At 38.4% G+C, this 68,958-nt stretch overlaps 8 protein-coding genes and 1 non-coding gene across 14 annotated transcripts in view; 5 read left to right on the plus strand and 4 right to left on the minus strand.

The window, feature by feature from the left end:
* Positions 1-8,660: 8,660 nt before the first annotated feature.
* On the plus strand, positions 8,661-10,244 carry LOC133713918 (uncharacterized). Its single transcript, XM_062139946.1, has 2 exons — positions 8,661-9,546; positions 9,859-10,244. Exons 1-2 carry the CDS (start codon positions 9,229-9,231, stop codon positions 10,168-10,170), a joined length of 630 nt encoding a protein of 209 aa, XP_061995930.1. The 5' UTR covers positions 8,661-9,228; the 3' UTR covers positions 10,171-10,244.
* Positions 10,245-15,607: 5,363 nt separating this feature from the next.
* LOC133715915 (uncharacterized) lies at positions 15,608-20,761 on the minus strand. Of its 3 annotated transcripts, XM_062142611.1 has the most exons (6): positions 19,522-19,646; positions 17,952-18,048; positions 17,321-17,407; positions 16,712-16,946; positions 16,109-16,189; positions 15,608-15,943 (listed from the first exon to the last, which is right to left on the minus strand). In XM_062142611.1, exons 3-6 carry the CDS (start codon positions 17,397-17,399, stop codon positions 15,775-15,777), a joined length of 564 nt encoding a protein of 187 aa, XP_061998595.1. In that variant the 5' UTR covers positions 17,400-17,407; positions 17,952-18,048; positions 19,522-19,646; the 3' UTR covers positions 15,608-15,774. The 3 variants fall into 3 exon arrangements, 2 of the variants coding, with proteins under 2 accessions (XP_061998595.1, XP_061998596.1); XM_062142612.1 differs by lacking the exons at positions 17,952-18,048; positions 19,522-19,646 and adding an exon at positions 17,573-17,940; XR_009849270.1 differs by lacking the exon at positions 17,952-18,048 and having other exon boundaries at positions 15,676-15,943; positions 19,522-20,761.
* Positions 20,762-21,870: 1,109 nt separating this feature from the next.
* Positions 21,871-26,124, minus strand: LOC133715613 (soluble starch synthase 1, chloroplastic/amyloplastic). The gene is made up of 14 exons (XM_062142159.1): positions 25,602-26,124; positions 24,718-25,073; positions 24,556-24,633; positions 24,333-24,457; positions 24,159-24,240; positions 23,855-24,028; positions 23,599-23,680; positions 23,336-23,490; positions 23,160-23,249; positions 22,956-23,080; positions 22,747-22,855; positions 22,602-22,654; positions 22,449-22,488; positions 21,871-22,337 (listed from the first exon to the last, which is right to left on the minus strand). Exons 1-14 carry the CDS (start codon positions 25,900-25,902, stop codon positions 22,179-22,181), a joined length of 1,929 nt encoding a protein of 642 aa, XP_061998143.1. The 5' UTR covers positions 25,903-26,124; the 3' UTR covers positions 21,871-22,178.
* A 970-nt stretch (positions 26,125-27,094) lies between these two features.
* On the plus strand, positions 27,095-28,943 carry LOC133715928 (uncharacterized). Its single transcript, XM_062142630.1, has 4 exons — positions 27,095-27,385; positions 27,467-27,814; positions 28,145-28,300; positions 28,378-28,943. Exons 1-4 carry the CDS (start codon positions 27,218-27,220, stop codon positions 28,495-28,497), a joined length of 792 nt encoding a protein of 263 aa, XP_061998614.1. The 5' UTR covers positions 27,095-27,217; the 3' UTR covers positions 28,498-28,943.
* On the minus strand, positions 28,731-32,251 carry LOC133715927 (protein IQ-DOMAIN 21). Of its 2 annotated transcripts, none has more exons than XM_062142629.1 (5): positions 32,083-32,251; positions 31,806-31,974; positions 30,709-31,008; positions 29,936-30,325; positions 28,731-29,630 (listed from the first exon to the last, which is right to left on the minus strand). In XM_062142629.1, the coding sequence occupies exons 2-5, from the start codon at positions 31,884-31,886 to the stop codon at positions 28,998-29,000; spliced, it is 1,404 nt and encodes a 467-aa protein (XP_061998613.1). In that variant the 5' UTR covers positions 31,887-31,974; positions 32,083-32,251; the 3' UTR covers positions 28,731-28,997. The 2 variants fall into 2 exon arrangements, with proteins under 2 accessions (XP_061998613.1, XP_061998612.1); XM_062142628.1 differs by having other exon boundaries at positions 30,709-31,011.
* An 8,248-nt stretch (positions 32,252-40,499) lies between these two features.
* Positions 40,500-60,512, plus strand: LOC133717005 (structural maintenance of chromosomes flexible hinge domain-containing protein GMI1). The gene is given in 48 exon segments (XM_062143628.1): positions 40,500-40,604; positions 40,834-40,888; positions 41,493-41,828; positions 42,118-42,150; positions 42,298-42,384; positions 42,546-42,601; positions 43,209-43,292; positions 43,773-43,845; positions 44,006-44,242; positions 44,373-44,441; positions 44,625-44,708; positions 45,413-45,463; positions 45,791-45,929; positions 46,084-46,142; positions 46,488-46,604; positions 46,968-47,058; positions 47,166-47,200; positions 47,722-47,797; positions 47,908-48,093; positions 48,248-48,406; positions 48,633-48,654; positions 48,741-48,855; positions 48,989-49,105; positions 49,358-49,675; positions 49,768-49,877; positions 50,124-50,295; positions 50,399-50,507; positions 50,617-50,711; positions 50,860-50,958; positions 51,165-51,231; positions 51,830-51,915; positions 52,002-52,283; positions 52,366-52,512; positions 52,632-52,733; positions 52,980-53,094; positions 53,434-53,617; positions 53,703-53,897; positions 53,987-54,307; positions 54,605-54,887; positions 55,291-55,377; positions 56,346-56,486; positions 57,313-57,450; positions 57,653-57,767; positions 58,373-58,598; positions 59,011-59,202; positions 59,286-59,606; positions 59,724-59,958; positions 60,161-60,512. Coding segments are annotated over 46 exon segments (6,354 nt in total). The 5' UTR covers positions 40,500-40,604; positions 40,834-40,888; positions 41,493-41,546; the 3' UTR covers positions 60,203-60,512.
* A 367-nt stretch (positions 60,513-60,879) lies between these two features.
* Positions 60,880-62,466, plus strand: LOC133715476 (uncharacterized). Its single transcript, XM_062141986.1, has 2 exons — positions 60,880-61,005; positions 61,709-62,466. The coding sequence occupies exon 2, from the start codon at positions 61,731-61,733 to the stop codon at positions 62,115-62,117; it is 387 nt and encodes a 128-aa protein (XP_061997970.1). The 5' UTR covers positions 60,880-61,005; positions 61,709-61,730; the 3' UTR covers positions 62,118-62,466.
* Positions 62,467-62,613: 147 nt separating this feature from the next.
* TRNAQ-CUG (transfer RNA glutamine (anticodon CUG)) lies at positions 62,614-62,685 on the minus strand. Its single transcript has one exon. It is a non-coding gene; the product is annotated as a tRNA-Gln (tRNA).
* Positions 62,686-63,168: 483 nt separating this feature from the next.
* Positions 63,169-68,958, plus strand: part of LOC133718303 (uncharacterized) — an 8,295-nt gene continuing 2,505 nt past the window's right edge. The window contains exons 1-6 of one of the 3 annotated variants that reach the window (XM_062145114.1): positions 63,169-66,357; positions 66,586-66,698; positions 66,936-67,035; positions 67,130-67,262; positions 67,368-67,431; positions 68,155-68,827. In XM_062145114.1, the coding sequence (XP_062001098.1) occupies positions 63,877-66,357; positions 66,586-66,698; positions 66,936-67,035; positions 67,130-67,262; positions 67,368-67,431; positions 68,155-68,827 (3,564 nt within the window). In that variant the 5' untranslated portion in view covers positions 63,169-63,876. Of the gene's footprint in view, positions 66,358-66,585; positions 66,699-66,935; positions 67,036-67,129; positions 67,263-67,367; positions 67,432-68,058; positions 68,828-68,958 lie in introns of all 3 variants that reach the window. The other 2 variants (XM_062145112.1, XM_062145113.1) reach the window with 2 other exon arrangements.

The raw sequence follows: 68,958 nt of genomic DNA on the forward strand, positions 1-68,958 counted from the left end.
CATTGTTTTTCTGCGGAGATATCACATGCCCATTCCTGTTTCCTTTTGCCTCGTTCCTTTTGAATGGTCCATTCACCACCATATGCCCATTCCTGTTTTCTTTTGCCTCGTTCCTTTTGCAGCTTTGCAATAAAAACCCTAACCGAAAAAAGGAAGAACTACCTGCCAATCCTAAGTTTGAAAAGGGAATAAGGCAAAAGGAAAAGGAAAAAGGCATGCGGTCTCTTCGCAAAGAAACAATGGCGGATGGGCCAAGAATGAATCACTTAACAGTCTTTATAACCCAAGAATTTGAGACATGTCACAATCCATCACAAACAACTCATATCTAAACTAGATTCGAAACGAAATGAACCAAAAGGAAGCATGCATGTGGTGGTGAATGAGGCATTCATAAAGGAAGCGTGTATGTCAGTAATCACTGATTTCTTGTCTGGATTTGATTAGTGTAATCATAGAAGCATGGAAGAAGATGAACAAAGTCAAAAATCTTACTCTCTTTCAGGTGCAAATGCCTAGAAAGAGGCAAATGATGTCATTCTTTGATAGGCCGGTGGAGTGGACACTTCACAACCCATGATGATGATGGAAATTAGCAACAAGGAATTGCAATGGCTTGTGATTCAAATTTCTAAGAGGGAGGGAGGGAAACAGAGCACATTGAGACTAGAAAAGAATTAGACTTGAGCAGAGATGGGTTTAAGGATATTCTAACGGCTAGTTCTCTAGCCTGTTAAACAAAAACAAAAAAATGAAAGTACTTTGACTTTTTGCTGAAGCTCAATATCCATGATTCCACATACAATTGTATGTTACACGTACATATCTAAAGCTCAATTTCACTATTTACTAGCGAGATCAACATACATGGTGATCATTTGGGGTTCATGAATATATACGTATGCATGTATGTTTTTACCATCTATATTTTATGTCCCGTGTACATACCTCTAATAGTATGGAGGATTTGCTACATCACCAAGCATAACAAACACACTTTTGGTGGCCCACAAGCCATGGTGGGACCCAACCGCGATATGCATCCCATAACACGATGTCCAAGCTACTCCATGATAGTCGGAAGCGGGCGAGACCTCTCCGGGAAGCCACCTTCCCGGCCTTGCCAAGTTGTCTTCACAATATGGCTTTCTAGACTAGAATAGTTGTTTTGCACCCCACATTGGAAAACATGTAAACGAGAGTGGCTCCTTTCCTTATAAAAGGGACCTCTCATCCCACTTATAATCCACTCCATTACATCCTCATGTAATCCTATTGGGCCGCAAGGCCCAAACACTAGTTAAAGCTTTCAAGTGGACGTAGTCTCCTGCTAAGGCGGGAGTCGAACCACTATACTTCAAATTATTCAAAATCTCAAAACAGAAACGGGGGTAAGAACCCATTACTCATAGCTCCAAATTATTCAAAATCTCAAAACTCAATCCCAATTACTCAATTATAAACCCTAAAACCACTTCAAATCTAAACCACCCCAGAAATTGAACTTCTCCAAACACTAGAGAACCCTCCAATTCAAGCCTTAAATGCACAAACTACCAACCCAGTCCCTCAAATGCACAAACCCAGTCCCTCAATTGCAAAATCATGACATTTACAAATCGAAATACCAAATGAAACAACAGGGGATAGATGACCCAAACCCAAACCCAAACTTTATGAGAACATCACAAAACCAACAGAAACCCAGTTCACAATTCAAACTGTGCTTTACCTATATGAAGACGAAGGCTTTCTGAGCTGATGAGTGAAAAATGCACCATTCCAAAGTGCAGGACCACGCTGACCCCTGAAAATCAAAAACGAAATGCATCAAGATTGCAGAAGCCAATTATGAAAACCCATTACCAGAGTTTAACGAGAATAAAGCCTAAAGGTTTCCCAACAATCGAAACCCATAAAACCCAGGAACAATTAACCGGGGACTTTCGTCGAACAGCTTAAACGCAAAAAAAAAAAAAAAAATTGGGAAATCAAAACCCTTAAAGACCAGTAAGAATCAAAAACCCATGCCATTTGGGAAATCAAAACCCTGAAAACCAAGAACCCAAAACCCTGAAAATCAAGAACCCATTCCACGGTTCCTTAGAGCCGCAAAAAGCAGTTAAAAGAAAATTTTGAAAAGAAAAAAAAAGAAGGGAAGAATTTGGGAATTCAAAACCCTTAAAAACCAGGAAGAATCGAAAAGCCATGCCATGGTTTTTCCGTGGTTTTTTGAAAGAAAGAAGAGCCCAAAAGAAAATTTTAAACAAAAATTTGAAAAAAAAAAAAAAAAAAACAAGATCATAGGTTCAAAAATAGTGGTTTTTTGAAAAAAAGAAAAGCCGCCAAGAAATTTGAAAAAAAAAAATTAAAAAAAGAACAAGATCATGGGATCAAAAACCCGTGGTATTTTCGGACAAAAAGAAGAGCCGCCAAGAAATTCGGAAAAAAAAAAAATGAAATTCGAAAAAAAAAATGATCAAAAACGCGTGGTTTTTTGAAAAAAAGAAGAACCGCCAAGAAAAAGTTTAAACAAAGAATTGACACCTAGCCACAAGGACAAAAGCTCCACCGCCACATCATCTGACACCCAGTGATACGCCCAAAATAGACGCTCAATTTAACCCTGCAAGATGTAGTCGTTAGCAATATAAAGTAAGCAATAATCGTTTAAGCCGGGGATTGAGGGTAACTTTATAATTCACACAAAATAAAAACAAACTAATTTAAACTAACTAAAACACAAATCAAACAAATAAAATCTGAAACTAAACAAAACAAAAACGTCAGACACTAGAAAAGAGAGAAAAATATGGCAGGAAACAGAAGGGGATAGAAAGGGCTCTGCAATCCTAAGTTAAATAGATTTGGGGTTTTTAAGTTTCTACGAAAATAAAAGGAAAATAAGAAAGCAAAAACGATTTTGAGTTTAAGGTTTGATAGGAACTCGGAAATCCACCACCAAAATATGCTTGAGACAAATTTATCATCCTAGTTTCAATTACTAAGTCGTGAAAAAGGTTTCAATCTAGAACAAACCATGAACGCATGCATAAGTTCTTATTACAGGTTCGAACCTCCGACGTGGAAGGAGACACGACACCTAGCCCTACCGCGTATACATTACCATTTTTAACCCGGAGACCCAGATACAAACAAGAAACAAAAAAGAAAGAAACAACAGAGACGGAAAAAAAAAGGGAGCCGGATGAAAATGAAAAAGGGTTAGGGCATTTTACTTACCTCCGGTCAAATGGCAATGGTGTTTCTTCAACTTTCTTGCTTTTCTTCCTCCCCATTATCACAAGGATGTGGAGGCTTTTTGGGCAAGTTTGCAAGCTTATCGATTACTATGAGAACGAACGAGAGAGAATGTGCGAGCGAGCTTTGCTATGGAAAACCAAGAAATGATGGATAGCTATTAAGAAATGTGAGAGAGAATGTTTTGTTTTAATTTTTTGCTCAATTAATATTACTCATGTATAAGCCAGTGTCTAGATTCATTTACATTTTAATTTGCTACCTTTATACTACTTGTTCATAAAATTGGTAATCTTTAATTTGTGTTTGTTTTTTCCTTTGCGTCTCGACTCTGAACATAATCGATCTCAAATGCATGCTATGTAGTTTTTTTTTTTTGATAAGGAAATTACACAGAAGCAACAAGCTAGATACAATCACCTCTAAGGCAAACATGACCTGGGCGATCAAAAAGGATCGCTCTTGAAATACTAGCAGGATCGGTCTTGAAATACTAGCCCTAAACCCTAAAGTTCAGGAAGTAAGATATACAGTCCGTCTCAGGAACGGACGTCCGTTCCTTAGCTAAGGAACGGATTTCCATATTTGACCAACTTTTTGCAGTTTTGGATGCCTTAACGATCATCAATTTGGCTGAAAATTTGCAAAAGTGATCTATACATTATGACCTAAAAACTGAACGGTTAAGATGTGAATGTGTGATCGAAAAGTGGGAAAAAACTGGAAATCCGTTCCTAAGCTTAGGAACGGACCTCCGTTCCTGAGCAAAGTTCTACAGATATATATATATATATATATTTTAATTAATCTCGACTCTCGACTCTCTCAACTCTCAACTCTCAACTCAATCTTTAATGGTAATATTGTTGAAAATTAGACCATTCTGATCAATCTTTGGAAACTGAGCTCGGAAAAGAATAATTATGAGTGGGATGAAAATGCAATTGGTACTACTTCACTAGGTTATGGGTATCTGATTCTTTGTGGAACAAAAAAAAGCTCTTTAAAAATAAAACTAGACGGCTAGACCTAATTAAAAGCAGTTGCCTCGTTCCAACAAAAAATGAAGCTTTTTGCTCTTAAATAGAAATGTTCTAAATTGGAGAGGGTCTGACTTTAATTACTCTCCTAGGTGTTTAATTGTTTTTGTCGACTAACAAGGAAAATGCTGAACTTTTGGTGACACTATGTTCGAAAGAGTACTTCTTATTGTCCGTCACTGTTCCTAGACCACCACACGATTGATCTTGATCCTTCACTCCAGGTTATGTACTTATGTGACTGTCTGTCTCGTGCTTCAAGCTAAAAATTGTGAACCCATATCGACAATGTTCAAGTGCTGCACAATTTAGCATTGCCCTCAATTCTAGTTCTTAATCAAGTACTACTAGCTAGCTCACATGGTTATATGAACTTTGTGCACTTTCCCCGTAATTTTTTTTTTAATTTGGATTAGTTAGCTAGGTGCAAGGAAGTTACAGGCCATGGCCCCGTGAATTGAGAAATCGAAAGTCTTTGGCAGCCTATGAACATTAATTTTTTATGCTCAAGTGGTTTCATGACGTACACATTAGATTTTAGTCATTTTACACAAAAGAATCACCTATATAATCGATCAGATCGAGAACCTATTTTGTAGGCTTCCGGGTTAGCGCAGGCTATATGGGTGCTCTCCAAGTACCATTACTACTGTAGCAGCGAAGATTGAGACATAGATGGTGGAGCCTAGACTTGGAGAGCTAGCTAGTACCAGCTGCCTCTTCAAGCTTCTTCTGACTATAATGGTGCCACGCTGCTTGTATGATATTAGTTTCTCAACGTCAAAGTTAATTTTATTCCATCCCGCCTGGCCAGCAGTCATGGGAGTTGGTGACAGAACTAGTGGTTCGACCAAAAGAAGATACAGTAGAAAATCCCAGTCCTCATCATTGTCACTCGGAGCAGTACCACCGGCCTTTGATCATCCACCAAAAAGATCAGCACCGGCCACCACCAAAATCAAAGTCTGTCAATACTAAGAGCAAGTTCACCCGTTGAGTCACCGGGTCACCTACTATTCACTGCTTTTTAGTGTATATTTTCATTCTCTGGATCACGAAATACACTGTGCCCGTGACCCAGGGCACGAAATACACTGTGCTCGTGACCCAGGGCACGAAATTAACACTAAAAATTAGTTAATAGTAGGTGACCTGGTGACCCAACGGGTGAACTTGCCCTAATATTGATGGTCTCCCTGACAATGTATTGGTCTACATCCTTTCTCGACTTCCAAGCTATGATTACGTTTATGAATACAGGTTTGTGTGCAAGCGTTGGAGGAATCTCATGTCCGACCTATACTTCAGTGGCCGCTATCTACTGCATCATAAGCAACCACCGCCGCTTACTCTGATAAACAAAAGAGGAGAAACCTTCCCTATTAAATTGACTCCTTCATCTCCCAAGTTTCTATCTAGGCTTTTCAAAAGACTCATGAGTGTCATGTCTCTGACATGCGAGCCAGTCGTGGTAGGGGGGCGTCTAATGACGTGATTTTGTGCTGTGCAACTGAGTATTTTCAACGTGATTACTATATTTGCAATCTATATAGCATACAATTAATGGTTTAATCTTCCTCCCCCCTCTCGAGTCCTCCATCACGTACCAGTTGGATTTAAATGTGATCCCTATTATAATTATATTAAGAAAGAAAAAGACAATGTGCATCGTCGAAGAGATGATGGCAATGAGGAGCTAATTAGTATGAATAACTCGTATAGGTGCAAGGTTGTGAGAATCCTTCCTTATGACGACACATGTGGAGACGAACTTTCCTCAAAATTTAAGCTAGATATCTACTCTTTTGAGACGTGTGAATGGAGAGAGTCAATTATATCATTCCCACGAAGATTTTGTTTTGATAGAATCAACTCGGATATTCACTTTTCTCACAACGAAATGTTATATTGGTCCAGTATCTGGGGAAGTAGTAACTTTCTGATTGGGTTGGACCCATTCATGATCAACGACAATAACATCAATACCAATAATTCTAGCATTAGCTCCGGTGAAGATCATGCCTATCACTATGAAGGTCTTTTCATTGAATTAGTAGTTAAACACCCTGCATGATGATCCGTTAGACAATCCAGATGAACACAACTATCAGATACATGGCCTAGCCGTGCAGTCCGGAGGTGGAGGGTGTCTGCAGATGTGTGTCTTAGACTCTATTGACAACACTATATTGGTTTGGGAGTTGAAAGAAGAAAAAGATCTGATCATTGCGGGCGATGGGGCTGGAATATTGTGTTCGAGAGAAGAAGATATTTGGGTGAATACGGCGAAACAAGTGGAGCTGATAGGTTTCAACCCAGATATTGAGGGTTTCTTGTACGTAAGACTCGATGGAGTTATGGAGCTTGCATTTTTGAGATCAACGTTCGTACTAGAGTGGCAAAAGAGGTGAACATGGGTGGAAAGAGTGTACTTAGTAACTATTACTTCTTCCCAACACTACTACACAAAGTGAATCAGACGACACGTAACAGACGACATACGACATTTTGGTGTCGTCTGAGTTAGTCAGACGACATGTTAGTTATATTTGTCGTTTGTTCTCAAACTCGGCCAACACATTGTAATCAATTAGAATTTGGTGAAATTGACAACTTTAAGACAACACTTACTGGGACACATGTTGTCTGAGAAATCAGAAAAAATAAAAAAAATTTAATTTACATTTATTTTCTAGCCAAAACACAAATCCCTATCTGCTCAATTCCCTCCCTTAGTCGTATCAAAACAAAAAACTTCCCTCCTTAGTTGAAAAAAATTAGGTCATTCTCCTCCCTTTCACTCTCACCATCTCACCAGCCTATCGAGAGTGAAATCGATACACTCTCGCTCTCACTCTCACTCTTAGTCCCAATCTCTCTCGCTCTCGCTCTCACCTCTCACTTTCGCTCTCACTCTCTCTCTCTCTCCGCCGGTCCAGCTCAAAGTCGCATGTTTTTGATCCCACCTAAATCTAGCCGGCCCACAATACGAGCTCAAACTTCCTGCAGGAGATTACGATCCCACCTAAATCTAGTCGCTAACCCTAATCCCTCATTCCCTTAGCCTCTATTCGAGATTTCGACTGACCCTGACCCTCAGCCTTTCTTCGACTCACTCCCTCTGTCCCTCAGTTTCAGTCGCCGCCGACCCACCGCAAAGTTCGACGGTTCGGCCTTATCTCTAAGCTAGCCTCTCAGTCTCAGTCTTCCTATTCGTAATCTCGAACCGCTGAACCGCCGACCCACGGCTTTGCTTCGACCCACTGTAAGTAAACCTTCTCTCTATACTTCATTGTTGGGATGTTGGTCTCCGATCCATCGATCTCCAGTTAATAGATTTGATTATTTGAAATTTCATCTCACAACTCTCAATCTCCCTCAGTCCCTCATCTGAAATTTCATGAACCCAGTAAGTCAAGTAACCAATTATTTCAATTTTCAACCCATTCTCAGTAACTAACTCTCTGTTTTTGATTAAATAGTCTTAAATCTTACTCTTGGAGAGTTGGAGTCTTGGGGAGAGCGGAGGCCGGAACTCAGGAAGACGAGCAGTCGGAGTAGACAGGAGGAAGGAGGTGAGAAATTTAGAACGTGTGGACTGTGAATCTGTGAGTCTTCATTTGTTTGATTGCTGGGTCAGTGAACAATTTTGAGAGTTGTTATACAATTTTGAGAGTTGAATGAATATGGTTAATGGTTCTGAATGTTTAATGAATGTCTTTGACGTTTTGGGCTGTCTAATTAATCCCCCTATTGCGGCTTTTGTCATCTGCAGACGTGTTAGTGCAATAATGTTTGCGAGAAGTAGTTCTTCTATTTAGACTGCTGGTACTGAAGGGATGATTTGTGAAATCGATTCACTGACAGCAAAGGGCAAGTTATTTAAGATTTTTACTTTTGTGTTTTTTATTTTCTTTCATTGGAATTTAATTGGTTGTCATTTTGAATATTTTTCCTTCTTTCTTTTAATTTGTGCAGTTTCTGTTTAGTCTGGAGTTTGTATATATTGAAGTTAGTACAGCGAATCTTGGTATTATTGTTGGTGTGGCTGCTCTAATTTTGGGATCCAAGAAGTTACCTGAATTGGGCAAGAGGTTATGAAGACTATCAAGAGTTTCTAACTGGTGGGCCTCTCTATCTGGATATGTTTTGTTGGTTTGAAACGTTCATTCCATTAATGACTTAAAATGACAGGTTAACTCATTGTAATGTTTGTTTTGCTCTTTGCTGCCTTCGACATTTTATATCTCTGTATTCGTAGTTTTATAGAAACTGAGGAGTTGTTTGTAGAAGTTGAATTGTGTGCAAGAGGCACATATGTCAACACAAACTACTCTCTAATTACTTCGTATCCTTGCTTTGTATTTCAGTCAAGGGAGATTAGAGTTGCTTGGAGAGTGGAGAGCTAAAAGTGGTGTTTTCTTGATTGGCTAGACAAATTTGTCATTCGCCTCTAAGTTCTTTGCTTTGGTTCCACGTACTAAAAGGTAGTTTCGCTATTTTAACATAACATTCAATATGCAACTCTTTTTAAATTTTGAGCAACTGAAATATGAAGAAGAAGTTATTGGCTTTGTTCTTATTATAAAACACTTTCCGGACTAATTTCAGCTATTATCTTTGTTTTAACAAAGCAATGTCCTCAGTTATGCATGTGAACTATTTTGATTTATTTGATAATCACAAGTTATGTTCCATTTTTCTTTCAAGTGAAAAGGAGAGAGCACTTCTGCTATTATTGTAATGACTGGAGAAGCAGAGAAAAACGTTTCTCCCTATATGGTCATATCTATGACTTGGGCCTAACTATCTTTAACAACCTTATCTCCTAGACTAACATAAGGCTCTCAAGGGTTCTGATAACGTGGTACTGCTATATGTGTATCACTAACAGCCCTCCCCAAGTTTAGAGAGCACTCAGCTATGGATGAGGCCCTTTAGTCAATCCTGGACATACAGATTTGAAACTTTTGTTTTTGTCATACAGGTCCAACCTGGACACACGATCCTCGTACATGCAGCAGCTGGTGGAGTCGGATCCCTTTTATACCAGTGGGCTAATGCCCTTGGTGCCACTGTCATCGGAACTGTGCCAACTCAAGAGAAGGCATCTCAAGCCAAGGAAGATGGCTGTCACCATGTCATAATCTATAAGGTTGAGGACTTTGTTGCTCGTGTGATTGAAATAACATCTGGCAATGGGGTTGAAGTTGTCTATGATTCTGTAGGGAAGGATACGTTTGAGGTAACTTGTCTTCATTCTCTACACAGGAAAAAAAAAAAAAAAAAGCAGAACCGAGAGAATTTATTGAGAAAGATCATTCTATGTTCAAATTCTACCCGAGCACGTTTTAGGGTTTTTGGTATTCTTTTCATTTCTTTTAAATGAAAGTTTTCAGACTAATCTTCATCTGATCTTAATCAAGATTTAGGCTAGTTACTTGTAGACAAGAATGAAATTAAGGGTGTGGACTATATCAACTTAACTTGATAAATTAACAAGAAGTTCATTTAAGCCAGTCTCTTTCTGATTGGAGATATTATTGTATATATTTAGGGATCACTGAGATGCTTGAAGTTTCGTGGATACATGGTGAGTTTTGGGCAGTCATCAGGTGCACCAGATCCGGTTCCTCTATCAGCTCTTTCAGTGAAGTCACTGTTCTTGACCAGGCCTACCCTCTTCCATTACACAGCTACTCGAGATGAATTATTAGAGAATGCAGGAGAGGTATTTGCTAATGTTGATAAAGGTACATTGCGGGTTCGAGTAAATCACACCTACCCATTGTTGGTTGCTTGGATTATGTCAAGGTTGTCCAGAATGCTTGAAATTTTGGTTGCTGTTGTTTTACATGTCTTTTGTTGAACAATGACATGTATATGTATTTGGTAGGTTGTTCAGTTGAAACTTTGTTCTATGGATTTGGTAGGACATGAGTTGATGCTTGTACTTTGAATTGATAATGTAAGATTTGCGAGAATGATGTATGAGAATGATGAAGTAAATGACAACTTTGAATTTCATATCTGCTTATTTCCAGATCAATTGTGCAAACTCAAGTCCATCAACATATATATGAATGTAACTGTTGTAGTGCAAACTATCACACAACACAAAAGAAAGGTCCAAATAAAGCTTATTGTCTGAGGAGAATTCAGACAACACTTTTATATACCAACTTGTCATCTTAAGCCATTCAGACAACATAGGCATCCACTAACTTGTCATCTCAAAGATATTCAGACAACATACGGTAATTGAAGATGTAGTCTGAGGTTCACCCGAGACAACACCATATCGAGCAAATTGATATTTGTAATGCATTTCACACAACATTTGGTAATCAAAAATGCTTGTGTGATGTTTACTTCACACATCAGGTCTCATACAATATTGTCGTTGAAAATATTTAGCAGACAACAAAGGCTTGGAAAGATTGTTGTGCTTGGTGAATTTCACTCAACACCCCGACAATAAGCTGTTGTCTGAGTTCATACCCGACAACACACTACCGTCATGAATCGAAATTTGGTAAATTTAGACAACACATATTTAGGTACACATGTTGTGTGAATGACCAGAGAGACAATTAAAAGAGAATGTTGTCTGATGGGGGAGATCAGACAACACGCCAGTTTACAACATCTCCATTTTCATTCAGACAACAGGCTTTTGACTGTTGTCTGATTCACTTTGTGTAGTAGTGCAATAAAAGTGGATCCATGGTGGCCGACACCAGTTCCTTGACTACCGCATGCACGCACTGTACTTGTTCATCTTCTCGGATGAATTCGATTGTGGACGTTTTCAGCTGCTTTCGTCACCTAGTTGGGATTGCTTGTGCAATGGTGGTGTTTTCGGCTCTTGTTAGTGGAAGCTAGCTTGGTAGTTTTTGTAGTACTTGCCTGTCTACGGAAATGGGTTCTTTTAACAATTTTTTCAATCTTGCCTTTCGCATTTTATGCAGTTGATGGTTCCTCCAAAGTCCAAACCGAAGAAGTTATTAGGTTCTATGGAAGCTCTGCTCAAAGCCTCAAATCAACCAAGGCCCCTGAACCATGCTCTTATCACAGATTTATAATACGAGATTAAATAAAGGGTTCTTGACCAAAAGCACCAAAATTGGCTAAAGTTATCCCACTTACCCCAGCAAAAGATTTTTATTCTCACTAACCCAATTTAGATGCAAATGACAAATGTACCCTTAGCCTAATTAAACAACTACATCAATGCCACTCAATTCCCTCTGTCCTGCACGATGCACTCTCCCTTCACTTCAGCATGATTCCGGCAGACCCAGGCCATCTCCCTTTCTCCTCCGGCTCCGGCGATCGACCCATGTCGTCTCCCTTTCTCTTCCCGAATCTAACGATCGACCCAGGCCATCTTTCTCTCTCCTCTGGCTCCGATGATCGACCCAAGCCCTCTCTCTCTCCCCCCTCCGGCTCCGGCGCTCAACCCAGGCCGTCTCCGCTCACTGTTCTTCCCGGCCACGTCGCCTTGCTCGTGCTCCAAAGCTCAATCGCCATGCGAAGAACATCTCATTATTCTAGGCTCCGACTGCATCTCCGATTCCAAGCAGTGGCGACTCGACCCGACCGGCTCCTCCCTCTTCCAGCTCCAGTGGCTTTGACGACTTCGACTGCGGCAGAGCTAGGTACTAGGTAAGGCTAATTGATCATATCCAATTGGGTAGGAAGGTTGGGTTTTGAACCTGGAATACTTGACTGAGTTGACTCTGTTTAGTTTTCAGGTCTTGGAGCACAAAGTGATATAAGATCATATTCCAATAAAAGACTTGGTTGTCACTTGTCAATCTGTTTAGTTTTCGGGTCTTGGAGCACAAAGTGATATAAGATCATATTCCAATAAAAGACTTGGTTGTCACTTGTCAATCTGTCTAGTTTTTGGATCATTGGGTTACAAAACGCTGTTCTACCATTATTTATATCCTTGAGTTTCTTTTTTTGATCAAGCATGCATATCCTTGAGTTTCTGCCATTACAAAACGTATTCATTTCCATTTTTTTTTCTTTTTTAAGTAAACTTGTGGGCAAAAGGCCTAGAATGAAAGAAAAAAGAAAAAAAAATGTTTTATCATCTCGTAATAGACGTTTATTGGGGGCCGATAGACGACTATTGGGGGGCAATAGACGTATTGAATTGATGTAATCTTCTTGTTTTTTTCCTGTAATCAAAGTTTTATTTGTCTAAATTTAGGGAGATTAGTTCCCATTTTGGTGACTGAAAGTCATATTGGGGGGCAATAGACGTCTATTGGGGGGCAATACATGGCTGATAGTCGTCTATTGGGGGGCAATACATGACTGATAGACGTCTATTGGGGGGCAATAGACGTCTACTGGGGGGCAATACATGGCTGATAGTCGTCCATTGGGGGGCAATAGACGTCTATTAGGAGGCAATAGACTATTGGGGCAATAGACGTCTATTGGGGGGCAATAGACGTCTATTGCCCCTCTATTAGGGGGCAATAGATGTCTATTGGGGGCAAAAAAACTTTCCGGTGAGATTTTCAGCAAATTCCGATGGGCGGCAGCCGGTGACCGGAATCCGGCGACCGGTGACCGGATTCCGGCGAAAGTTGGCCGGATTCCGGTGAAAATTGGCTGGATTCCGGCGAAAATTGCCCGGATTCCGGCGGCCGGTGACGGGATTCCGGCGGCCGGTGACGGGCTCCGGCGAAGTCTCCTATGGTTTCTCTCTCTTTCATTTTCTCTATCTCTCTCTCTAAGTAACAAAGGGGTGAGGGGTAAAATGGTATTAAAAAAAAATTAAAAAAAAAAAAAAAAATCTTAATGGGGTATTAGGGAAGACTCTCTTAGAGTGTACTGGGTAAGAGAGAATTAAAAAAACTTAATGGGGTAAGTGGGAAAAAAATCCCTAGAAATGGGGTAAATGGATAAAACCCCTTAAATAAATATGTTATACACTATTAGGAAAGTTTGCTGTTAAGGAAATTAATGATCATCACAAGATAGAGTAAACTTACATACCTGGAGTTCCAATTTGTATATTCCAATCTCAGGAAACACACAAAGGATAAAGAAAAAGACAATGTTCATTTCACTTTCAATTTTCCTTCATAACTTCATATAGCTTCTTTTTTAAATATAGTGAAGAGATGAGTAACCATTAATATAGAGGAACAAAATTTGATTCTAAGATGAGTAACGATTAAGAGAAGCAAAGCCGTGAGGATCTAGAAAAGAAGAAAAAAGTATCAATTTCATTCTTTTTGGTCATGTAAGACTTAGGATTTGAAAACAGTATTAATGGACATGTTCTGTACAGGTGATCTGCTCCCCTTCTGTGATTGGTTGTCGTTACCACAATGAGTAAGTACTTTTTTTTTTTTTTTGGTCTGAAATTCATCTATTGATAGCCAAGAGGCAAAAAGCATACAACCAAATGCACAGAACAACAAAAGTTCCAATGTCTATGACAAAAGAAGCCAAGACACAAAAGATATAAATACTAGTACTAAGGAGGACCAGGAAGACCATCACTAGTGAGAACCAATTGCATGGAGGTTGGAGGACCATTAGTCCAATACAAAACTTGTAACCCCTGCATTAGTCCAATACACAATGAGTAAGTACGTACCCCCAAACTTGTAACCCCTCTGTACTCAAAACTTCCCCTTCCCCTTCTCCATTTGAACCCTCATTCTTCTTCTCTTTCTTCTTCACAAGTTTAATCCAACTCGCTCAACTCAGTGCTCTCTAATCTCAAATGGAGTACACTCCCAAAAACTTGTTATTCCAATGATTGAAGAAAACCCAGACTTTGACGACTTACAGTACTAGTATCAAGACCAGGTCATTTCAAAAGTAAGCCATTAATATTTCAATTTGCTGCATGTTCATTTCTTTGGTCAAATTATAGCTCATCTAATGCTCTGTGTGACTGTGTCTTCTGTATTTAAAATTTTTTTGTGCTTGTTGTTGTATCATAAATTCATAATTTCTAGTTTATGATTCTGTTCATGGTTTTGTTTCTGCCGACCACTGCATTTTAACAACTGGGACGTTACGCAGTTGGACAAGATTACTACTTTTTCTTGATTGTCTGATTGCGATTATGACCTACTTGATGAGAAACCTCTCAAAAATGGTGGATTTATTTGACTACTAGGACAATTTCCCAAGTTATTTTGATCATGGTGAAGATTCACTGGTGATTGAAAGCTCTATTTTTTCATCAACTCGATGTGATTCTGTGGTGTTGATGACAAGCGCATTTCAACAATGGTTGATTCTTCTGATTACTTGAACAATGCCTCAACTGATTTGGGTCACCATGAAGTTTCACTGATGATTCAAAGCTCTGGTTTTTCATCAACTCATAGTGATTCTGTGGTGATAGTTGAAAAGACTAAGTAGACAATGGTGGAGTCTTTTGACTACTCGGATGATGTCCCAAGTAATTCTCTGGTGATTCATGAAAAACCCCTTTTCAACAATCGTGGATTCTTTTGACTGCCTACACCTGATTTGGCCATGATAAGTTTCAGTGATGATTGAAAGTGAGTTCCAAAGTTGGGACATATCACACATAAGTCAGGAAAGAGGGACAAGTAGTAGATATTCGATGCAGATGAAGATCAAGTATGGTGACTTGGAATTGGAGGTGATAAAGAAGTATTTTGATCTCCCAACAAGAAAAGCAGCTAAGGAATTGAAGGTGGGAGTGACTCTATTGAAGACGATGTGCAGGGAACTCAATATCATGAGCGTCACAGAAAGATTAGGAGCTTGAACTGAAACTCTCTAGTCTTGAACCCCATTACTGGATTTTGTCTAATGCAGTAATGCTGCTACTGACTTTCCCTTAACATTAAAACCTTAAGCTACAACCTATATTGCTTTTAGACCAAGTTTGCAATCATGCTATAATATATATAAAGAGAGAGCAGATTCCGGTTCCGGTTCCGGATTCGGTCCGTTCGTGTAAATACCAATTTTGGATGCCTTAACGATCACCAAATTGGCTGAAATTTTGCAGAGGTGATCTATACATTAGAACCTAAAAACTGAACGGTTAAGATGTAAAAATGTGGCCGGAAAGTGGTTGAAAACAGGAAATCCGTACCGAAATTTCGGTACGGACATCCGCACCTAAGAAATATCCTATATATATATATAATTCAACCAAGATTTTATAAACTAAGGCTACCCTTTTCTATGTTTGGAGATGCATTATTTCATGTCAAATGCATTATAGTTTATGGAACATAAAGAGAGAGCAGTGTGTCAAAATCATGGAAATCAAGTAGGCTAACTAGAATATTATTGTTATTTATCCAAAAATTTGCTTACAAAAATTACAATATATGCAAGGAATGACAGTTGATGACACTCTTGGGTGAAATCCTTGATTCAATAAGAGCAGGAACATCCATTTAATCACAGCCCTATAGCTACAACATTTTCAAGTGAAATACTTTTAAGTTTCAGCGAGACCAAAAAAATTAAGAAAGAAGGGATTGGTGAAATCCTCATTTGAACATTTTAATCCATACTCTGGCCCAATCAGTCTTTCACTTCCCAGCCCCGACTTTTTAGCACCAAAAGATATTGGTAGCCCCATCTGTTTAAGCTCTTTGTTACTTGAACTGCAAATTAAAAAGGAAATGAGATGAGAATGGTGAACAAGATGATACAAATCAATAGTGAACTTCATAACTAGCCTTCTTCTCCTGAAGTAAATAAAGAATTCAAAACAGACTAGTCTAATACTAGAGGATGTGTGAAGCACAGGAAACAAGTAGTTTTGTTACCTGGAGGATGAGTAAAGTGATGGAACAGTAGAGGTCGCATTGGTAGTAGGAACTTGAAGATTGGGTTGGGAGCTCCCAGTTCTGCAATTTAAAAGCAGACCTTGTAAAGAAACTGAACAGTAATCGGAATTTCTCCAATACTAATGTGAACACCAATGTGAATTTCTGCAACAATTTCATCAGATTACTTTTTTACTTGCACACACACACACACATACACGTGTTTTTCATTTGTGTGATCTTCATGGCAGTAGTTTCATGTCAATGCAATCTTCCAACAAATTCTTTTTGCTAATAGATATTAATTGTAATTGAATTCTTAACCTCAGGATGAGTCTGTTCTAATATGGTTATCAGGGAAGAAGGAAAAATACCTTACACTAAGCCATGTATCTAGAATCATCTAACTGTAAGTCTCTTTGAAAATACAACATCTATATGATCAATACTTGCATTCTCAAAAGTGAACAAGGCAAAGACAACTCCACTGACCATTTGGAGACAATGTGGAGTAGAGTCCAGATAGCTAAGACGGTTCAATGTCCTAATTCAAACTCTCTAACTCTCAACAGACTCTGAAATTCATAAACAACAGTGTTTTACCTGACGGATGCCAATGGCATTGCCTCTTGGGTAGGAGGAGGAGCTGCACATGCAAGCCTCCTCACTTCAATATTCTCCCTCACCAGAATATGGGCCAAGTCGCAATCTTTCATTCTTTTGAAGCTCCCGTCTCTGAGGAACGGTCCCTGCACTGGCCTAGAAGGGCCTAGAAGGAAAAGATGGCGTGGGCAGGGGTCCAACAGGAGGTACATCAAACCGTCTTTTGATTCCACGCCTGAAAATGAACAGAGTAAACAATACCAGATAGATTAGCATAAAGGAAGGACAGATACAAATCAATAGCGAACACTTCATAACTAGCCTTCTTCTCCTAAAGTAAATAAAGAATCCAAAACAGTAGTTTAATCACAACTATATAAAAACAGTGAAGAACATCACTGTAACATTTACAAAGTTTTGAGGGCTTCACACATCCTTAAATTTATGTAAATACTTGCATAACATTCATCCTGACTAAGAGTCAACCAACGCTAGTGTATATACTAAAGTCGGCTAATTTCCGAGCCTACTAAACTGAGTTAGAAACAAATACTCAAAAATCAAATACTAAGACGTAAGAACCCAATTCAAATAACTCTGTCTTATTACCTCTCAGGCGATGATGATGATGATGATGAAGAGTCGACATTAGTGGTGAAAAACGATCCGTCCCTGAGTGCAGGGCCATGGTTACCCCTGAGAGTAAAAAGAAAATAGATCCATCAATAATAAAGAAGAAGAAGAAGAAGAAGAAGCAGCAGTTGAAGCATCAAAGAGGAAAGAAGAAGAAGAATGAAACGCTTAAGAACAAAAATCTCAATTTTTTCAACACAAAAATCCGAAATCTAAATTTGATTTTACCTTCGGGAAGACGAAGATGAGGAAGAACAGAAGGCGCGAAGCAGACCCAGAAGAAAGAAGCAAACCCAGAAAGGAAAGACAAAAAGGAATATGAAGAAGAATTTGGGTGGGAAATCAAAACGCTGAAAAGTCAAAACCAAAGAGAAGAAGAATAAACCGCCAAAAAGAAATTGAAAAAGCAGAACAGCAAAAAACAACGCCTTCATCTTTAGAGAGGTAAAAACTATTTGACACTTAGTTTGAATTCTCCAGCTGGTGTTGTTTTCTTCTGGGGTTAGTTCTGATTATACTTTATTGATTTTGATCATAGAGCACAGTCACTCTACAGGTAAACATTTTGTTTTTTTATCTAGTACTCTGAACTCTGTTTTTTTCTTACCAGGGATTCACTAATTAGTTTTCCTCCAATATCAGGCCAGGCTCTCAAATTGTCTTGTTCCACAGGTCCAACACTTTTTATTGTTCTCCATGTGCCCCTACCCACCCAAATACACAAGGAAATTCAGGCGAGGCTAATCTAAATAACACCAATGTGAGTAGTTTCCACGGATGATAACCTTAACCATTGCAGTTGCAATATGTCATGAGATTCAAATATAAAGGACATTTGTTAATATATAAAAACTATTCCAACTACCCTAGTAAGGCTTCTGAATTCCAGTCCACGATCCATATCAAAGGTACCAAGAAGACATCTATGGCTTACTGACCATAAAAAAAGACTTCTATAGAAAATGTACACCACGATATGATATAACAACTTAAACCGAAAGGGAAATGATATACAGACAAAATTCAGGGAGAAAATCAACTCTTTGCGGTTGTTCAAGTTAACAATTCTTTTAATTCTTTTAACCCTGATCCGCCTTACCAGCAGTCTTCTGGCCTTACCCGCGGCAACTTCTTGCCCAGCAGAACTAGCTAGATCAGACACAGTGGAGTGGACAAGGATATGACACCTTCATATATGGAGCTCACCCAAGATCCTAACCTGTTTTATGGATGATATGTCAGCTGGATATGGAATGGCGCTTAAATTAAATGTTGGGAGTTGTTATCTCACATTCTGTAGGTAGTCTGAAGTCTAATGGTTTAGGGATTAGAGAGTTGTTATCCATGTTCTCTAGGGTGTAACGCCAACAGATGGCATGCATTATTAGTTCAGCTTACTTGCCCTGAATTTCAGCTTAAGTCCCAGAATCTATTTTTTCTATCATTTCTCAGCATTCAAACAGAAAGGTTTAAGGCTTTAGGCTCTCCTGAGTGAGGACTCACTTTTGTGATAGACGGACTAATCTCACAGCAAAAGTTCAGACTCTTGCCATTTCTAATTTCTTTACTGGGTGACTAGGGATATTATAAATCTTAAAAAGTCATTAGGTTCTGTGGGAGCTTGGCTCAACTCTGCTAAGTCAGTATCCCTGAACCATGCTGTATATCAATATATCAACAACCAGATGATGATCAACTTCTGGCTGCTCTAAAGGTATACTCTTTTTAATACATATATTGTATGAAATTCAATGTGTTGAGGCTTGTCATTTTCTTTGACGATCCAAGTAAAGCACTGAATGTAGAAGTTTGATTTGGTTAATGGCTCTTTACCTCTTTTGAAAATTATGATATCTTCTCCATGCCATGAAAAAGGAAATATAGACCGTGACTGAAAAATGGAAATTAAATTGCAAAACAGCCAAACAACTTCCATTAAAGCAAACAAACAGTTTCTATTGATAAAGCCAAATGTCAAGAAACATTGCAGCAATTACAACATCAACTGAAAACATTACAAGGAGTGGAAAATACAATGCCAACATCACATCGGTAACATCTATATGTATACACAATTTGATATGCATTACATAAAAAAGCTTTTAGCTAACTGTATAACACTGAGTAATTGACTAAAATTCATTGATACAATAGTTCACCAGGGGAGAGACAGTTACCATTACAACACCGAAACAGAGCTCCCTTCCCTTATCAAACCCAAATTCTTGCTTGTATGCCAGATTCCTCAACCATTCATCTTCAAAGCCAAGCGCAACACAAGCCACCCCCAATTCAACTATCGATGCACTTAAACCCCCTGCAAACCCACAACCAAACCCCAAACAAGACGGCACACACGACCAAGTCCAGCACCAGCACCACCCACACATGCCTCCTCCATACCTGCTTGGCCTTCTGCCGCTCACATGGATGCAAACCCCCACTCTTCAGCGCCGGCATTGCGAAATCCCTTCCATCCTCACCCACATCCAGCTTCTTCTCCATAGTGCTCATCACCACATCTTTGCACAGCTCCCCATTCACCTCCCCAGACAATCTCTTCTTCTTTTTCAACCCCTGGTTCCCCAGCAGCGGCGCCAGCACCAATTTCTTCCCTTTACTACTACTCGAATCCATGCTCAGATTCCGGCTCGCCGGCGGCGACGCCGCCAAATCCATCTCCGACGCCATCACCTCCCTCATAATCGAATCAAACTCAGCTTGAAAACAATGCGATTCAAATTCTCCACCATTTCCATTCACCTTCTCGAAATCGCATCTCAATCGATTCAAGAACGCAAGCGCCTCGGACTGATCGAGATCTTGATCGAAAATGCCGAAGAACACGAAAGGGTCGACGATCGAGAACACGTAGGTCCGCTTTCTGACGGTGTGGGTGTACAGGGAGTGGTGCAGTGGGGTTTTCGCAATGCATTTCTGAGCTAGGGCTCCGATTCCGGGCTCCTTCGCAATCTCGCCGAGAATCGTTTCCTTCTGGGCAATGCACGCGTAGTACACCAGACTCGGATTCGAAATCATCGAAACAAAATCGGAAAACTTGACAAATTGGGGGTTTTTCAAATTGGGATTGTAGGAAGGAAATTGGGATTCAGGGAAAAGAAGGGTTCTTGGAAACCGTCATGGAAACGAAATCTGAAGAAGTTCAGGGTCGAATCGGGGAAATTCTAGGGATTGAAAAAATTGGGGGTTTTGCAAATTGGGATTGTAGGGAAGGGGAATTGGGAAGGTAGGAATTGGATTCAGGAGAAAGAAGGGTTCTTGGAAACTGTTAACCCCCTTTCCCTCTGGATTTGAATTTTTTTTTTTTTTTTTTTTTTGTTGGGTCTGGAAATATTTCTAGGGTTTGCGCTTTCCCGAGGAAAGGAGGAATCAACAGTTGGATTCATCGGAGGGGCAGAGAAAAGAGGAACGGAATAACGGCTGCGCGTATGGAAATGCCCTCCAGGACGAGGTTTTATTACGGAAGTGCCCCTAGGGGCTGCAGCAGCCATCAAGGTAGGTCAATAGATGAATCATGAGGTTATGACTCATAGACTTTGGATAATGAAAATATCTTTTTTTTCTTTTTTTTTTTGATGACAAGAAAATATCTTCTTTGTAGCTGAAAATTTATCATGTTCGGAAGTATCGAATTTTTCGTATTGGTGTAATATGAGATCGGTGCATGATACTTAGCAAAAGTTTTTGTTACGGACGGTTTGTATGTGCCGTTATGACGGTTTCTGAATGACAAATTTTGAACTCAAAGAAAAAAAGAACCCCTCAAAAAATAATGTGATACTATTACTAGAAAAAGTTAAGTCGAATCTTTATTGAAGCCGAGAAAAATTGTGAAAAATATTTGATGTTTTGTGGATCTTTGAATTCATCACTTGCCCTTTGGTGATCAAGTTTGTTGAAATGAGAACTAAATTTTGATCAAAGTGGCAAGGACATACTAATTAACATTTAGTAGCGTTAGTTAGATAAAAATGAATAGTTTCGATCACTGAATATCAGCGAGACCCAGCCGGCCATGGAATATAGAACACAAGTTCGTCTTTACCGAAAGTTTACTCTCAAGAAAAATAACAATACCAAGGCATTACAAAGCAGTAAATTGCTAGTAAATGGAGATTCGACAATGGTGCTAAAGCAGTGCAGGTATAGCACATTAGCACATGTTATTCCTTTTAACTTTCAACGTGCCAACGTGGGCACAAATACACATATTGCTTCTATGGGCGGTGCCTAGTGAGCTGGTAGGAAACAGTTTTATAATTCTCAACCAGTTATTACATGGTGTTGAAGACTTAGAGCCAATCTTTTGAACTAGTTTGTTGGTGAAGATAGCCTGGATCATCTGGAATAGTTGGAAGATTCTCATTCTTTAAACTCTTGCAATTTTAACTACAGCCTAAAATGCAGCACATAGCTAAAGAGGAGCTAATATGTAAGAGATTGATAATTCATACTTCATACCAAATTCATGGCTATGTATGCAACTTCATTTACAAGGTACATAATATTAGAGTATCTTCAATGATACAATTATTTAGATGAAACCAAAAATACTTTTTACAAGTACAATATTATGTAGTCATATCTAAACTATTAATTTCAAAGGCATAGACGGCCCTTTATAATAGGTGATATGATAGAATAATTGCTGGATTTTCACTAAATGAATAAAACTAAACTCGTGTATACCTACCATGTAGACACCAATGATAACAACTAGCCGAAGGCTTTTGTGTGTAGGATCTCAAATACCCTATACATAGGAGTGAACAAGAAAAAAATTTAGGAGGTTATTCTCTATTGTTTTTTGGCCTCAACCAACGTATGGTGGGTCAATAAAGGCCCATTCGAAGACTTGTTCATATTGGATTGCAGCACTTTCCCATGTAAAGTCCTTCTCCATGCCTCTTTTCACCAATCCATCCCAAGAAGGCTTGTACTCTTTGTAAGTTCGAATAGCAAGTCTTAGAGCCTGTGAATCATTAAACGGTTACTAAAACTACAATTTGACTTACCGCCAACATCAAAAGGGATTTTTCGAACATCAAAAGGGAGAGAACTTAAGCATAAAAATTTGACTTACCGCCAACATGCTCTCTTTTGTTAGAGGAGAAAAAGTCCACCTATATAAGCCATAATTAATGACAAAATAAGTAATGATTCTAGCAGATATTCTATGATGAAAAGTTGCCAAAGACAAATCACTATGCCATAACACTAAAGAATAAGTGAATACCCTGTTCCCTCGCCACCTCCTTCAGCATATGGATTGAAATTAATCACCGTATCCTATAACACAAATAACAAAAGGCATAAGGAAAAAACGCCAAATGATGAAACAAGAACAAACATACTATATTTCACGAAGCATTGAAACTCACTCTAAGTCCTCCTGTGCTATGAACTACGGGTATAGTTCCATATCTCATTGCATACAATTGATTTAGCCCACATGGCTCAAATCTCGACGGCATCAACAATATGTCACATCTACAAATTTAATAAATGAGATTAGCGTTATGTATATGTATTAGTAACCTCTAATATATGTATTGGTAACCTCTGATGAAAAGCATATCTTTAAAATTACCCTGCAGTTATTCTATGAGAGACTGGGACATTAAATCCAACCCAACCACGAAATTTATCTTTATAAGTCGCTTCGGCTAATCTCATCCAATCTTGGCATTGTGTATCGCCAGAACCTAACATAACCTAAAATGCATTTGATACATTTAGAAAATATTCTCTTTTGAAGTAGGGAAAGAATTACTTGAAAAGAGGAAACACTTACAAATTGTACATCATCGGACATGAGCTCTGGTATTCCTGATTGAATTAGGTCAATACCTTTCTGGTAGTCCAGTCGCCCAATAAATCCAATCTATAAAGTTCAAAACTCAAAATTAATAATTTGGACGGTTTCACTTTGGTATGAAATAACCGCATAAATATTTATTACTCTCTTACCAACGGACAATCGGGCCTAATTGGAAGACCCAATTCCTTCTGCAAAGCAATCTTGCATTCAACCTTCCCAGAAAGATCATTAGCAGAATAATGTGAAGCAATATGTTTGTCAGAAGATGGGTCCCATTCAACCACATCAATGCCATTAGTGATCCCTGTTTATTGCAGAAAAAATACAAAAATAAAATACCCTATGATGATATTATTTCTAAATCAAGCAAGAAAATATGAATTTAACAATGATATATATATTATTGTCTTACCATTCAAAACACTTTTTCTACTACTTAAGAGTCCATTCAAACCATATCCACCTTCAACTGTTGTTATTTCCCACGCATAGCCCTATAAATAAAAGGTATAATCGAAACATGAAAAGATTAAGAGCGTATAAAACATATGCTAGTTACTTATTTAATGTTAATAATAGTCCTTTATAATGTTGAAAGTACCACGTAGATATAAAAAATGTTTGCTATCACATCAAATGATACGAAACATAAAAATATGCATACATACCTCGCTCACTGTCAATATCCGATCTGTTGTTACAACTGCACCCTTTAGAATATTCACAGCCTCACCTCTGTCAAGAGCATGAGCCCTAGCCCATTCTGGAAACACCCACTCCAATGCTCCATACCACTCAGCGGGCAGTCCTAAATTTTTATATGTTACCGCAGATTCCACTCCCTTGCATAAGTAAGACAAGGATTTATAAGGTTAATGAACAAATGGTAATAGAATGTAAAACCTACTTCAAAAATAATTGATATCTTGATGGGACTTAAAACTGAACATTAGTATTTTGAAAACATCAAACCTGATGTGCAAGGTTATGAATTATGAGAACACTTCGGGCATCAGTATAAACTCCATGTGGACGATATTTTGCAGCCAAAAGCCTGAATCATATGAAATAATTTAATGTCTGTCATCATCAACTCTAGACACAGAGAAAGTATATTTGAGTTTTAGAAAAGAGTAAAGCAATTACAATGGGACAAGGCCTGCATGCCAATCATTCACCAAGAATAAACAGTTTTGACCATAGGTATATCCTCCCAATGGAAGCACCAATGGTGCTTCACATGCTGCATGCGAAAGTAAAGTGAACCGAAACTGTAAAACCAAATGAGAAAAAAACTTAGCATTATTCCTTAATAAAAGAGCAAATAGTAGTTAAACAATATAATGATTAATCGAATGGAAAACTGTACTTGATTATCACCAAATGCTCCAAAACTATCCCCATATGGATTTCCAGGTCTATGGAATGATGGGTGGTCTACAAATACCTAAAGAGGAAAACAAAAGAAGCCATTATTATCAATCTCTTTTAAACATAATTGAGTAACATGAACAAATATCTAAAATCTTACCCAATCAACACCTTCCCGATACTCATGGAAGAAAGCAACCTCTTGTTCCCCTCCAAAGCAAATCACGTTAGTGTGGCCTACATCAATGGCTCCTGAAAACTTCTTGTCCGCAGGAGAACCATTTAGATATCTAGGAGAAACAACCATAACACGATGTCCTCGTCCGGCTAGAACAACAGGCAAAGAACCACAAACATCTCCCAACCCTCCTGTCTTTGAATAAGGTGCTGCTTCGGCGGTAACAAAAACAATGCTCCTAGTCACTTTTGCTTTAGGCTTCTCTCTTCCACCTACGTCCTCTGCTATTTCTATTCTGTCAGAAGTTATATCTTCATCGGTGTCAATCACAACTTCACCTGTAGTAAAAACATCAACTGAGTTCACCAACAATTCATATACAAATTTCTTTTGTAAAACATTGTAATAATACAGTCCGCAAGATAGAGACCACATATATATATATATATATATATATGGGACCCGAGCCACATGGACATTGATGTCGACGATCAGAAATGAAGGAAGCTCCGCGACAAAAGAAAAATATTCCATAAAAGCTCAACCACTAAAGATGAACGACCCAAAAATATCTGAGGCTAAGCTTGATTAAAACATCACGATACATCTCTTATCAGAAGTCATGATGTTGGCACCTGAATTTGCGGGAACAACCACTAAAATCTTAAAGTACTTTCCTCCATGCATGTCACAAATGAGAGCATCCCCATTCAAGATTGTGTCTTCATCACTACGACACTTACTATACTATATCGCATCAAATCATTCAGGTATTGCAAAGTTCATGAACAGATTCAAAAATATGAAATTGCGAAACTGAAAAACGATCAGGGTCGAAAGGGCCCAAAATTGAGGCAGAGACTTACCATTAGGAGGAGACAGATTAAACCCAATAACAGAGCCGGACGAATCTCTCTGGGCACCCAATAAGACACCATTTTCTTTCTCCTTCTGATCTTCAACAACTGAAGGAGCGCCATCTTGCGACCCGGCTTTACTCGACAATGATGCTCTGAGCCTCAAGCCTTCTGTTTTGCATCGTTTCTTCCACAAAGGAGCAAAACCCACTTGCCCAATCACATCATGGTGATTGATCAATTTGGGTCGCGCTAAATTTCCGGATAATGATTTGCATGGGAGTGAGGTAGTGAATTTGAGAGACTCCATTTTGAAACGGCCAAGAAACGCCGGAACAGAGAGAAAGAAAGAGAGAGAGAGAGAGAGAGGGTTTTAGAGAGAGACTTTGAGTCTCATATAAAAGAAGGGAAGGTATCTAAATATGAATGACCTTTGAAATTGAAAGTGGAAAGAAAACCAAAGGAAATTTAGATGTTCACACACAAACAAGCAACTACGTACACCTGTTGGGATGAGATATATGAGATCCAGAAAAAGCGCCAAAAGCTTAAGAAACGGATTCACAGCGGCGCATCACAAATTTGTAGAGTTTCTCAGCCAGTAATATGCTTCCACCTGTTCACAAGCTGGAGCTGAGTTTCTAAGCCAGTAAAATATGCTTCCACCTGTTCACAATAATTGACGTGGCGGAATAGTGATAGGGAAGATGGTTTCAGTGCCCGACAGCGACCACACGAGATTATGGTCCACCATCATAACGTGGCACTTTATTAGGGAAACACGTGGATTCACAGATTGGAACCAAGTGACTGCAGCTTTTTTGCTGAAACCCTCTCTAACAAAGGGTGTCCTTCCCGAGAGTCACATGAAACTGTGGCTTTCCACAAATTTTTTTTTAGTTTTTCTTTGTTTGGCTAGGCTTCTCTATGTAGAATTATGTGAGCTACTTGCACAATTTAAGAATAAGAAAAAAAATGCTATATATAGTGTTCTCTTGAATTCTTGTACACAAATATGATGTGAGATATTTCATGTTCAGAGTGACGGTGTATTGACCATTCAACTAGGGTGGAGTTGAATTCTAGAGTTTTGAAATCATGAATCAGATTGTACTTAAATTAGCGAGAGTTTTGAATTCATGAATCATATTGATGTTCAGTTTAGTTCTTCGCACTAAAATTAGTAGTTTATTGAAAATCCAAACTAAACTCGATTGATAGGTTATGTTTTTTTTTTAAGGTTTCAGTTCAATAGAAAATAGGTTATAGCTAGTGTTTGGTTGAAAGCAATCCAAATTGGAGCGGTTCGAGCGAGATGGACAGTGTGTACCCAGTAGGTATTTATGAATTATAACTCATCAATTTGTTTCTTACTCCCTCTCTCATCATCTTTTAAGAGAAGGAAATAGAGAATTGATAGTGACATATGATTATTATTGATACTCAATTTTTAGTTAATGGGCTATAACCCATGAAAATAGCTTAAAGCTGATAGGCCCAACCGCCCAAGAGGTCGAGGACCTTGTACAATCATGAAACTCCAAATTCTTCGTTTATGTCAATTCTTTACCGGAAACCCTAATTCTCAAACCGTTATTTTGTGATATCTGGTTTGAGAAATCAGAATGGAAGAGCAAGAAGCTCAAATGGAGATAGATGTCTATACAGAACAAGGAATCACAGCAACATTTTCACTCTCTCGGACCGACACCGTGAAAACCCTATTTTCGATTTTCAAGGAATCTTTTCCCCCAGCAGCTGAGGATCAATCAGGGTTTCATCTATTTTTTCAGGTACTACAATCAAAGCTTTCTATTTTTTTTTTCATCTGAAGAATTCTTCATGCATTTTCTTATTATGATTTTATGTGTCAGAATATACAACTGAAGCAGAATAATCAAGTAAGAGATGAGATTCAAAGAATAATATTCGAGAGTAAACTGGAGGAGCCGGATCAAATATCATTACTGTTTGTCCCCTATCCAAGTTGTGGCAGTGCAAAATGTAATAAGGTTGATTGTCAGTCAGGAAATACACGTTTCAAGTACTACCGTTACGGAAGATTGTGGAAATTGCGCTACTTGTGTAGGACATGCCGAAAGGAGTTCAATTTCGACATGCCACAACCTCCGAGGCCAACCAAGCGGCAATCGTTGCCCGCCAAGATCCCTCCACCACCCTCAAAGATGTGCCTACCTCCCCCTCCACCACCCCCGGTGCCGGTGAGTACTTACACTTGTTTCTTGCTAGTAGCGAGTTTTGATACATTTGATTTACATGTGTATAGGTCGTCTAAGTTAGTGCTGAGGAGCTGTGCTTGAAAGAATAACATGTACCAACTTCAATTTCTGTCTACGGTTTATTTGCTTAAGGAGGTGATGAGGTTTCATCAGCACTCTTAGCTAATGCATTTTGCTTTGTTCATGTGATACTTTTGAAGTTGGTTGGTTTTCTTCTTTACATGTTGTATGGCAGATCACTCTTATAGTACGTCTTATTATTATTTTTCTCGAGCTTCTTTGTAGCTTTGTTTGTTTGTGTGTTTCGTCTAGGTTGCTTCTTCTTCTTCTTCTTCAGTCTTGGATTTGAGTGATCGAGTACTAGATCACTGCAAAGCTCTACATCAGTACACTGCCCAACTGCAAATGGAGAAATCGACTTTGGAAAAGAAGAATAAGGCTTTGGAACAAGCATTGACCTCACTTGAGGTAAATATTCTTCTTGCGACTTTTATTATGGCAGTCACATTCAGATGTGTTAACTCAAATCCTACTGTTATCTGCAGGCCTCTTATAGGTTTGAGATCAATGCATTGAGGATGGAGCGAGATGCTTTCAAGGAGGAGCGCGATGACACTCTTAGGAAATTCGAGGCTATACTACAGAGTTACAGAATCCATAGGTAATGCCTCCAGTAGTCTATTTTTATTTGCAAAGGAACCCCAGCGGGTGACCATCTTTCTTTTGTAACAAAGAGGAAAATAGGTATTCAATTTGGAGGAAGAAAATTTCAGAGGATGCGCTTCATGTACGTTATGCACATGTTCAGAAGGGTTTATATGCATAAATTCGATATCGAGTTTAAAGTTTAGTCATTGGAGTGCAGAATTTGATTGCTGTGTTTTTGCAGTATCATGAATTTGCAAAAAAATATCACGGTCATATATTGATTCATATCTCGCATACATTATGATACATAATGGACTATTGACCACCATTTTTGTATAATTTTTCACAGCAAGATACATAATTTATTGCATATTGCATACCTCACAAAAGTCCATAACACAGCTTAAATAAAACAATAAAAGAGCATATTAACAAACCTTTTTTTTTTTTTCTCTTTTTTCTTGTAAGAAAATAAATAAACGGTTGGTACCACACATGCATATGGATCAAAGCACAACTAACCGAAATCATGTCTCCAACCATGAACAGCAAGAGGCAGGGCCCAATCTTCGCCATGGGGAGAATCAGGGCTAAAGCCCAATGACAATTTAGCCTGCCCGCGTATCCCGTTACTCTTTGGGCTTGGGCTCTTTGGGATCAAGTAGCTTGCGGGTCCTCCACCCGAACTTGACGAATCGCAACCCGAACTGACTACCGAGCCTTTCTTTGTAGAAGGGTTCCATTGGGGAGTGGGAGGGCTTCGCTGCTTGACCCAGCCCTGACCTCGTACCTTGGCCTTGGCAGACTTGGTTGGTGCCATGTAGCTAGGTACATTGTCCGGGCTTGGTTGGCTTTGTCGAGCTGAATACTGGTTAGAGTTGGTCATCTCTTGATTGAGTTGACTACGCAAGCTTGGATATGCAATGGAGTCCATTTCTACTGTCTTCTCGGAAATGTTGTCGTCGGTGGTTTTGGTAGTGGCCGGTGTCATATAAGTGGTCTCTCGTGCTCCCGAGTGGCGGGCATTGTGGGGTTGCGATGACATCCAACCCTCGAGCCAATTCCATCCCCATTGGCCCTTATCACTTTGATTGGCTTGGTGCCCAAAATCACTACCATGAGGAATGGATTGTAGAAGCTGTTGTTGTTGCTGTAATTGTCAAGTGAGAAGGGCATTAAATTAACTAGCTAGCTAGTCTTAACAGAAGTAAACTTTGTTCACCCAAAACTGGTACAAATGTACAATCTTAAACTTCAACATTATTTGTTTGTACACACTTAAACCGACCACGTAGCTAACTTGCTAGCTTATGTAAGAACTAATATGTTATTCATGTTTTACCAATCAAATTGACCTTAACACATCAACGATCGATCACATAAGATGGCAAGCTAATATGGTCAATAAAGTGTGTACAAATAGCATTACTAGAAATGAGAGAGAGCTAGACTGACCTGGTAGCTATAAGCGTAAGCAAGAGCTCTCTCCCTTTGGACCACATCATCATGTCTCTTCGAGGCATTTTCCTTGGAATAGCTTGCATTTCTGTGGTGCCTAGTTTGCATTTCATGCTTCTTCACAGGACTTCTCAGCTTATGCTCTTCTTCCAGCTCTACCAATGCTCTGAATCTTTCTTCTTCATCATCAGTATCATTGTCCGCATGTTTACGAATCTGCTGCTTGTCATTGGTCAATTGGAGTCGCCGAGCTCGAACTCTTGCTTGTACACGAACTAGTGCCTGCATGCATCGCATTGTCATCTGTGCTTGCTTCCGAACGTTATGGCCTCTCACCAATGCTTGTAACCTCACCAATCCCTTCAACGCCCGTAGAGCTCGTCGAGCCTACAAAAATATAGATTACACTTGGTTATTCATACTGTTGCACGTACCTTAATAGCTTCAAGTTAAGAAAGACCTTGGCATAGGAGTGTCAAATCCAGACACGACTCAAACCCGACAAAAAACACTACAAAATACCTATATGACATGATAAATACTTTATAGATATCAACGTAAATAAGATTTTTCCACAATTAATAGTCAAAATAAGAAGACAGAACGTACCATAAAGTGCACCTCTCCTAAATGACCTTATTTATTTCATGTCATATATGTTGCAGACTGTGAAGCTGGATCTGACACATATTCATGATACCTTAACTAAATTTTGTGTGTACGTACATATTCAAATTTAATTAAGGGAAAGAGGAGTATTTGTATATTACTAGGTAGCCTCTGTAAAACGACTGTATGAGGGTTGCAGCCCTTTCTTCCACAGAGTAGAACTGACGTCCATAACCAGCCAATCTAACAACTTTAGCCGCCGCTTGAGCTGCTGCTACTGCTGCATCTGCGGCAGCAGCTGTCGCCATTGCCACGGCAATGGCATGGTCTCTGTCTTCATGGTTTGCAGGAGTAGATGCAATGCTCTCGTCATTGGTTCTGTCCGGAGAACTCTCTGCCGGAAAATGTTCAAACGACACCACCTCCGGAGCATCATGTTGCTGCCATTTCTCCGCAATCTCCTTCTTAACAAAACAAATTAAACCACGTTAATTGACAACATTTATGAGAAAAATTAGCACTAAAAGGATGATATTTTGGTTGGGATGATGTGACATCTTAGGTGGCATGACAATTATAAGTCATGACCATGGCAGCTAGGTGTCTTTGCTACATCGATCGTGAATCATACATGCATGTTGATAGGGGACCATGAATGACACCTTTTTTTAGGCTCATGGTCCTAAACAAAGGCAGTGGCCCAGTACTAATGGGTAGTGCTAGCTCATCTTTAATGTGGTTCCACTAGCTCAGGCAAAAACCATATCCCCTCCCAGCAAGGCAACAATAGAAGATCACTCTGATTGATTCACTATCCAAAGCTAAATGTTTAAGCATGTGCTAGCTAGCTAACTGATTGTTTAGGTGGCATCTTAGTGACTAGTAGGAATGATCATATAAACAAGCTAGCAGTTAGCTAGATCAAGTGGTGAAGAATCTGAGGTGAGAAAGTAAGTTCGGATTAACTTCAGTCAAGAGTTCGATCTCGTCTAATGTAAGTATGATATATGTCTATTCGCAATGATCATACAAATTCTTATATAAGAACACATTTGACACACATGCAAACATAAATCACAATAATCTTCGAAGATCAGTCTTTTTGAGCTAGAACTCAGTTAATAGCCTAGCGGGACTTGAAGCTAAAAGAGTAATCAGAGGCCAAGTTAGTTTGCTTCTCCGTCATTATTAAAATTTAGCAAAGAATTTTTGAAACTGAAAATTAATTGTTTGGAAATTGAATTTGGACATTATTAACCTTTTTGTCCGGCGAGTCCTTGGAAGAATGTTTGAAAACTTTCTTAACTGTCGAGAACCAGCTGCTTCCTTTCTTTCCCATCGATATAATCTCCGGCCAAAAGATCGATCGATCTGCTTCACCCCATTTCCCTCAGAACAGCCATTCCGCAAGGTGAAAATTACGCTTCCTGCCATCAAAAAACACGATGAAATGCTAGAAACTTCATATATATCCAGAATGGGAAAGAAATATACGAAGGAAAATGGATCGTAATCATAAAAGATAGACGTCACACCTTCGAGCACACCGCCGACGATCACTGATCAGTTTAGCGATACTAACGAAGATCTAAGAGAGAGTGGAAAGAGAAAGAAGATATGTGTCTAGAGAGAGACAGGCATTGCCAGATAGAGAGAGAGAGAGAGAGAGATGAGAGTTCCCGAAGAATACGAAGGGTGTAGTAGTAGTGGTAGAAGAGAGAGAGAGAGTGTGTGGTGAGGGTAATAATAACTGCAAGTCCGCTCAAATCGCCGTTGCTATTTAACTATTTCACGTGTGAATCGATCTAGCTACAACCGTAGTGATTCTTGCAGCTGGGGCTACTCTATTGGACAGCTTCGATACCCTTAACCCTACGAAAGAGTAATTAGAAAATAAAAGGCAGATTAAGCAAAGGATTTTGCTAATTAATTTGAATATTATCAGAGATTGAAACACCCATTTCTTTATGGATCATAAGATGCCCGTGTGTTGTGGCTGTTGATGATGAATTGATGATTGATCGTATGCTCCGTCGTTGTGCATTTAGTTTCTTCTCGTTTTATTTTATTACAAACGATTTTCGATCGGAGAAAAACAGTGATTTGGGTGTTTAGGTGTGATGTATTGGATGAAGAAAGTCGTATATTTCGTATCGCTTCTCTTGCCTAGTTGATTGTTGTCTTTGTCTTAATTCATCGTAGACAATTCATTAAATTCATTGTCTTAAAAAAAATTTATTTATTTTATATTTGTTTTTCTGTAATGATTTTTATTATAAGACGAGTTTTGTTCTAACATTTTAAATATTATTTTGGCTTAATAAAAGGAAATAACAACGAGTCTACTGATGGATTCTGCAGAAAATTTTTATTGTCAGTATCTTATTAGTTTACTCCTCCCTGAGCTTCACTCAATAGGTGGAGTGGTATTGCGTTTAGCGGTGTCTCTTTCTGACAGCCCCACTGGGGCGGGTCACTGTGTAAAATTGCTGACCTCCTTCTACTAAAAAAAAAAAAAAAAAGGAAATAACAATATTTGTTTATAGACTAGTAAGCTTGTGATTAACTGATTATGAAAGGCTTTACATTTTATTTTACTGTTTTTGTTTTTGTTTTAAGGAAGAATTCAATATTGTCTCACGCGACTTAATTAGGTCACATCTAATTAGATCCAAGTTATGTGCATATATGTTGGCCTGTCCTTTCTTGTATCTTACTATCTTCCCACTGCGGTCCACTTAAATAATCATTCTAACCAAGTCCCCATCAATGTTTAATCAGTTTCACCCAATTCTTAACCTTCCCAATCAAGTATCCCACCTTAGTTTATACATTTTTGCCTCGTATTTCTCCAAGGGTCCGGTGTTGTTAGTTCTAACTTGTTACCCTTTATACCTCAAATACATGTTAATTACAATGTATTCACAAATTAGTATTATTTAGTTGAGTGACGTAAGTTTTCATTCGGTAAGTTGAGGATTCTAAAAACGACCATACGACAAAGGAATGCACAAGGTGCATGTGGTCTCATGCATGGGCATGTGAAACATAGAGATTTTGACAAGCGCTTAACACCTCTTTCTAGTTTCTAATGGTCAGGCAAGTCCATTGACTTATTTGTCTTGTTTTCTAAAAGAAACCTGCAGTGGGGGCAATATGGTTTCCACCACAAAACATATATAAACCCTTCAATTAAACTTCTTCAGTTCCTTGCTGAGCTGGGAAGTTATATTAGACACTCACTTTTGGGTCTAGTTGAGACTTAAAATGAACACATAATTTTTTTTAACTAAGGTAGATGATCCATTGCTTGCATTTAAAGGGAGGTTCAAGCAAAGATTCAAGAGGGGCTAGCTTCATTAGGAAGACTGAGAGTTCTCTCATAGTCTCATCCCTTTCTGTTGTGGCCTGCTAGCTTTTTCATGAGGATTAAATTTGGGTTGGTGACAAGCACCTTTCATCATATTGATGTTTATTTATGTTACTGCACCATATATCACACTCATCTATACAATATTGTTTGGGACCATTGCTAGGGTTCATGCAAAAGTTTCACAAACACATGCAGGAGGGTTGGACCTCCATTTTCCTCCAAGTTTTGTACTCAAATGTACACAGTGGTGGTTTAGGGACATATATACAGGATGCAATGATTAATTTGTTACATGGATCAATTTGACTACGAGTATTAATGTGGATTAGAAGCAAAACTATGTATCTAGCTACCTATTTATGGTGCTATTATGGTATGTTGAGGGAATGATATGATGATTGATTGTGTTCAGCTACCAGAAACTAAGAAATGCCAACAACAATTCACTGTTATAATGAGGTTTTTCATTCCTTTAAATATAATTAAGATTTGGTACAACAAATATAATGCCTTGAATATTGACTTTTGAGGCTTCTTGTTTTCCACTTGAACAAGCAACTCCAAGCATGTGAACATACTAAAGTGAAAACCGAGCGCGGAGACAATGATCCGATCCTCATGAGTCATTGCACTTTCTCTTTTGAAATGAGAGCGACAATTTAAACTTGGAGTAGGCCGTTATTTCTATGTATATTATCAAAACTGGAACCATCATACAATGGGGGAACAACCTAGAGCAATAACCATAAAACAATACAACCCATTCTCACCGCGATTCATCGAAATCTCAAAAACTGAAACTATCCCTTTTGTTTTCGAGAACTTAACTGTCTTATTCTCATATTTTTTGTTTTTTTTTAAAAAATTACGTATTAATATTTCTCTTCATAATATTTTACGATACAAGAAATTCAACGCTTTTCTACATCCATTTTTTTCCGTCAACATCACTTTGAGTTTTAACCAGTTAACCACTAAAATCACAAACCCATCTCTAATAGGACTTATGATTTAAAGAAAATCATATAACATCATTGGAAAATGATTCAAAGAGAGAAAACAAAACCGGACCAAAGACCTTTCTGGGGCCAATAATTTGACAATGAAATCCCAATATAGAACCCATCTAATCTTGACCCGGCCCATAATCAGTTCCCAAAGCCTGTTGGTAACCTGAAACCCTAATCTCACAAATCACACAATATGAGAGCTCAAAGCTTCAGTATCTTATTGAATCAGAAACTTGAGGCCATATAACAGCCTTACAAAACAGGAATGAGATCAAATAACAACCACGATTACATGACCCACTATCGTGGTGAATTTGTTAAAGACTAAATCAAACCCATACTACAGTCCTAAAAGTCATTAAAAAAAAAAGTCAGGACATTATTAACAGAAAGCAAACAAACGTGATAAGTCTGAATGACTTAATCACCAAGAAACTTTAAGTCCTAACAAGTCCTCCCTTAAACTGCACTGCAACTTGCAGTTAGTTTACTTCCAGGTGCCACACACATACCAAGCAGCTCTCTCATCTTCAAGAACACTTCCAACTTTAATGGCTTAGTCATTATATTAGCAACTTGATCCTTTGTACCGCAATGCACTAACTCAATGACTCCATCCTTAGATCAATCATGAAAAAAGTGGAATCGAATATCTATGTGTTTACTCCTACCATGCATGACTGGGTTCTTTGAGAGTTTAATGGCTGAGTTATTATCACAAAGTATAGTAGTGCACTTACTTTGTTTGTGTCCAAGCCTTTCGAGAATTCTTTGCATATATCCATACACTTTGACAAGCACAGAAGGCTGCAGCGATGAACTCAGCTTCTGTGGTAGAGAGAGTGACCGCTGGTTGCTTCTTTGAGAACCAAGCCACTACACCTGAACTCAGCAGAAATACATAACCCGATGTGCTTTTTCGATCTTCAAGGTCTCCGCGCCAGCATAATCACTATTTGAGTAGGCCAGTAAACTTCCTTCTCCACCTCTCTTATAAAGAATCCCCAGCTCCATGGTGCCTTTCAAGTATCTAAACACTCTCTTCACAACTTGTTGGTGCATGGTAGTAGGTCTCTCCATAAACCGACTAATTAAACTTACCACATACATTAAGTCTGGCTTGGTGGCAATCAAATACATTAGACTGCCCACCATTTGCTTGTAAGCTATAGCATCAACACAGGTGCCTTCTTCATCTTTTACAAGCTTGAACCCAGGCACAATCGGATTCTTCACTGAATTGCACTGCTCCATGCCAAACTTCTCTAGAACTTCCTTAGCGTACTTCTTCTGACTTATGAAAATTCCCTCCGAGCTTTGCACCACTTCCACACCGAGGAAGTACCTCATTTTACCAAGATCTGACATGTCGAACTGCTGTTTCATGGGCTCTTTGAATCTTCCAAACATGGCCTCATCATTCCCTGTGAAAATAAGATCATCTACATACAAGCTCACCACCAGGAACTTTCCACCTTCTTCCGACTTTACAAACAAGGTCTGCTCACAAGGACAACGCTCAAATCCCTCTTCAACAAAGTAGGACTCTATCTTGCTGAACCAAGCTCGAGGAGCTTGTTTGAGTCCATAAAGTGCTTTCTTCAGCCTTTATACTGTGTCTTCAGCTCCTTTCACTTCATAGCCTTGTGGTTGATCAATGTATACTGCCTCTTTTAGTTCACTATGCAGAAAAGCACTCTTTACATCGAGCTGGTACACTTCCATCCCTTGTGAGCTGCAAGAGCTAAAACCATCAGAATGGTATCCCAACGAGTAACAGGAGCAAACACTTCGGTATAATCAATTCCGAACTGCTAAGCCCTTGGCTACAAGCCGGGGTTTAAACTTGTCAACCTCCCCTTTCTCGTTCAATTTGGTTTTGTACAGCCACTTCACTCCTATTGTCTTTGTTCCCTTTGGTAAAGTGCACAACTCCTAGGTTTCATTTCTCTCGATGGCGTTGATCTCTAAATCCATACTCTCTCCATTTCACACTCTTGACAGCTTATTCAAAGGATGCAGGATCACATGCTGCTGTAAACATTACTAAGTTCCCTTCCTCTTCGGACAGCCCCTCACCACTTACATAGTCTTCCATCCAAAGTGGGGTTCTTCTTGTCCTCCTTTGATCTGGATTAGGTGAAAGATCTCATGCTGAATCATTTGGTGATGATCCAGCAGCATCATCTCCGACTGCATTGCCCACTTCATTGTCACCTTCTTTGATCTCTTCTCCATTTTGCTCACTGTCTTCACTATCTTCTTGCTCACTCCCCTCCATATCATCCTCATCTTCCCACTTAAGAACATCGTTTTTGGTTCCTCCAACAGATGCATTCCAATTCCACTTCTCATCTTCCTCGAACACCACATCCCTGCTTATCACTATCTTTTTCAACACGGGATCGTATAAGCAATAAGCCTTTGATTCATCACTTAAGCCTAAAAGGATACACATGTAGCTTTTGTCGTCAAGCTTTTGTCTCTTGTTGTCAAGAACGTGCACATTCCCTATACAGCCGAACACCCTGAAATGTTTCACAGAAGGTTTGAGTCCAGACCAAGCTTCCTCAGGTGTCATGTCTTTCACAGCCAAAGTGGGACATCGATTGAGAACATGGACTGTCTAGTTGATAGCCTCCGGCCAGAATTCCTTTAGGACTTGCTTCTGTGACAATATGCACCACACCATATTCATGATGGTTCAGTTTTTCCTCTCTGCCACCCCACTTTGTTGTGGGGTGTATGCTGCAGTGAGTTGTCGACCAATCCCATTAGCACTGCAGAACCTGTTAAATTCCTGAAAGGTGAACTCTCCACCCCTATCGGTACGAAGGAAACAAATAAAGCTTCCAGTTTCTTTTCAACTAAACTCTTGAAGTTTTTGAAGGTGATAAAGGCTTCTGACTTGGTATGCAAGAAATAGGACCATACTTTTCTGCTATAATCATCAATGAAAGTAATTAGGTACCTCTTATGGCTGTTGGACTCAGGTGTAATAGGCCCGCAGATGTCAACATGGACCAATTGTAATCTTTGTGAAGCTCTCCATAGGCTTTTCTTTGGGATGAAGTCACGGTGTTGTTTGCCTATCATACAATTGGTGCACACTTTTGAAGCAGACTTGAGAGGTGGCAGACCCTTTACCAACTTCTTGTATGACAGAGTCCTCAGGCCTTTATAACTCAGTTTCCCTAGTCTTCGGTGCCATAGTTGTGTTAAATCCTCAGATGCAGTTTGATAACATACTTGAACTCGAGCTTGTGTTTGCACTGATGCATCGGTTAATTTGAACTTTAGTTTCCACCATTGCAAGTAAGATAAACATTCGATTAGTAGACATGGCAGTCTGCATGATCAGTCCTCTCACGAGGTGGTATATTTTGCACATATTGTTTTGAATCAAAATAGCCAAGTTCTTTTCCTGTAACTGAACGATGCTAAGTAAGTTATTCTTTAATTCAGGAACAAAGAATACCTCACTAATCACTTGTGTCATCCCGTTAACTCGTAGCCTGATGCACCCTTTTCCCATTACTGCCATCTTCATGTTGTTACCCAGCTTCACAATGTGTCAGAATGACTTATCCAAGTTGAAGAACCATGCTTTCTGACCACACATGTGGTTGCTGCATCCTGAGTCGAGGAACCACACTTCCTCTCTTCTAGCTTCATGAAGTTCAACATAGGACATTAGCAGCATTTCTTGATCTTCATCGAGCTCAGCATAATGTGCACCCTTTTCCCAACTAGGGCACTCATATTGGAAGTGTCATAGTTTGTGGCACTTGTAGCATTCGACAATTGCCTTATTGAAAGTTTGCCTTCCCTTGCCTCTTCCTGTTCCTCGAAACACACCTCTACCTCTGCCTCTAGTACCAAACCTCTTTTCGTGACTGACCTTCAGGGCTTGTTCTTCATTCCCATGTCCATTCATCCTTTGTTTGTGCACCAATAGACTACTCTGCAGCTCATCTATTGTCAAAGTCTCCAAGTTGTTGCATTCTTCAACAGAGCACACCACATAATCAAACTTCATAGATCTCAATATCTTCTCAATAATCACCACCTACTCCATTTTTTCCCCATGTATCTTCATTTTGTTAGCAATTGCAAGAGTCCTGGAGAAGTATTCATTCACCTTCTCACCTTCCTTTATCTGTAAGACTTCGAACTCTCTCCTCAAGGTTTGAAGCTGAGCACGCTTGACTCTGGTTGACCCTTGGAACTTTTGTTTCATGGAGTCCCAAATGTTTTTGGTCGTGTCTCTGTTGAGAATTGTTTCTATTATCGTACGATCAATGGATTGGAAGAGATAGTTCTTCACTTTGAGATCCTTGAGCTTTTGATCCTCAATTGCCTTCCGTTGTGCTTTTGTCAATGTTGCCTCATTCTCTGGGACTGTGATTCCATCCTCGATCAATGACCAATACTCCTTTGACCTCAGAAAGTTTTCCATCAACATGGCCCAGTGATCGTAGTGGCCATCAAATTTCGGTATGGTAGGCTGCACAAAGCCGCCCTCTGAACTCGAAGCCATTCTCTCACTTCTCCCTTTTTCTGGTTCTCTCTCCCTAAGAAATATGCTATTTTTTTCACTCTAGATCAGGCCCAGTGATGGAGCTCTGATACCACTTGTTACCCTAATCTCAAAAATCACACAATATGAGAGCTCAAAGCTTCAGTATCTTATTGAATCAAAAACTTAAGGCTATATAACAGCCTTACAAAACAGGAATGAGATCAAATAACAACCACGATTACATGACCCACTATCGTGGTGAATTTGTTAAAGACTAAGAGCATCTTTAGCAATGCTAGCCATTTTTTAGTCAAATTTTAGCTAAAGTAGCTAAGAAATCATTTTGGCTAGCCACTTTAGAAATATGTCTGTATCAGTGTTATCTATTTTAGCTAATTTTAAATTTATATTATTTTTTAAAGAAGTATTAAATAGTTTAAATGTATTTATAAATTACATAAAGTAACTCAAAATGAATGTTTTAAATTACAGAGAGCTTCATCTCGCTATTTATATTTAGGAGCGAGATAGCTAAAAGTTATAATAGAGAGTCATTTAGAAGTCTGATGCAGCTGCTAAAATAGATAAAAAACTAAACATGCTCTTAGAGAATATGCTCTAAAAGCAAGTCCGGACATTATTAACAGAAAGGAAACAAACGTGATGAGTCTAAAACTCTAGACTTAATTACCAAGAAACTTTTAAGTCCTATCAAAGCCGGGTCCCACCTCCGACACAAAAGCCTCTGGGCACGCGTCGTCGTTCCGCAAAAAAATCCTCTCCCTCTCAGGCTCTCACTGATCCTGCGGGTCCCACCAAAAATGTCCTTGTATAGCAAGTTTCGCACACTAACTCCCCCGGCGCAACTTAGCGAACCCCCCTTCTTTCCCCCTTCAAAGCCACTATCGTGAGCCGAGGTGCGTATCGTGCGCCACACCAGTCCAAAACTACTGCCGCTGACGTGTCCACCCCCGGCGCATTTTAGCACAGTGAGTCCTCCACTACACTAAAGAAGTCAAAAAGGTTTCGTTCTCCGCACACTTCGTCTCTTTATCTTCTTCCCCAATTCCCAGTCTCACCTCTCCTCTGAAATTCAAAACCTCCATTTTGCTCTCTGAAAACCTTAAAGTTCAAACCTTTATTGGCTCTAAGGCAAGAAAGATTCAACCTTTATGAGTTTTTATTCAATGTTTGTTTGACACTTTTGGTTTATCACACACTGAAATTAGTGTAGAGGTTTTTGTGGGTTTTGTTCATTAGGCCTAGAAATGTATCAAAGTTTTGATTTTTATGATGAGGGTTGAGGTCATATTGCTTTGTTATTGAAGAAAGGGAAAAGCTTTTTGGAGGGGTTCTAACTCTGTTCTGTTTTTTCTCGCAGAAGTAGAAGTGATTTCTCTCATCTGTTTTGAGCACTGGTTTGACGGGCAGAGCAAGTGAGTCACCCATTTCTAACTTTGGTTTGCATTTGGGTTTGAGTTGTGTTCATGTAATAATGTGGGGTTCTTTGTCTAGTTGGATTGAGATTTTGTCTGTTTTAAGTTACTGTTGTGTAATTTGTGGATAGTGTGATTTGTCTAAATGAAGTTTCTTTATTTAATTTTTGGCCAAAAAGGTAGAAATTTTGAGGCTTTATTGGCTATTGAACAGATTAGCACTTTGTTCCTTGAACTTGTTCCTTGAAAGTTGGTTTTGTTACTTGTGCTTGTTCTGTATCTTTGCGTTTTTGCTTGGATAAACTGGTGAAGTGTTACTAAGGGTTTGAGTTGGACTTTGATAGAGCGTTACATATGACGAAACTATCTTGGCTTTGAAATAAATGCAAGTCTCTTACCTTCCATTTCGGAATTATCTGGCAAAACATGCAACTTTCTCCTTCCTTTTTATTCCAGTGTTACTTTAGATAATGTAGTATTTACACTTGTCTACATAGACAAAAGACAGTAATGTGTAGAATTATGTGTGTAGCATTTACAAATCTCTTAGCTCTATTGTGTAACCCTTTGTAAGATTTTAAATGCTTACTGCAAATGGATGCAGCAACTCTGTACCAAGACTAAAAAGAGGAGCAGACGCGTTTGAAGTCGTGGTAAGATGGATAAGGAATATAATTTCCAGATCCTATTACCAGATGGCACAAGCATCCGTTTGAAATTGCAAAATCCTGAGCCAAAAATGCCATTCAGAGATTTCATTCAAAGGGTGGAAAAGGAATACGTCCGCACTTGGAAACAATCAGGCTCGCTGAAGCGGAAACGGGAGATTAACTGGAAAGGTGGTAGCTTTCTTCTTGTAGATGATGATGATATGAAGATACAAAAAGTAGTGAATTTCAAGAACTTCAACCCAATAAAGTGTCACAGACTGAGGCTTCAAGTAAGATGAGATGCAAGATTTCAAGCTATGTTATAGATTTTTTTTTTTTTGGGTGGAAATTTTGGAGAATGGAAGCATTGGTTTCTTTGGAGACATGTGAAATTTGAAACCTACAATAAAGTGATCCAACATTGTTGTTTTTCTAATCTAAGAGGGGGTCTTTTTATCTAATCTATTCGTAACTAGTGGAGTATACTGTTGTGGTTGAAATCATTTGATGATGTGTTTGATTATGGATGAATAAAAAAAGAAAATATGGTGATATTTTCCTGTTTTGTTTATGATTTAGGATGGTCTTCAGGAGAGTGCTACTACTTTTGAGGTCAGTTACATCTTTTGCACCTTTGTTCAATATCTACATAAACAAAATATAAGAATTTCAGATGTTTTTGGCACATTCATAAGGCTTTTGTTTAAAAATTTGAAGTAAGGATGCCACTAAATCACTGTGAACTTGACTAATTTTCAGAACATGTGGGATCTGACACCTGATACTGATATACTAAAGGAACTACCCCATGAGTATACATTTGAGACTGCTCTGGCAGATCTGATTGTAAGTATTTTGACACACACACACACACACACATATATATATATATATGAGGAAATGGATCTTATTATTCACTTGTGTATTTCTTTATTTGGTTACAATTTGTGTGTCTAGTTTCTTCATTTTGATTAAATTGGCTCATTCTGCTGCACATTTATTATCAGGATAATTCTCTGCAAGCCGTATGGTCAAATGAAAGGAGAGATGTTAAACATATAAGGTAAGGAAATTGTAGATTCTACAGTTAAACAGGTTGGTTGTTGTTTTTTTTTTTCCCTTTCTTTTTGTCAATGTATTTAAACCAGTATCTCATTCATTGCTTAATTTTAATAATCTTGAAGTCCACTGTCATGCATGCATGTCATCTGATCCTTTTGATTTCTGCTTCTTGAGGACAGTAATTAGGTCATAGCTGAGAACTTAATGTATCATTCTTTCTTGTGTGCCAAGGTTGATTTCTTTTTGTATTCTGGTCCATGTCAATGTAGCATTTTGCAGATACTTTGCTGGCCCTGATACTTCATTAGTCTAGGACCAGCACTCGTCCTTGTTGAGCCATGTCACTGATAGTCTGAAATTACTTTCCAATTATTAAGCACTTCGGCCTAGCTTGTCTTGCAACATAATATGTATCTGAGTGCTTACTTTCTAGTTTAGTATCAGAACATATATATTCATCTTTCAAGTTGATGGATAATTTGTTTGAATGTTATATGATACTCTGTTATCGTGTTTATTTCTATTCTCTGACTCCATGCAGTAATTTGTTATACTTCTATGATTCTTAGTGTTTTTTTTTTTTTCACCTTCCACCCCATTATTTGCAGTGTGGATGTTGACGATGATATGATCTCAATTTTTGACACTGGTCCAGGGATGGACGGAAGTGGTGAAAACTCTATAGTGAAGTGGTATTCTATCATCCTTTCTTAATGAAATAACCAGTTTCTGCCTTTTCTTTTTAATTTATATTTTGTGAGGATTTTTGGTTACATTTTATTTGTACCTTTGTTGTTCTACAATAGTGCAAGACAAAAGTTTGTGTAGAATGGTGAAAAATATTTTGCTAGAGATCTCTTGGTAAATTTCCATCTGCCAATAAATTTTCAAAGGAAAGAAAGTCAAGAAAAATGAGCTAAAAGGATAGATACCTTCTTGCTGTCGGAACTCACTCACACTTGAAGTTTCCTCTATATACTGTATGGGCTATCAGAGTGGCTATGTAGTCTCTTGCTTTTTGTACATGTAATAGATACTTTTACATGAATCACCCGAGAATTTTGCTTAGATATTTATGCATGGGCTACTGCCTGTTCCACATACTAATTGGTAATAAATGTGAGGTTGGGGATTCATTTCTATGCTAAGAATGAGGTTTGTATTCTATTTAGGGGAAAGATGGGTGCTTCACTTCACCGATCGTTTAAGGAACAGGCAGTAGGGGGTAAACCTCCGTACTTAAAGGTAATTACCACTGTTATATGATGATCATGGAATCTTGATGTGTGTGCGCGCGTGCATATTAAGGTTTTATTATTTTTTTATGTAGAAGCTGCATGTCATTACCCCCTATTCATCAGTACTATTTTAGTTTGTGAACTGTTGTTTTCTTGTGTATATGCAGCCATATTTTGGAATGTTTGGATATGGTGGACCTATAGCCTCCATGCAGTTGGGGAGGTATGACTTCTCTGAAAACTCTCCTCAATCTGGGTTTCTTTTGCAGTGTTGAGTTGGACCCTTGAGAATTACTCAATCATGTTACAGGCGTGCATTAGTTTCTTCTAAGACAAAGGATTCAAAGAAAGTTTATACCTTGAATCTTGATAGAGATGCTTTACTGAGTCGGTCTGATTGGAAGGTAAAAAACTGCTCCATCATGTATTTTCCTTTCAGAAACACTTGGGACTATTTCTTTCTTTTGTGATAGAATTATTCACTGGTGTATCTGTTAATCTCTCAATCTAACAGTAACTGTACCTTTTACTTAGACTGGTGGTAGCATGAGGGATCCAGCAAAGGATGAGATAAGCAGAACGCCACACAGAAGCTTTACTAAGGTTGCATCATGCATCATCTAGTTGTCCATTTCAATTATGCTTATAAGTGTTTTTTTGAAATTGGCCACTACATTTTTCTATTTTCTTTTTGAGGAGTTTATGCATCCAATGTTAGTTGTAGCTTATGATAATTTTGAATTTTGTATTTTATTCATTGAAGTATAATCTTGACCTACTTGACAGGTTGAAATCTCTGAACCTAAATTAAAACTGGACACAACTCAACTCCAGTGCAAGCTGAAGGATATATATTTTCCATATATTCAGGTTTGATTTTTCTGAATAGCATATCTTCATATGTTTTATCTAGTGATTTGAAACTAGACAAGCTGGTGCCAACACTTTAGGTAATTGCATAGTGCACACTGCACATCTAAAACAGCGAAACACCACTAGGCCACCAAGTGTGCAAGAAGCTATGCACATACTTGCTTAATTGGTTGCATAAATAAAAGATAAAAGTTTTTGAACTCAGAACAATTCTGCAAAATAAGCAACAAAAAAGGCATGATTAAGGCACAGAACAAGCAACACGAAGCAGAAATGACTCGTACTAGTTCAAGAATTAGCTATTACTTTTTGTGATGTTAAATTTTTGAATTTCTTTTGGCAAGTCATATAAAGACTCCATTTATTTATTTTTTGTAGGAGGTCATATTCTTGTGTTGTGTTCATTTCAGTCCCTTTAATATGATAATGGATCATATGGATATGGCGGCCTTTTCCCTGCCCTGATCTATTTCATATCTTCTTTTTGTTCAAATCCTTTATTTTTGTATGTAGTAATGGCTTTGATGTTTTCTCCAAAGAATAAAAACTTATGGGTTTCAATCTTTTCATAGAACTTTTGATCAAATGCTTATGAGTTCTACTAGAGACATTTCTTGGTTTTCTTGTTTATTCATTATTATCTGCTGAGTTCTACTACAGTATCCCATGCTAATTATCAGGATTATGTGATATATCTGCAGTATGATGAAGATACAAAGTCAGGGAAGACCATAATGCCAGTCAAGTTTGAGGTATATAATTTTTTTTTTTTTCAATTGATGCATACTTCTGCAAGTGATTTTTATTTGTTGTTATGCTTTAAGTACTCCAACAGCCATCAGTTTAAAATTTAGATGGAGTTTTTGTGCAAAGATTACATCTTCTTTCACGTTCTTATGTCTTCATTAATTATTGATTCAAGTATGATCATAAGTATCTAATAACAGTATTCTCTTTGAGGTCATTCTTATATCCATCTGTTTTTGCATATATGATTTTCATGATCGTACATGAAGATATAAGTTAATTGCAGTATTACGTCTTTATAATTTAAAGAAGCTTCCCCTTTTATCTCTCAGGTCAATGGTATAGATTTGGCTGAGATTCAGGGTGGTGAAATTGCAATTACCAACTTGCATTCCTGCAATGGTCCTGATTTTGTTTTACAGCTTCAGTTCTCCTGTAAGCAAGATAATATAAGTAAATGTAAATCTCCAGGTAAGTGACCAACTTTCTTCATTAATAACTTATATATCTATATAATGAAAAGATTATGCAATTATGTACATTATGTACTTTGTTTTTATTGTTTATTTATATATTGTGTTTTAACTTTGAACTGTTAATAAAATGATGTTCTAAATGAATGTAGATTCAACATATGCCAAAGCTAATGCTCGCCTGAAGTGCGTTTATTTCCCTATTGTTAAGGTATGGAGATGGTATATATTTATGTTGCAAAAAAAATGTATTTATTTATATTGCTGGATGTGTGTGTGTGTGTGAATTCGTTCAATACCCGATCTATTCTTTAGCCACTTTGGTAATAGATTAAAAAACTAATGATGGTATAATCTGAATTACCCACTCAGTTCAACATCAATTCTATTTCCTACTCGATGCATTTTCTCTTTGAACTGACACACTCTTCTATATCTTCATCCATAGGTTTCTCATCCTAGACCCCAATTGCATTGCATATGCATCTTCTGTGCTAACCCTTCTAGGAGAAAACCAGTTTTTTACTATGAAAATTTATGAGAATGTTTGTCACAGGGAAAAGAGAACATTGACAGAATATTGGAGGGTTTAGAATTTGAGAAAGAAAATTTTGAGACCTTCAGTCGTGTCTCTATTCGGAGGCTTGGCCGCCTGCTTCCTGATGCTCGTTGGGTAAGTAATCAGATTTCCTCGAGTTATATTCTTATTGATTATTCTCTAGATATATGTCAGAATTGGGTAGTTTAATAATCAGAAAGAGATGATAACTTTCAGTGTGAGCTGAAGTTATTTTATGCTTTCATTATCTTTGTTACACACACATGCTGCCAATAGTGTTGCATTCATGTACTAAATGTTTGGATAGATATAGCAACTCCAAAGGATTTAGATGAAAAATGTTGACAACATTCACATCCATAGCAGACTACTCTTCAAACTGTTTAATCTTTTTTAACACATACTTTGTAAGAATGGTCGATGATTCAGGGAACTGCTATTTGTTATAATGATTTCCTTTTATTTGATGTACCACAGGGTTTGCTTCCTTTCATGGATCTCAAGCAAAGAAGAGGAGATATGGCACAATTGTTGAAAAGATGTTGCATGAGAGTTAAATGCTTTATAGGTAGGGCATTCATGTTCATGAGAGCTTGTCAATGTTTGCTTCTCAAGTATCTTTTTAGCATTTTCCGTTTTCTCTATATTAATGAACGGACACTATTCTGGTTGCAGAGACTGATGCTGGTTTCAATCCAACATCATCGAAGGTACAAAATGCTATCAATTTAAGTGTGCATGCGTGAAATTGCAATTTCGGCCTTGTATGTGCCCTTATTATAAAATGTTGTGAAAAATCCTTCTTTACCAAGTTTGTTGAGTCTTTTTGATATCTTGCCTTCTCCCAGTCTCTTAGCTACTCTTCTTTAGTCCTGGTAACTAACAGCTTTTAGATAGTTTCTCTATTAGCTGATTTAGTTTATAAAGACTTATTACCAATTAGCCATTGATTAAAGGCTAAACACTTATTACTATTCATCTCTTTAGTGCTGGGCGACTTGGTAGCACTTCAGCAACTGTCATTTCCTTCGATAAGTAAATATGAAATTTCTTGTACTTGCTGCCATCTGTGATGGAGATTAGTGATCACTATGGGTGATTTTATGTCTGTGGACATCCTAATATATCTAAACTCTTGGAGCTGGGAGATGAATACAATATGTTTATCTGTCTTGGTTGGCTGGTTCAGTCTATATATCAGAATTCTGATCTACTGCTTTGTTAACCACAGACTGATCTAGCACACCATAGTCCTTTCACAACTGCATTGAGGAATTTTGGCAATAAGCCTCTTGAGAACGAGGATGGTATAATTTTTTTTTCTTTCCTATTTTTCTTTCTGCAATAAATATGTAAACATTATCATCTTGCCTTGTTTATAGTACTCTTCAGTCTGAAAAAATTTATATTTCTCCAGACATGAAAGTTCAAATTTATAAAGATGGAAACACGCTAAATCCTTCTCAACTAAAGAAGGACTATGAGGATTGGATAGTTCAGATGCATGCTCGGTATGATGATGATGAAGCTGATTGTGGTGAAGACCAACCAGTCTTTGTTGTCAGTCCTGCAAACAAAAAAGCACTTCGTATTTCATCTGAAGGTAGGTGTAGACAGATAAGAAGCTTGGTTTTTCTAAGTAATAACATCAAATTTGTATTCTTTGTTACATCAGTTGCTTACTGAGTTCTTCTGACCTTAAAATCTAATTTACTGCATTCTTGTTAATCATAAATTTCTGCATCTTTATATTGTAGTTGCAAGGTTGCATAAATCTATAACAAGGAATGGAAGGACCTGGAAGCATGGTCAAAGAATTAAAATTTTTAAGGGAGCATGTGTTGGGGTTCAGAAGAACAATGTTTATGCGACAATTGAATACTTTTTGCTTGAAGGTCTGCAAGATGAATCTGGTGGTAAGTAATCTTCTTCCTGACATAGGAACGCATGAAACTTCAGTCTAATTTGTATCCTCATTTGAAGTTTGTATGGAAATGCGAATCAGATGGATGGACATTCCATAATATGTTATGACATGCATCTTACGGATAATTAGATCAGTCTGATTTGTTTAAAAGTGGAATTATATCAATTTTAAGTGCTGACAAATTTTTTTTTCCATTTTGTTTTCTTTCTAAACAGGTGAGGCTCGAATTATATGCAGGTGTGGTTTCTTGTGCATATCCTGCTCATCTTTTCTTTCTTTCTTGGCTTGACTGGTATGCATCTGTTGTACAATTATTTTGAAAGGCCTTCAAGTCTGTCAGATGAAAAGGGGTGCATCCTTTCAGTCAATAATGGGGATACTAATTTGGATATGGGTGAATCCTTGTCTATACCACTCAGTGTGATTGATGCTGGAAAGGTTAGCTGTTTATTTTATTTCAATATCTTGCATCTTCACATCTTCATCTTTTGTACTGTTGGCAAATGAAAAGATTGTAGTCTTTGGGGGAATTAGCTGAATGTTGCGCTAAATTCTGAGCCATTGACTGCAGTGCATAGCTGTTGAAAGAACTGAGTGGGAAAACCATATAGAGAGACGACGCCAGAGATCTCCTTCTACAATTGAACTTCTTGATGCAGAACAATGCCAAGAGTTGGAGGTTGATGGGGTTAGTATATTTGTTTTCATTTTCTTTGGTTATACTTGAGTTAATTTGAATCAGGGCAAAAGTAAAAGGATATCTAAAGGCCAAAGGAGACATAAGTATTAATAGTGAGAAATTATTGGGTTGAATATAAAATTTAAATATAGCCTAAGATGGGCCGAGTGATGAATCTGAAAACTGATCAATCATTACTTTTCATCACATCCTTAATTAATAAATTATTCTACTAATAGATAGTTTCATATTTCCTTTCAGGCATTACCTGTGCATGCTCAAGCTGGAAAAGTTCCTCCAGAAGAAATTGTGGCCATTGTACGACCCGGCAATTATGTCTATTCCAGTTCTTCAAAAAGCCTGGATCAGAAGTACATCGTCAAAAGTAATTTAGAAATGTCTATGGAAGTTAACTTCAGAGATGATGCCAAGGAACTTCAAAATGTTCGTCATATTTTTTCGGTGCGCGTAGGACCTAAGTCGCTTAAGGGATTTCAGGGGTTATATGTTTTTCCGGTTAAACGCAAGCTGTCCGGTTTCTTTCGAAGTGCTGGTTTCTATACATTCTCATTTCATCTTGTAAGTAATATTTAACAATTTCCATTTTATTTATGTTCTTCATATAGTCATAATTTATTTCTGATCACGTAATCTGTCTATTTGTTTACAAGAATGAGTCAGACTGTAAGAGTGCTGAGAGAAAAGTACAAATCAAGCCATCTTCTAAGGTTGGAAAGTGGGTCCTTCTAAACGATGATCAGCCTCCACTGTACCGAGTGAGGTAAGGTGTTTTTCCCCAGGGTACCTGGGCAGACATGAAAATAACGTATTGCAGTTATATATTCTAGTTAGTATTTTCTGTATTGACCTTTGAGCATGCATTATTATTTTGTAGTAGTATGATGTATCCTCAATAGTTTGCCTTTTTGATCTTTAACAGAGATTTTATTATACAAATTTTACATAAATTTGTTTATCTCTACAAGAAAGATTCATGTATGCTCATATCAATTATCTTGTCAAACAGAGTTGGTTCAGTATTTCCACCTCTCTCTATAGCATGTTACGATGTATATGACAATCAAATTCCATTTGCAACTACTCTGGAAGTCGCGGTGAAAGTTCAGACAAATGAGGGTGTGCTTTTCCATGTAGAGAAATTCAAAAAAAAACTTTCAACCCATACTTTGACAGTAAAGGTATCTTATGCATGTAGATTGGCATTCATTTATATAGTGTATATTGAATGTGGAGAAGCCTTTAATTTGCTCACTTTTTTCCTTCTTTCTTCCCAATTTGCAGGATATGCTGATGGAGAGCAGCGAGTTAGACAAAATTCGTCCTACATATGAAGCTACTTTAGTTGTATGTACAGAAGATGACAAATTTTCAGTTTCGGTTCCATGCGAAGGTATTTACTCTAATAATACTTGTAAATGCAAAGAAATGAGCATCACAATTTATTTTTATCATTAACCTCTAGGCCTTTCTAAGTTCTGATTTTGATTTTATTGTTTCAGTTAATCCTGGACCTCTACAGATTGTTAAGGCTATTCCTCCTACTCTTGAAAACCAAGTGCTTCCAGATTACACTATTCAGGAGTTTATTTTAGAGGTGCAGAGAATTTCTATGGTTTTCATGGCTAAATTGAGGCCAATTTATTTAAGAATTCAAGCTAAAATATTCAGTAAACAACAGTACAACTTTTTTAATCATGATTTGGTTGTGCTTGCTAACATTTAATTATTTATTTCTTTCCCAGATGTTTGATCAATATGGCAATCACGTAATAGAAGGCACTGAAGTTCATTTGAATGTGGAGGGCTTTTCTATTCAAGATCGATTTGGTACAGCACGTACGGTAAGATTCTTTCTCAATTGCTGATTTTTTTTTTTTGCCCCCTTGGTCTTCATGTTCTGTATTGGCTTCACTCCCCACAAGCAATAATAATGATGCCACCTAATTGCTTGCAATATGCGTTGGCACTTCTATTTTCATGCATTCCATTGTTATAGAGTCGGAACTAAGCCAAATCTTTGATTTCTTTCATACCTTTTTCAATGTAGGCTGATCATCATGGATGCATTGACCTTGGTGGCCTCTTGAAAGTGACTGCAGGTTATGGGAAAAGTGGTATGTACTTTTACTTGACAGCATGCATTAAATGTGAACACTAGGAATATTGTGTTATGGCATTGTGGAAAATAGTCAGCATTTGGTAGTCAACATTCATTACAGATGTATAACAGTAAATGATTGAAAAAGCTGACAAGTACAGTCCTTCATTTCTCTTTCCTCAAATATGTCCTGGCTCATTCTTGCAAGTCAAACTATACTGGTTGTTGGATCAGTAATTTTACCTCTAGAAAGAATGTGCTGTAGACTGCCTCCATACTGGATTATATCTGATAGCCTGAGTATTGCTGAGTCGAATAATTTCGATGCTTGAGATGAAGCTGACTGCAGATGTGAATAGCTTATCATCAACATTTTGTCCGTGACTTTCATTGTCATGAAACTCAGTTCTTAGATATGTTTAGAATTCTGATAAAAATGTTAAATTTCTGCTACTGTTTATTGTTAGTTTTGAAGTTGAAAATCAATGTGAAGATTCAGTTTGGGCCCTGAAAATGATACTTGACTGATAGTACTCAACCAGGTAGATGTTACGATTTTTATGAATTTATGAATGCATATCTAATGATGTCTTTCCATCTTCCCTTGGTTGCAGTATCAATTTCTGTCTACTCCAACAATGATGTTTTACTGAATCTTCAGTCTCAAACTGAGAAAAGGGTGTTGATAATTTCATCAAAGGTTGGTAATGCCTTTATTTATCTGTTTCAGTGTTTTAAGTTATCAAGGTATTTGTACTCTTTCTAAAGTATTGGACATGATGTTAGGTGCCTGATGTTTGCATGGCTGGTACTCAAATGGAAAATATGGTTTTTGAAATTGTCAACTCTGATGGTGTTGTTGATGATACTATTCATCATGACGAGAAAAGTGGCCAATTACATATGCTTACAATAAAGGCCGGTTCATCATTCATGGAGGAATCCCTTCGATACACATTCAAGCATGGCCGCTGTACTGTTCCGGCTATTTTTGTTCCTGAAGTTGAAGAGAGTTTTAACTTTGTAGCTGCTCATTCATCACATCCAGAACTGCATCTGAATGTGAAGGTTGGGCCAGCTTTTTACAGAAACTTATCATTATTTATCACATTTATAAATTACAGTGGTAGTTACTAATATTTATGTTCAGGTTCCTGTAGTGCAAGCTCCAAAAGAGAAATATGATCATCCTCTCATAAAAACAGAGAAGCATGATGAGACTCCAATTCCGTGGGAGGTTTCTCCACTCCGAGAGTCACCGCTCCGAGAGTCACAGCAGCAAGTAGGAAACTTAATGGTATTTATTGTGAATAGTGAGAACATACAGAAACAAATGGTGCTTTAAGTTTATTGTAGGTAACTGAGGTTTATTCTTTTCATTGACCACATCAAAAAATGATGGTAATTTGTGATCAGGTTCCAAAAGTGGAGCATCAAGAGTTTCAATCCCCATGTACTAATGGAAATGCATCGCTTCTTCCAGATTCTTCTTGCCTTCTGCAAGTAGAAAACTTTAAGGTATCAATTGTGAATATTTGGAAGTATACGCAAACAAAAGCAGCTATACATTGCTTATAGATAATCCTGTCAAATATTTGCACTTGGCATAAAATAGATCTTACAAGCCTCTTTTAATGTTCTGGTTCTCCATTATGATACTCCAACTTGTTACTGTCCTTATTGCATTAATCAAGCATTCAAACAGGTTGGAAAATCTTACCTTAAACAAATCTTTCTCCTTGATGTTGCTGCTTCTCTCTGCAGGAACTGGAGAATGACATCCGCAAACATGGAATACGCATTGGAGATATGGAAGAAAAATTGGACATTCTAAAGAAAGAGAAGGCAAAAGTGAAGAAAGAGCTCATTGATTTGCAAGGTTGAGTTACTTGTTAGATTTTTATTCATGTTTCCTTCTTTGGTTTAGGTATAGGCGTACGGATAGCTGTCCTAGTTGATGGAGATTTGTCTCCACAAAATAAATGCAACATTTTCTCTACCTTTGTTTTCTCTTTGCCTGCTTTGTCAACTTTTTGGTATCAAATGTTTGAACCAAATAATCTTTTCAATGTAGTTGAGCTCTAATATTTCCAGTGCTAATTTTTTTTTCTTTTTCTTTTGGTATAAACTCGTGCTAAGATCGTAAATTTACAATGAATCAACTAATCAAGTATTTGACTAAAATGCTTCTGTACATATTTTGGTAATTCCTCCCCAGGGTCTATTGAACCTCACAAAGAGGAATCGATAAACTGCATAGAAAGGATGAGTAACACTGCAGCTGCTCTCATTTGTACTCTATCTAGAGAAGTTTCATTTGAAGAGGCAAACAATCATTTCATGGGAGATGTGATTGGTTTGGTTGCTCTACTTGGTACAGTTGGTACTAGTAATCTAAGCAGGTTTGTGCTCCCTTTGATCTTTTTTTGCTTTCCCTCTATCAAATTAAGACATAGTACTTACTCCTTGTTATTCATCTGTATGCAGGATATTGGCTGAATACTTGGGTAAAGATCAGATGCTTGCAATTGTCTGTAGATCCTTTGAAGCAGCTGGAGCTCTTGAGAAGTTTGTACAGAGTGATTATGGGGAAGTTGATTCTATGCATGCGCTCTGTGAACCAGCTCTACTTCAGAGACCTACACATGGTCGATCTTTTGTTATATGTCTGGAAGATATAAGGTAACATAAAAGGCGTCCTAATTGCAATTGTTCTAGGGGGCTGAGGAATGTTGTATAATAAAAGAGTAATTTTTAAATTTGTATTGCAGGCCTTACACTGGTGATATCAACGGCAGTGACCCTCAAAAGAAACTGGCGTTGCCAGATCCTGTCTTGCCAAGTGGAATGGCTCCTGATGGTTTCTTAGGACATGCAGTCAATATGGTTGATCTGGATAGCCATCATTTACAGACGGTGACATCTGCAGGCCATGGTCTCAGGGAGACAGTATTATATTGTCTTTTCGGCGAGCTCCAAGTGTATAAAACCAGGGAAGATATGTTGGCTGCTCGTGCTTGTATTAAACATGGTGCTATTTCTCTGGATGGAGGAATTTTGAAACAGAGTGGAGTAACCTCTTTTGGAATCGGGTACCTCTCTCTTTTGCCCTCTTTCTTTCTTTCTTTCTTCTGGTTTTTGTTGGTAATTCTTTTCGGTTTAAATGTCATGTCTTTAGGCTTTAGGAGGTGTGGTTGCTTTTGGGTTGTAACTTTCCATCACATATACTCACTTAAAAATCCACTAAATTTTGGTGCCAGCAAAACCATAAGCAACTCCTCAAGTCATCTAATCATGAAAAGTTAAAGCATTCTGATAAGTTTTCATTGTAATATTCCAAAATTTTTCTTCAAATGCATTTGTGACCTAGTTTGGTGATTGCCCTTCAGGGAGCCAGAAATATGTTTTCCGGTAGCAGAAAGTCTGGCACTTTCGACATCAACAAATTTTGTTGAAGTTGAGCAGCTGATCAAGGAGAAGAAGTCAAAGTTGACGATGATCGATTGTTGTATGGAAAAAGTGACCAAAATCCATCGGAGATCATTAAAGAAATTCAAGAAGTCAAAGAAGAAGGGACACAAGCTGTTGGAGAACATCCGCTCCACCCAAAAAGATTCTCCAAGTCCGATGAAAGAAGGGAGAGAGCTCGTAAAAGCTAGCAGCTCTCAAAGTTCATAAGCATTATACTGGTAATGGTCAGCTAGGCATAGATTACTCCCTTGGCTCGGTCTTGGTAGCTAGCAAGTTTCAACTAGTATCAGTATTTAATTTAACTGGTAGTTTGAGCCAGCTTACAGAATGATTAACTGGTACTTCACTCTTCAGCCTCGATGCACAGTGATGTAACATTTACTTCAGCTAGTGTAAATGGACCCTTTTGTTGAAGAAATGAAGGATAGCTCAGACTTTTCCTTCCTAATGCTTTGTTCTGTGCAATGTTGAGAATGTGGAGGCTTTTGCAGTTTCATTCATAATGTTAATCACTAGTCTGTTAAGCTACTAAAAAAGTTGGACAACCAGTTACAAAATTGCCATTGCATTATGCTCTTCTGGCTGCTTTTCTTTCTTGCTAAAGGCGCTTTCCTGGGGTTACATGGAAGTGATGGAATTAGTGTCTTATTTACCATGTGCTTCTAGAGATGTTTCTAGTTTTGGTAGTATGGTAATTTTAGGGTTAGGGTCGAACTTCTAGCTTAGTCTTAAATCTTAACCCAATTTTTATACCCTATTGATGACATGAAAATGAAGACACTAAATAAGTAATGGATAAATTTTGAGCTCCATGTTGAGTTATTCTAATAACTGTTAAATGCAATTAGACGGACAACTTCGGAGTTTGAAATAACCGTTTAGAACACTAAATAAGTAATGGACAATTTCCTGAGTTATGTTTCCTCTAATAACTGTTTAGGACACTATATAAGTAACGGACAATTTAGTTACGAGTTATGTGTTTTTCTAATAACTGTTCCTGACACTAAATAAGTAACGTACAAAATCTGAGTTTTGAGTTCTATGTTCTTCTAATAACCGTTCAAAACACTAAATAAGTATCGACTGTAACGGACAGCTTTGAATTCCAAGTTTTGTGTTCTTGTAATAATCGTTGAGGATACTAAACAAGTAACAAACAACTCCCAAGTTTCGAGTTATGAGTTCTTCTAATAACCGTTCACTTTTTTTTTTTTCCTGTATTTTTAGAGAGGATTAAACTTCTAGCTTCATCTTAACCAAATTTTCATACCCTATTAACTTCATCAAAATGAGGACACTTAAAAAGTAACAAGTAACATAATTACTGATAAGTATTAGTTCATGAAAACTGTTCTGACCTAATCCTAACTCAACATACCAAAAAAAACAAAAAAAAACATAATAATTACTCAATTTTGAACTATTTAAGCTAACCCCGAGAGCTTCCTATGCACTTATTTCGAACATAAATGAAATAATAAATTTCGTAAAAAAGAAAAGCAAGCAAAATATTTAAAGCAATCAACGCCCTCCGATCATCCGTTTCAACTCATGAACGTGGAGCCCCATACAATCCAACGGTCCTGGTCTCACCTCCCTCCTCCTCCCTTTTTTTGATCAACGGTCCTGGTCTCAACGTGGAGCCCCATATTTCAGAACTTCTCTCCTCCCCCCTTTAATAGCCTAAAATTTCAGTTGAAGAAGAAAGAGAGAGCGAGTCAGAGAGCGAGAGCTGACTCACTGAGTCAACTCGGAAGAAGAAGAATCAAGATGTTCCAACCCAACAACAACAACCAGGTGAGTCGTCGCTCTGAAATTTCTCTTCACTCTGAGAAAATGCGAGAACAGATTGATTAGGTTTATGCAATTTCTCACTGTTTCTGTTCTTGAAGAATTTGAAAGAATCGTAGCATTGGGAATTTGACAATTCAAATGCATGTTGTTAATCTCGTCGCCATTGGTTTTTGGCGCGTTGAAATTCGTACAAGATGAACTTGAATTGTTGTAATCTGTCTTTTTTTGAATTCTGAGTGGTTTTCTGTGACTGGGTTTTAGTGAATTTCCTCTCTTTTGAGCTCTGGAATTTGATTTTCGAGTCGGTTTTAGTTTCGAAAGAAATGGTAGAAAGTTTGATTATTGAAAGATTGACATGCAAGGATTGATTTTTATGTATTGGTCAGAATGTGAGGTTTGGAAATTGGACTAGGGTTTTGGGATGATGATGAAGTTATGCATTTTAATTCTTGGAAGAAGTGTTACGAATTTGTTGCAGTGTGATTTTGTGTCGAAGTTGTAATTGCTAGATTTAAGTTGTGCTTGGTTGACTGTGAATTTTTCGGTAGACACTGCCACTGTGATAGGAAAAAAAACGGTTATAGATGAGTTGATTGCTTTTGCGGTGGGTGGAGATTGTTTAGAACTTTGCTTGCTTTTCTGTTTGGTTTGAAAACCATTTGTTACCCGCGAGCAAAGATTTTTGAAAGTCTTTTTCTTTTGGAAACTTATCTGCACTGTTAAGGGCTTGTTAAACGATATATATATAGTAGAATAGTCAAGAAGAAAAGCAAAGTTTATGTACATGCATCCAGGTTTTTATTTGTGTCATTTGGTCATCCTTTTGCAGCTTCCAATTAAGTCATTACCTATTCAAGATCCATCAGCACTGATGCAAGTGGATAAAAAAGAAACTAGCATAGTCTTGAAGGATGAAACGCAAAACGGAGGATTCGCGCAAGCAGAATCTATCATCTTCTACACTAAGGTTGTACAAGAAACTATTCCAGAGGTCCTTTATATGTTTCTTTACCATGCATGTTGATAATATATAGTGGATCATTTGCTATACATTTCCTATTGGGTTAATGAATCGGTAAAAATAAAAGAAGTACGAATGTATTTTCTTATGTAGTGATGATACGGTCATTGTCTAAAAGACTAACTATTCGGTAAACTAATCTATACAGAGACTTCAAGATGATTTGCATGATATGGGGTTGAAAGTAAAACTGCATGAGGAGAACATGAAACTTCTGAGGTCTCAGAAAAACAAATTAGAAGAATCTATTCTTGATCTGCAAGGTACTTGTCTTGTTCTTCTCCTTCTTATATAAGATGTAACTGCACAAGTCTAGTTTTGTAAGACCATGCATGAGTCCTCAATGCGAACAAGGCTGTATAGCTGCATGTTCTCAAGACATTGTATTTGATTTCTGAGGAGCGAAATTTATACCTGAATATCATGGATTTTATAATCTCAAATGTGAAGTACACTGTTAAAGTTTGTTTTGTTTGAAAAGGAATCACATTTAGCTCACTTATTTGCCAAGTTTAAGATATCAGCCATCCGATTTTGTCTGGTAAAATTACAGTTCATTAAGAGGTGAACTCTAGTTGAACAAGCACTAATTAGTTATAGAGGAAACAATAGAAACTACTAGCCATAATACCTTCATGGAGAGAGCAGATAAAATCAGGCTTCAACATGTACAAGTAGATCAGCAAAACTTCTTTTATTTCTTTCTTTCCAGAATTATCAAAACACACACGAGAGACACACATTCCAAGTCACCCTAAACTGCCTCTGAGATTAAGAGATTGAGTATCCTTGACTGTTGGCAATCATGTAATGCCCTCTTATATGTTTGTTTCCAAAATTATTTTCCACTAAATAGTTACCTCGTCAGTTATGTTAGGCAACTATCATTCCACAACCACAACTACTACTGCAAATGATAACCACAGTCAGGAGGAAACAATTAAAAAGATTCTTCAGTGCGAGAAGTCAGCTGCAGGCATTTTATGGCAGCTGAAAGCTCGTCATGGTAATCAGGATGCGGATCTTCCCCTGACCAAGGATATTGTGGGTATTGTTGCGATGCTTGGGAAAGTAGATGATGATAATCTTAGCAGGTCAGAAAGCAAATTTCTTTTATTTTGAATAATTCTACAAGAGTGGAACTATGCATTAGCCATAACCCACATAATGGCTGCATAAGAACATTGTTGCGTGTGAATAATTATGCATTTTTTCACTATTATTATTATTTAATATTTTTTTAATATATTTTTTTAAATATTGAGGCGTGCTTTAAGGAGCCATACTATTGCCATGAATTTTTTTTTTTTGAGAAAATTGCCATGAAATTTTAGTTGGAGGCTGTTTGAGTAAAATATATGGAATTTTCACCGACACATTAATTCAAGGGAAGTGAGGAATTTACTCCACTGAGTACTCCTGGACATGGACATTTTCTAATCCACCCCCAACTCCAGCCTATAACTAACCTCAATAAAATTTTCATTTGGGTTATTTTGCACGCAGGCTTTTGTCAGAGTACTTGGGACTGGAGACTATGTTAGCAATTGTCTGCAAGACTTATGATGGTGTCAGAGCTCTAGAATTGTATGACAATGAAGGTTGCATAAACCTGAATTCCGGTCTTCACGGGCTTGGTACTGCTATTGGGAGGAAATTGGAAGGTCGGTTTCTGGTCATTTGTCTTGAAAATTTAAGGTATATCTCCTGTAAGCTGTCATTTGTCAGGCAATCTGCACAGGTATTGATTTATGCACTCAAAAACTCTCTTTCTTCTGCAGACCATATGCTGGTGAGTTTGTACATAATGACCCCCAACGGAGGCTTGATATTCTAAAACCAAGGTTGCCGAATGGGGAGTGTCCACCTGGATTTCTTGGCTATGCTGTAAATATGATCAATGTGGATAGCACAAATTTATTTTGTCTCACAGCCAGTGGACACGGCCTGAGAGAGACTCTACTTTATAGCCTCTTTTCTCGCTTGCAAGTGTATAAAACAAGAGCAGATATGGTATCTGCTCTTCCTTGTATAACTGATGGAGCCATTTCTGTAGATGGTGGGATGATTCAGAGGACTGGTGTGTTTTCCCTTGGCAACAGGTGAGGAGCTCTGCTGACAAATTGGAGGGAGAAACATTTTTAACTACCTATGATTTTCAATTATATGTTACCTGTCTTTGCTGCTTCAATTTAATTTTTGAACCTATCTAATGTTAGGGAAGACGTAGGTATGAAGTTTCCAAAGCTCTCAGTGGCATCAGGCCTGCCCGAAAGCTATCTAGAAACAGAAAGACAAATCAATGAGTCGAAATGGAGAAAAGAAAAATTGATTGAAGATACGAAGAGAGAACAGGCATTATGGGACAATGCAAAATTCAATTTTGACAGAAAGAAAAAAGAGTTCCTCAAGTTCCTGGCTGATAGTTCATCTTATGCAACTCAGGCAGCTCAGGTAACACCTGTGACATATCTTAATTCACAGTAAAGTGCGGTATTGGATGAGGCACTTGTGTGATACCAAGTCCTTTGGATTCTGTGATATTTATAATTTCTGTTGGTGCTTTTGAAGTATGACATAAATTGATTCTTCTGCCTCGTGTTGTTTCATTTGCCTGCTTTGTGATCAAGTTTTAACTACGGTCTTTATATTGCAGCATCAAATTATGGGGGCGCAGAATAGATTTACCTCGAGCTGACGAGTACATTGAAGAAACAAGGCTACCAACAAACGATTGAAAAGGGGCAGCCTTCAGAAATTTGTCTAGTTGATCGTTGGGCTGATACTCCATCTGTCTTGTGAAAGCAAAAACATGCGTTCACGAGTGGAGTGAGAGTAGAATTAGATTCAGCTTCTTAGGTCACTTGGTCCTCAATTTTTTCCTGACTTTTGTGGATAAATTGTATGCATTAGTCCATTCCATTCCATTCCATTCAAACGCTACCATTGAATCTTTGTAGTTTTCTTTTACAAGGTTGTAGTGTATTTTATTTGCTTCTTTCTTCCAACTTAAGGACCCATATATATTGACAAAACATGGTGAAATTTAATGTATTTAAGATTAGATACTAGTATGATTAAGATTGAGTTTGGGTAAACCAAGAAGAAAATGGATATACCGAGTTAAAAGAACTGGATTTTCACAAAATAAGCATGTTCAACTAAGCGTATGAAGTCTTCTCAAAAAAAAAAAAAAAACTAAGCGTATGAAGAAAATGACCAAGTTCTCTCACTTGTACTTTGCTTGTGAATAATAAAACTGATCCCAGACTTAAAAAATCAAATTAGCTACTCAAACTTGAGATCGTGACCCTAGTTCTTGGGTATTGAAGGTTGATATTGGGCCAGGCTGGACTGTACTCCTAGAAAGCCCATTAATCATTTCAGCCCACCTAGAAAGTCATAACCTTCCTCGTTTCAAGCCCATTAATCATTCTCCAGTGTCAGTCTTCCTCATTGTCACAGTGAGCTGCGTTCTCTCCAATTCGGCGGCAGTTGACGGTAAGTTTCTCTCTTTCTCTTTCTTCAATTCTGTTCGTAGCAGATGTGGGCAAGTTTGATTAAACCCTAAAAGACTGTTTTGCCATTAACAAATTGAAACTTAGATCACTCTTTTGCTGAGGTTTTGTAATTGACAAAAGCAGCTATCTTTACTGTAATTTAGATCATTAGGGATTTTGGGTTTTGTTTATTTAGAGCTTAATCATTGAAATATAGAAGCTTTGCTGTAAACCCCTAAAACCCTAAAGTGAGTTGTTTTACATGAACAGAGAAAATATTGTTGTTTTGGGGTTTTGCTTATCTTTGGTTTTCTTATTTCAAGTATTTTAGATTTGAATGTTTAGAGCTTCAAGATAGTTATGAGTGTGTAATTTAGTTCAGACTGTGTATCCCTTTATCAAGAAAGTTTAGATCTTTTAAGGTGCTTGCTGATAAATTTCATCATTCTATTGCGATATGATTCTCAAAATCTCATCGTGGGTTTGTTTGTGTGCTATAGGGTTTGCTCTATCCAGTATGAAATGATTATTTTGTTTTTGAATTTTGATCTTTTTGAACTTTAGGAATTTGAAGTGATTCTGTGTCGCAATCCTTAAGTAGTCGAATGTGTTTCTGTTTCTGCTTCATTTTGCTTTTCTTCGGTGTTTTTGACTTGAGCGTTTGCTAACATATATAGTCGTGTTCTTCTTATGTGGTCTGGCAGAGAAACCGTAGGAAGTAAATCAATGGCTGGCCAAGCTGCAAAGTCAGTGGCAAAGGCAATTGGGGAGTACCAGTACCCATGGCGCGAGAAGTTGGTAAAATACCAGTCTGAGCTATCCAAGGGTGTATGGGGTTACTGGCATCTAGGAGCCTGGAAGCCATCTGGAATTAGTGGTCGTCAACGAGCTAGACTTCGAAAGGAAGTCCTCCTTGCAGGACAGGATTGGCCATATGATCCAGAGAGGAAAGAGATGAGGACCAAGAGGAAAGGGCACAAAGTTGACAGGATAGCTGCCGAGAAGCGGGAAAACACTGCCAGGTTGATGGAGAAGATGCCCGATATGTTGCTTCAGTACAAGAAGCGCAGATGGGAGAAGAAGATGAAGGAAGAAGACAAGGGCAAGCCCTGATCTCATGTCTATTGCTGCTTTCTGTTGAAGTCCATGTTTGCAATAACTACTCCCAAGATATGTTCGAATCATCAGAGGAAATATTGATCAGAAGACATATCGAACATGTACACCTTTGTTGCCGTTAATTTAAGCTTAAACGGTTAAACCCCCTAGTTGTGTCCATGCGAGCATTCAAATTTCAATCAGTGTCGACTTTTGCGAATCTGGAACAACCTTGCTCACTGAGAAGTCTATTTTTCACTATATGAACAATGTTGTATGTGTGAGTTGCCTGATTTGAAGTTCGCCTTACGTACTTGAAGGATGCCTGATTTTTAAGCAGTTCATAGGAATCTTTTTTGTGCTCTGTCGATCTATCTCGGAATTTATAAAAGAAAGGAGAATGGAAATAACTTGGTCAGTATACCAACTACACCGATTGCCCATTTAGTTTGAGACTTTGAGACTCAGAAATGGAGAAGGAAAAGGAAAAGGAATTTTTTAAAAAAATTGAAGGTTCTACCGAGATTTGAACTCGGGTTACTGGATTCAGAGTCCAATGTCCTGACCACTAGACCATAGAACCAATTGTTGCTAGTAATCCTGTGAAATATTTATTGTATTGAAAGTCCGTAACTGTCATCGTTTTAGGTCAAAGATTCTAATTCCAGAAATAGCCGAATAGAATAAGACGTCAGAAACTAACGGTTGAGATTCCATGATGCCAGTTCTTTCTTTTATTATTGGGACACGGGAGTCAGGTACTCCTCGGTTATCAAAACATATTCATTCGATCAGCATTTGAATCGATGTTCCTAAAAATCAGACTAATCTTTCACAACAGACGCACAAATCTGAATGCCCCTCAAACCTGAACGTATGTTATTTGAGACTCAAACACTAGATATGAAGTTCTGTGCTAGGCCTAGACCGCTCGATCAATCATAACACACTTGGTGTAGTTGCGTGACGCTATGTCTGACATGACTCCAACCTTAAACCACTGATGCGACCACACCACAGAAAACATGTCTAATCCTAGTCGTCCAACATAGTATAGTATAGATAGATATCACTCTCCAACAGACAACCTTGACCTTAAAACTCTCTCTCTCTAAGTCTTCGTCTCTCTCTCTCTCTCTCTCAAGCTCCATGACGCCGTACGATGTAGCAAACACACATGGGCGCTGTCCCTTCACCATCACTCTCCCTCCGAAATTAACCACTGCCTGTCCAAATGACCCACCGTTTTCAATTATTACCGCCTTGGAATCCGCGCCCCTTGAATCTTGATCGCCAATAATTACTGTTTCTCTTTTGGCCCAGCAATTAATTACTGTCTCTGCAATTAAACCCCCCCCCCCCTCTATTATTTTTTGAGCATTATTACTGGGTAACTGTAATGAATGATCGTTTCGTATTTCGAAGTTGGGTTCTTGATTTTACTGGTCCTTAGAGAAACTGGAGAGCTGTTTTGTCTCCAAAGGTGGGTTCTTTTGTGCTTGAGAAATGTGGGAGCTTTGAGTTTGGGTGGTGGGTGAGAGCAAGTGAGTGACTGTTTCGTCTCCAAAAGGTTGGTACTTTGGTTTTTCATTTGTGCTTGAATTTGAGAAATGAGGGAGGTTTGAGTGGTGGGTGGTTTGTCTCCAAAGGTTTGTTTTTTTGGTTTTTGTGCTTGAATTTGAGAGAAATGAGGGAGATTTGAGTGGTGAGTGTTTCGTCTCCGAAGGTGGGTTTTGTTGTTGATGTTTGAAAGGTGAGAGAGCTTTGAGTGGGGATGGAGAAGGGGAAGGGTTTAAGGGAGGTTGGGAATGGTGGAAATGAGGGGGGAGCTGAAATGGGTGAGCAGAGAAGAAAGAGAGTTGCGGGAAAAAGTGACGAAATTTTGGGGAGTGGGGATCTGGGTATTGGTGGTGAGGAGTGGTTTGGCGGTGGAAATGGCGGTGGTGGAATGAGTGTTGGTGATGAAATTGCCAAGCTTTTTGGTGAAGTGGGTGGTGGTGGTGGTGGAAGTGACCTGGGTGGGCTTGATGGTGGAGGCGTGAACTTCTGGGGTGGTGGAAATGGTGGAGGGACTGAGGCTGGTGGTGGGTTTGGTGGTGTTCAAGGTTTTGGTCTTGAAGAAATTCAAGGTGGGTTTGGTGAGAAATTTCAGTTTGGTGGAGGTTTGGGTGGTCTGGATGGTAGTGGAGGCATTCACTTGTGGGGAAATGAAGGCCTTGGCGGTGAAGGAATGCAAGGCCTGTTTGATAGAAATGGTCAGTTTTGGGGTGGTGAGGCCTCTGGTAATGTTGATAGTCAAGGAGTTCAGGGCTGTTTGAGTGTAAATGCATCTGGAAATGGAGGTGAAATCGGGGAATGTCAGGAGGGAAATGGTGAAGATAGAAGTGGAGGTGGTGCTCAAGGGTCGAAAGGTAAGCGTGGGAGGCCGAAAGGATCAAAGAACAAGAAGAAGAATATTGGAGCTGAAGAGGGAATTGTAGGGTTGAGTGGAATTACCAGTGTCAATGTAGGTGGAGAAGAGAGTGTAACACCGAAGAGGAGGCTAGGTCGACCAAAGGGTGCCAAGAATAAAAAGAAGGCTCTTGCAAGTGATGGAAATGGGGGTGTGCCTGATGGGGGTGAAGAAAGTAAGGTAGTGGTTGGGCCAAAGAGAAAGGTTAGTCGACCAAAGGGTCTGAAGACCAAGAGACATCGTACAGTTGTGGAAGATGATGGAACGGCAGGAGACTTGGGGGCTGTTGCTGAGGGAATTGAGATACCTGTTCCAAGCCAGCCTACTGGTTCGGAGAAAGAAATGCTTCATGTTGAGCAAAGTGGGAAAATGGTAGCTATTCAGTCTGCTGGTCGTGAAGTTGGAAATGAGGTACTGCAGTCAAAGAAAAGGCGCGGTCGACCCAGGAAGGTAACTCCTGGAATTGATGGAACTAATGCAAAGTCAAACGAAGTTTTTGGCAGAACTTGCACGGGTGGACCAATAGTGTTCTTCATGGGTTTGGAGAATGAGAGTCCGGTTCTTGGCAGCAACGATGATAATTGGTTGCCTGGTGTCCAGCCAAAGGTTAACCTCGTGGAAACGGAAAATCAGGACATTCCTGGGAAAAGTGTGGTTGCTAATGATGGTTCTGATAGGATGGTTCTTCTGAAAGGTTTGGAGAATGAGATGCCTGTTCTTACAGGTGAGAAAGATATGGAAATGTATAAGAAGGAAGCTTTGAATGGTAAGGAAGATGGATGCATTGTTCAGCCAAAGGGTAAGCGTGGTCGACCAAAGGGTACAGCGAAGAAGAAAAATCTTTCTGGTGTTGAAAAAAGGGAAATGCCAGGTGAAAGCATGGGTGGCATGGGAAATGGGAGGTCTATGCTTGAAGGTAAGGAAGATGGTGGAATGCCTATGGAAGCCTCTGTGGCCATTGAAGTTGGAAATGAAAGTGTTCAGGTGAAGAAGAAGCGTGGTCGGCCAAAGGGGTCGACCACAAAGAAAAATCTTGCTGTTAAAGAAAAGCAGGGAATAGAAATGTTTGATGAAATGGTAGTAGGTAATGATGGTGATGGTAACAATGCTCCTATGGTGGGTTTGGAGAACGAGAGGCCTATCCATGTGGGTGAGGAAGATAAGGGAATGTCTGCAGCCTGTGGCAGTAATGCAGGTGGAAATGAGGTTGTCCAACAGAAAAGGACTGGTCGAGCTGCAAACAAGAGACCAATTACTTCTGTTGGAGAAGATCAGAGTCGGGAAGGAGAAAATGTTAGAAAAATTGATTGTAGAGATGAGAGCTCAAAGAGTAGGCTAGGCCGGCCTAAGAAGAAGAGACGAATCATTCGTCCTGAAGCTTTGAGTAAGACCACAGTACTGATGCATCAAAATTATTTGAAGGAGGAACCGAGTTTCCCTACATCGCAATTAAAGAAATCTGAAGATACTGAGAAAAAATTACAGAAGAGGCCTAGAGGGAGACCCAGGAAGATCAACAACCAACCAATGAATCACAGTGAATTCCGTACTCAGCAATTAAAGAACTCAGAAGATACTGAGAAAAAATTTCATAAAAGGCTTAGAGGTAAGAGGCCTAGAGGGAGACCCAGGATGTTTAACAACCGACAAATGAATCACAGTGACTTCCGTGCTCGGCAATTGAAGAACTCAGAACATACTGAGCAAAAAGTCTGTAAGAGACCTAGAGGGAGACCCAGGAAGTTTAACAACCTACAGGCGCATCCCCGGGACCTTAAGCAGGGAATATCTACTGATACATTGGTGAGTTATCCTGAATCATTTTTCTTGATTAAGATCAGCTATTCTTGTTAGGGAGTTATTGAAAAAGCCACTTTGTTTGTATTAATATCCTGTGTATACCAAATCCTAAGCATGCTTCCATTGATGCATTGTTTTATTGCCATTGGAAATTTATACTTGTACGACTGTTAATAAGTCTAATCTTGTCCATTCTAAGTTTTATTTTCTTTTCTTTTTTTTCTGTTTTAGGAGAGAAAGGAAAGTTTATGGTGCCACCAGTGCTTACGGAATGACAGAAATGGTGTGGTCATTTGTTTAAATTGCAGAAAGAAACGCTATTGCTATGACTGCCTTGCAAAGTGGTAATGAAATCTCAATGTGCTTCATTTTGTTATTTCCATTTACATAATTAGTAAAGCATTTCCAAGTTCTAGCATGTATTTTCATCGGTTATCACAAAGTATATGCCATGTTAACTACAAAAGTTGGACATTTTTGTTCATGATTGTCAATTAATTTTTGAATGTTAATTCATACTGCTGAAATAAATGAGTCCCACTTGATGGTTCTGATGGTGTATTTCCAAATAACTGAAATAGGTACCCCGAGAAGACAAAAGAGGACATAGAGATTGCTTGTCCTTATTGTCGTGGGAACTGCAACTGCAGAATATGCCTCAAGGAGGATTTAGTTGTGATGGTCTGTGCATGATGTTAATTTTCTGTCACTCTTGTTCCTGTTCTGCATTGATATTTTTATTCGTTGGGGGCCAAACTGTCTACTTCCTTTTCAGGCTGGGCATGAAGAAACAGATACGAATATTAAATTGGAAAAGTTGCTTTACTTGCTGTGCAAAACTCTGCCTCTCCTTAAGCATATTCAACAGGAGCAGAGATCTGAATTAGATGCAGAAAGCTGTATACGTGGTATAGTAGTCTGATATATTTCTTTTTGATGTTCAGTTTTTATGCTAGACTGATGGTTAAAAAGTGAGAATGCTCAATGACAACTTTTTCCCTCTTGTTTCACAGGTGTACAATTGACAGAAGAGGATCTCACGAGGTCTATACTAGAGGATGATGATCGAGTGTACTGGTACATCTTAATTCTCCCTAATGATCATAATTCAATCACTAGTTGTGTGTGTGTGTGTGTAGACATATGTATATATATTGACTTTGTATGTTGATAAGTAGAATAAGTTTTCTGTCTTTGCTTTTTTGATGTCATTGTGAGTCCAATACTCTAATGGGTACGATTGGGCCTAACTAATTGCATATTTTTCTGGGATGGGTTTTATTCATATTATTAGGGAGAGAGTCAATGACTCACTCCTGTAAAATTAAAATGATGATGCTGTAGTTATCAGGATTGCCTTCTCATTTCGTCCTATAGCATGTGCTTGGCGAACTCTTTTTGTTGTTGCCTCAAAAAAGTAATTGTTGAAAACTTGAAACACTTGCCATATCTCTGTTCTCATAGAAGTATATAGTGGTACTTCCAGTTTTGCATTGCCAATCCACAAAGTTTGTATGATCTCCCATGGAATGATTACTAGTGCTAGCTTTGGTTTTACTCTCTGCATCTCTCAGAATCTTTAACAATAGTGACTCTGGTCATATCTCTTAGATTTGAGGATTGTTAATTTCTTTTCTACCTATTTTTCAGTCGAATGTATTTATAATTTCCATTCAAGTTTGTGACCATGGACAAATTCAACAGTGACAAATGCAATACATCCATTGTCAATTTCCACAGAAGCTGCCCCAATCCTGATTGTTCTTATGATCTCTGTGTCACTTGTTGTTGGGAACTAAGGAAAGGATGTCAGCTTGGAGGCAGTGAAGCAGAATCTTCTGGTCAACAGTTTTGTGAAGGAATACACAGTAAAGGTACAGTATCAGATGGTCAGATTCCTGAAAATGTGAATGGAAATATATCACAGAGCCTCCCAGTAAATGAGTTCACAAATGATATATCTTCTGAGTTTCCTAGCTGGAAAGCAGAGGTTGATGGTAGGATTCCATGTCCACCAAAAGCACAGGGAGGTTGTGGTACACAGTTACTTGAACTCAGACGTATATTTGAAGCTGACTGGGTTGAAAAACTAATTTTCAGCTCCGAGGACCTCACTGTTCATTATCAACCATCAGATGTTGATTTTTCTCAAGGATGTTCTGCATGTCATTCTATCAGTTCTGCATGCAATGGTGTAAAAGCTTCCGAAGTGAGGCATGCAGCTGATAGACTGAACTGTCATGATAACTTCCTTTACTGCCCGGATTCTGTACATTTGGGAAACGACGACATTGAGCATTTTCAATTACACTGGAGGAGAGGGGAACCAGTTGTAGTTAGAAATGTACTTGAAAAGGCTACTGGCCTTAGCTGGGAACCAATGGTAATGTGGAGGGCTTTTATTGGGGCAAAAAAAGTACTGAAAGAGGAGGCAGCGAAGGTCAAAGCCATAGATTGCCTTGATTGGTGCGAGGTATGTGTCCAATTTCAACAGGTTGAATGTGCAATTCACTCTTTCCTATCTGCCCTAGTTTTTAGTTTTCTATTTTTTATTGTAAGATGTCGATTTGCTTAATATAAGGTACTGATCATCAAATGTTTCAT

Source organism: Rosa rugosa, chromosome 6 (assembly GCF_958449725.1).
Source record: "Rosa rugosa chromosome 6, drRosRugo1.1, whole genome shotgun sequence".
NCBI classification, from domain to species: Eukaryota; Viridiplantae; Streptophyta; class Magnoliopsida; order Rosales; family Rosaceae; genus Rosa; species Rosa rugosa.

What these genes read in the sequence shown, in the direction of transcription:
- LOC133715613 (XM_062142159.1), bottom strand. Translation starts at nt 25,902, where the DNA reads ATGGAGTCTCTCAAATTCACTACCTCACTCCCATGCAAATCATTATCC. An exon ending in GAGCATTTGGTGATAATCAA is followed by an intron (nt 24,458 to 24,555) that starts GTACAGTTTTCC and finishes TTGGTTTTACAG; the next exon opens with TTTCGGTTCACTTTACTTTC. An exon ending in TTAGGCCCGATTGTCCGTTG is followed by an intron (nt 23,250 to 23,335) that starts GTAAGAGAGTAA and finishes TGAACTTTATAG; the next exon opens with ATTGGATTTATTGGGCGACT.
- LOC133713918 (XM_062139946.1), top strand. Translation starts at nt 9,229, where the DNA reads ATGAGGCCCTTTAGTCAATCCTGGACATACAGATTTGAAACTTTTGTT. An exon ending in TAGGGAAGGATACGTTTGAG is followed by an intron (nt 9,547 to 9,858) that starts GTAACTTGTCTT and finishes GTATATATTTAG; the next exon opens with GGATCACTGAGATGCTTGAA.
- LOC133715476 (XM_062141986.1), top strand. Translation starts at nt 61,731, where the DNA reads ATGGCTGGCCAAGCTGCAAAGTCAGTGGCAAAGGCAATTGGGGAGTAC.
- LOC133715915 (XM_062142611.1), bottom strand. Translation starts at nt 17,399, where the DNA reads ATGGCCCTGCACTCAGGGACGGATCGTTTTTCACCACTAATGTCGACT. An exon ending in TCATCATCATCGCCTGAGAG is followed by an intron (nt 16,947 to 17,320) that starts GTAATAAGACAG and finishes GTTCATTTTCAG; the next exon opens with GCGTGGAATCAAAAGACGGT. An exon ending in TCACTTTACTCATCCTCCAG is followed by an intron (nt 15,944 to 16,108) that starts GTAACAAAACTA and finishes TTTAATTTGCAG; the next exon opens with TTCAAGTAACAAAGAGCTTA.
- LOC133715927 (XM_062142628.1), bottom strand. Translation starts at nt 31,886, where the DNA reads ATGGGAAAGAAAGGAAGCAGCTGGTTCTCGACAGTTAAGAAAGTTTTC. An exon ending in AGGACTCGCCGGACAAAAAG is followed by an intron (nt 31,012 to 31,805) that starts GTTAATAATGTC and finishes TGTTTTGTTAAG; the next exon opens with AAGGAGATTGCGGAGAAATG. An exon ending in CGTTTTACAGAGGCTACCTA is followed by an intron (nt 30,326 to 30,708) that starts GTAATATACAAA and finishes ATATTTTTGTAG; the next exon opens with GCTCGACGAGCTCTACGGGC.
- LOC133715928 (XM_062142630.1), top strand. Translation starts at nt 27,218, where the DNA reads ATGGAAGAGCAAGAAGCTCAAATGGAGATAGATGTCTATACAGAACAA. An exon ending in GGTTTCATCTATTTTTTCAG is followed by an intron (nt 27,386 to 27,466) that starts GTACTACAATCA and finishes TTTATGTGTCAG; the next exon opens with AATATACAACTGAAGCAGAA. An exon ending in CTCCACCACCCCCGGTGCCG is followed by an intron (nt 27,815 to 28,144) that starts GTGAGTACTTAC and finishes TGTTTCGTCTAG; the next exon opens with GTTGCTTCTTCTTCTTCTTC.